The sequence below is a fragment of the Saccopteryx bilineata genome, chromosome 1 (genome assembly GCF_036850765.1).
Source record: "Saccopteryx bilineata isolate mSacBil1 chromosome 1, mSacBil1_pri_phased_curated, whole genome shotgun sequence".
Taxonomy (NCBI): Eukaryota; Metazoa; Chordata; class Mammalia; order Chiroptera; family Emballonuridae; genus Saccopteryx; species Saccopteryx bilineata.
The window spans coordinates 194,348,368-194,420,456 of record NC_089490.1 but is presented as its reverse complement, the minus strand read 5'-3'; positions in this window follow the sequence as shown (position 1 = coordinate 194,420,456).

Here is a 72,089-nt window from a genome sequence, read left to right as displayed (position 1 = left end):
AAAGCAGGTGGGAAGTTTATGTTCCTTTATGGCACCATTCACCAGGGAGGATCACTCACCCCAGTGACAGATTGAGTACATTGAACTCGTTCCATTGGATGTGCTCTAGCATGGAAGAGGCCACGATCGGTCCTCTCTAATACAGACATCAATTCTGTTAAGCATTTCCATGTCCTGATGGCAGTGGTTGTGCCAATATTGCTAAACCAGCACTTAATGAATGCCTTGTTTGTTGTCATGATATTCTGTGCATGGTTCCAAACAAGGAACAGATGTCATAGCAAACAAAGAATATCTGTGTACTGATACTCATGGAATTCTATGTCCACACAACACATTTCAGAACTTAGTCATTTAAATCACACTTGGACTGAATTGGTATGAAAAAAGCTTCATAAAACTAAATGATACCATGCAAAGAGATGTAAATAAGTAAAAAAAAAATCTTAGCCCCTTTCTTACCTATAAATATATAAACGTTTATTGATATTTCCACCAATTCAGTTGAATCTGTGCTTATGTAAATAAATTTGAATGTTGGGAAGTTAAGCAAACCTGAAGATTTTCAGAAAGTTCAGAAAGAATCAGACTTGCTTTATTTACTTACTTACTTACTTGTTATTTTTGCAAAAGTACCCAAAAGTTGTAATGAGTTTATTGACATTTTATCTCAAATTTTCATATTACTCAGGAACATCTTTTAGGCTTATTATTTGTTTGAGTTAATTTTGGGTGTACTTATTTCATGTCTAATTAATTCCACAAGAAAATTAGAACATGCCAGCAATGCTGATTACAGGACAAACCTCTGGATAACAGAATGGCCAACTCTATAATCTTTTATTCTCATAATTACAACACTGATATTTATTTTAGAGCAAAATGCAGTTTGCTGTGTATATTAACTATTTTTTATCTCTGAATAGCTTTTTAGGAAATTTCAAAAGTGAGGATAGGAAAATATATGCCCTTCATTAAATTATTTAAAAGACTTTTATAATATGATACATTGAGCCAGAATATTTGCCTTTCATTAGGTATATAAATTAATACAAATTATTGAGCTCAAATTGATTACTTGACTTTTGTTTCCTAGTTACCATTTTTATCAAATATAGTCCATTTATTCTTTTTGTGGACTACTTTAGTGAGTGTTTTTAAGAGTTATAACAATCTTGGCCACAATAACCACAGGCAGCAATAAAAATGCTTTAAAAACTATATAGCTGGTCATCAGTTGTATATTTGAGGCGAAATATAGACAGGAAACTCACTGTCCTCTTCTCTTTGCAATATAGTAAGGAACTTGCTTTTAAAGACACTTAAAAGTGTATTTTCACATTATATTCCTCTAATTTTGTTTACCTTTTTTTTTACAATTGTGCTGATATATTCATAACTTTTTCCTCTAAGCAAAGTTCATGCTTTATTAAGGTTGCTTACTTCCATCCCCCCTGGCCATATTTGTCCCTACAAATAAGTAGCTTTGATCTTTGTTTGTTATCAAATTTTGACAGGTGACTTTGTTTGAGAATGCACATTATTCTATAACTTCTTTTGAAAACTGACTTTGTTCCTTATGCTTGCTAATCAGCATAACCATAGATTTGACATCCTCAGGCATTATAGTTATCTCCAAAAAGATACCAATTTCAAAACAAAAATAAAAAAGGCTGGCAAAAAGAGAGCAGAAGCATTCTACATTTACAATTCTCTTCTTGAGCAAGATAGCTGTAAACCTTGTCAATTATACTACTTTTCTTTTTCTTCTTTTCTTTTTCCCAGGTTATGATTATTAAGGATATGAAAACACTCCAAATTTACTTTGTCAGCTAATTGCTGCAGAGCCTTTTGCGTGGTGTTTCTTTTGCTTTTTTTCTCTAGTTTTCTTAGTCAGCAAGTAGTGTTATTATTGTTCCATTCCTACTCTCCATCCTTAATCGATTTAATGCCCTTCTTGTGGCATGGTCTACTCTACAGCTAATGGAAGCATCACCTCCCGAGCTCCATATGCTGTTTTTTCCCTTCACATCTATATAAACCCTTTTTTGTACCACAACATTTGCAGTTCTTTGAAGTCTTCTTATTTTGTGGCTCACTAACTCCTGTCAAGGAGCTGCCATGTTGGGATTTAGGGAGAGTTTCTGAGTGCAATTGGGAACTTTCTTTGAGGATAAACTTTTTTTTTTTTGTATTTTTCTGAAGTTGGAAACTGGGGACGCAGTCAGACTCCGCATGTGCCCGACCGGGATCCACCCGCCATGCCCACCAGGGGGGCGATAATCTGCCCATCTGGGGTGCAGCTCTGTTGCTCTGTTGCAACCAGAGCCATTCTAGTGCCTGAGGCAGAGGCCATAGAGCCATCCACAGCGCCTGGGCCAACTTTGCTCCAATGGAGCCTTGGCTGCGGGAGGGGAAGAAAGAGACAGAGAGAAAGGAGAGGGGGAGGGGTGGAGAAGCAGATGGGCGCCTCAGCCTGGAATTGAACCTGGAACTCCTGCACGCCAGGCCAATGCTCTACCCCTGAGCCAGCCGGCCAGGGCTGAGGATGAACTTTTATACTTTCTTTTAGATGTGTACTAATTGACAATCTAGAGACCACAGAAAAAGGATGTTGGTGTCTAAGTTAAGGATCTGCTAATTCCACTGAAACTGTTTTCATTTACCTAACACATGTTAGAAATTTGGGTATTATCTTGCTGAAGAAAAATTATACTTTAAATTTAGCAATGCCGGTATCCAAAAGATAAGATCATTAAGAACATGAAAAAGAAAAACATATGCTTTATTTGGATATGTAATCTCTTTTAGGAATAACACTTTCCATTCAAATAGTAACATGTAATTTCAGTGAAATACTATAGCTTTCTGCCCTCTGTATGATACTGATGTGACAAACTGATAGAGACCATAAAATTCATATACATATAATTTTTTTCAGTATATTTATGACATAAAATATATAAATGTACATTAATATTTTTATAAATTTAATTGAAACTTGTGCTTATGTAGAAAAATTTGAATGTTGGAAAATAACTAAACATGAAGATAATATTTTAAAGTTGTTATTTTGTGTGTATAATTACAATAATAAATTACAACCTCTTCCTCAAATGTCTCTTATATATGTAGACATAGATATCCTTCTTGTATATCCAACAAAGCATGCATTTCGTTCTTCACTTGTTTCCTAAAAACTTGCCAATCATTGTGTGTTTTGGTGGATCACTTCTTTAGTTTCTCATATGGTCCAAGTTCTGTGTCCTTTCATCACACTTAGAAATGTCCATTTTAATATATTCATTCTGAGAATATGGTATAATCTATTAATGTCAGATCCCTACTGAAATCTCCCTGGTTTGATCTTAAATATGACTTGTACATTCCTATCTCTCAGTCTATTGTATGAAATGAGAGATAATTTTATAAATTTATATCTTAGAACTGTAATGGCGAACCTATGACAACGTGTCAGCACTGACACAAGTAGCTATTTTCGATGACACGTGGCCACATACCAAGAAGGACATTTCATCTTTGATTCCTGCACAGCCAGGTGCAGTAGCCAAGGATAAAACATTAGCTGTAGTGTAGACACTCTGTGCTGGAGATCTGTAGGCCAAAACAACAGAACTCCGGCACAGAGTGTCTAGTTCTGGGACTTCCGGTTAGGCTGTTAGGGGATCTTTGACCTCACTTCTGGCTAGTGGAACAGGGAGCAGTGGAATGCCATGGGAGACGCATCTCTGGGGGCCCTGTGATTGCCATTACCAGCAACCACATAACCACAGCAACCATCATTCAATCTATTCTTCTGGGGTGTCGTGGATTTCTAATTGACCATCATTACTGAGATAAGTAGGGAGAGGCTGGGAGGGGTGAGGGCCTGTGCTATGGGTGCTGTTTCTTGCCATTAGAAATAGTGGCAGCCATCTTAATTTACATAAGATGCAACTTGCAGAATTTCAGGACAGCATCTGGGCTCAAGTGTTTGTCGACTTGAGGTCAAAGCTTGAGAATCTGGGAAGGTGCTGCTTGGAGAATCAAGAGGAATGCCACTACGAACAGGGAATTTGGAGTGTATGGAAACCATTACCAGACACTTTTAGCACCCTGAAAAACAAAGCAATAGCTTTACTCACAATTTTTCCCTCTATGTACTTTTGTGAGACCTTATTCTCAGCATTAAATAATATCAACAACAACAAAAAAACAGATAGACAGATGAAGTTAATAGTGCTTACTTAGGTTTGAAGGGTACAAAATACCAATCTTCAATTGAAGACTTAGCCAATGAAATTCAGCAACAAAAGAAGTCACTAATAGGCAGGTTAGTTAAAGAATTTCCCCTCCCCCTCATTTATTTTAGTTCACGGCACCCCACACAAGTTAAATAATATCAAGACCAACAAAAGAAACTGACTGACAGATGAACAAAAAAGTCACTAAGCAGGTAAGTTAAATAATTCATTTTTGGTTTATTAAATACAGTTATATATTACAATTATACATTTTTGTTATTTAAACTATAAATATCGTGAAATTATGGGGTTTTTTCTTGAAGTGACACACCACCCGAGTTATTTTGGTTTTTTGGCAAATTTTGACACACCAAGCTCAAAAGATTGCCCATCACTGTCTTAGAACCTTGTACTCAGCCATATCTTCTTTCAAGTATTCTTTTTTCTAGAGTTTCCCTCTCCAATGCCCTCTGTCCTCTTAATGTCACTGTGTTTTTACCAATGAGTACCAAACACAAGACCTCTCCCTTTAACAATTTTATTTTCATATGTACTTGGTGACTCTCAAGCAACCTTGTAATCCAGGCTATCTTGTCTAGATACATGCTCAAATAAGTATCACCTGACCTAGACTTTAACACCCAGGAAATTCTAATTCTTAACTGTCTGCATATCTAATAACAAAGACAGTTTTATTACATCCTAGATTAATTTTCTGTAATAAACTGGAAGAAATTTGACCTTTATAGTCATTGCTAATCAAGCACAAAAATGTATATAGTTCCTTGTGCAAATTGTAGTTATGTTGACATTAATTCTAATATTGCTTAATACCCCGTCTCCCTCTCCCTCTCTCTGCTTCTCAAGATTTAAATTTGTTTTGATTTCCAAATATTGAAACTCTCTATTCTCTTGTTAAGAAAGGAAATGTCTATTAAATCAAATCACTTCCATATTATCAAAGTTAAATAAATACATAATAAGGCTAAGTATAGGTGTGGCACATAAGTATTATGGCTTTAAATGTATTTAAATATAAACTGACACATCTTAAAAATGTTATTACAACTTGTTGTTATACACCTTTATGATTAGGTGAAATAATTTGGTTTCTTTATTATAACTATTGGTGTCTAAAATATCTTTTTACTTTTCAAATTTATTAGAATTAAAAAGACTTTTATGTGTATGTTTATTTTGACTTAATTTGAAAGTAAACATACTGTATTTCTCATATACTGAGAGACTACAAATAATTATATCTTGGCTTTATTAACATTTAAATTTAATGTTCATTTACCAAACCTTACTAACCTGAAAGTAAAATAAGTCTGAATGGTTCCACTTTTTCAGGTAGAAATGTAACTTCTTACAAGTTGCAATAACATATGGTTATGATAGTGAGAATATCTTGAAAGGTCGAACAGCACTAAAATAACATATACATCTGAAGTTTTCTACAAAATCACATGAGATGGGGTTCAAACTTCATTTTATTAACTAAAATGGTATACGCTGAGTAGGTAACTAAGGCATGTCCAAGTTTAAAGGATGTACATTTTTTCTTAGTCACTACTCATTTAGCAATAAATTCTATCATTTTAGTTTCTATATATTTCAATTTGTATTAAGATTGTTCAGATCAAGCTCTGTTCTAAGGAGATACATTTTTGTGAACCCAGCCAGAAGACAGACAAATGGCATTATTTTACTGCTTACCTATCCTTTAAGATATATGAAAGTTCTATAGTATGCTAAATTTATGACAAAGTAAGCTTTATTATACAGATTTAAAATAAATCATAATCAATCAAAATTTTGTAGGACTTACGCATCTACTGTTACACTCATGTCGCACATTTTTGTTTAATTTTCTATTTTGTTTTGTAAACTGTAAAACTTTAATATTTATCTTTTATAACTCATTTAATTTAATATAATCCATTTATATTTTATAGATAAAAGTAAGCTGTGACTATCTGTTGGATGATTATCCAAACCACAGAAACTACTTCATAGATGGAAGTTCAGTTTTACAATTGTTTTAAAATTTATATTTTATGACTTAATAATAATTACCACAAAATTAATAAAAAAGGATTGAATACCTATTTCCATTTCTTCCAAACTCATTATGTTGCTTGTTAAACATATTTGTTTCTAATAGCTTATACATTTTAAATAGCCTCTAACAAAAAAATAATAATAATTATATATCAAAATTTGAACAGGAAAAATAATTCAGCAGAAGTTCAATGAAATATCATATACCTAAGTTTATATGTTTTATTCCTCATAGACCTTCAAATGTTTAAAAAGATACTGTAAATGCCTCCTCTTTGATACTCCATAGTATTTCTTATTTTTTTCTCTCTAATCATCCATGAAGTAGACAGAAATGCAAGTTGCAAGTCACAGCTTTCATAAGGTGCCCCACGCTGACGAAGCTCAATGAGACAGTCACCCCTCCCTTGCATTCCCACCTCTTCCTCTCTTCCATCTTGTTCTCCTATTCGCCTTCTCTTTCCTCTTTCTCCTCTTCTCCCTCCTCCTCTTTTTTCTTGAGATCGGAATCCTGTTCTACTGTCTCTCTTGGAATTAGTAGCTGCAGAAGTTCCTATATAGTGACTTTCTAAACACCAACAACATTTAGAAATATTGAGAATTCTAAAAGCTTACCACAAAATGCAGTTGTATCATTTACTGGGAACAGAAAATTAATTTTTTTTTAATCTCACAAGTGGTCAACATGACAGCATATTTTCTCTAGGAAATATATGTCTTTTCTTTCCAGATATACTCCAGAAATAACTTTTATCAGCTTCCATAGTGCACCTGAGATGTTTCCAAATTTAGTACAGTTTTCAATGTGTTTGGTAGAAAATACACTAACTAATTTTGAGAGAAAATAATCCTGACTTAAATTTTATTGAGAAATATTAATTGAAAAGATACTACCTACAACATAACTGTTATAGTTAAAATATGTAATTTTACAGAGAACCCAGAAATAAACCCACAGCTCTATGGACAACTGATATTTGACAAAGGAGGTAAGGAAATACAATGGAGTAAAGACAGCCTCTTTAACAAGTGGTGTTGGAAAAATTGGACAGCTACCTGCAAAAAAATGAAACTAGATCACCAGCTTACACCACTCACAAAAATAAACTCAAAAATGGATAAAAGACTTAAATGTAGGCCATGAAACCATAAGCATCTTAGAAGAAAACATAGGAAGTAAGCTCTCCGACACCTCTTGGAGCAATATATTTGCTGATTTATCTCCATGGGGAAGTGAAATAAAAGACAGTATAAACAAATGGGACTATATCAAACTAAAAAGCTTTTGCACAGCTAAAGACAATAAGAACAGAATAAAAAGACAAACTACACAATGGGAGAACATATTTGACAATACGTCTGATAAGGGGTTAATAACCAAAATTTATAAAGAACTCGTAAAACTCAACACCAGGAAGACAAACAATCCAATCCAAAAATGGGAAAAAGAAATGAATAGACACTTCTCCAAAGAGGACATACAGATGGCCAATAGGCATATGAAAAAATGCTCAACATCACTAATCATTAGAGAAATGCAAATTAAAAACACAATGAGATATCATTTCACACCAGCCAGAATGCCGCTCATCAACAAAACGACACAGAATAAGTGCTGGCGAGGATGTGGAGAAAAGGGAACCCTCCTGCACTGCTGGTGGGAATGCAGACTGGTGCAGCCACTATGGAAAACAGTATGGAGATTCCTCAAAAAACTGAAAATCAAACTGCCTTTTGACCCAGTTATCCCACTTTTAGGAATATACCCCAAGGACACCATAGAACGGCTCCAAAAGGAGAAATGCACCCCCATGTTTGTGGCAGCATTGTTCACAATAGCGAAGATCTGGAAACAGCCCAAGTGTCCGTCAGAGGACGAGTGGATTAAAAAGCTTTGGTACATATATACTATGGAATACTACTCAGCCGTAGGAAATGATGACATCGGATCATTTACAATAACATGAATGGACCTTGATAACATTATATGGAGTGAAATAAGTAAATCAGAAAAAACTAAGAACTATATGAATCCATACATAGAAGGGACATAAAAATGAGACTCAGAGATATGAACAAGAATGTGATGGCATTGGGGGTGGGGGAGGGGGGATGGGGCGAGGAAGGAGAGGGGGGGGAGAGGAGAGGCACAAAGAAAACCAGATAGAAGGTGACAGAAGACAATTTGACTCTGGGTGGGGGGTATACAGCACAATCAAAGGTCAAAATAATCTGGAGATGTTTTCTCTCAACATATGTACCCTGATTTATCAATGTCACTGTATTAAATTTAATAATAAAAAATGTAATTTTAAGGCTTTTGATCTTTGATACTTTATAGTATTTCAACAAAATTGAGCTTAAAAGCAATCATTATTTGCAAAATGTGTGAGTTAAGCTGAGTATTTGAAACTGAATATTACTCTCTTCTCTCTCACCATGTTGCTCAACTTTAATTTTTTTCTCAAAATGTCACTACAATTCTTTTCTTCTCAGTATTGTTTAATGCATCCTTCCCATATATCAGATTTATAAATATAACTAGGTAAGAAGAGATGAGAAAAAAAATTTAATTATTTCAAAAGAAATAAAATAATATTCTGTGTTTTTTAAATTAAACACGTACACACAATGTACATTTGTCTGCTTGTCTCTCTATGTATATATCTGTTTACCTACCTATTCATGTATCTATCTCCAAATCTTTCTGTAAAATTTAGTCTTTAGAATATGTAATGTAGAAATCTTCTGTACTTGTATTCACTTATAGAAACGGTATTTTTGTATTCAGTGGCAATTTAACGCTGCTTTATATTTCATCATGCCAACGTTGAAATCCAATTTTTAGATATGTTTAAACACTCAAACAGTGTGTAGAAGACAACAGTCATGATGCAGGATGTATGTTTGTAAAATAAGCTCAATTTGGAAAGTTGAGTGTGTGGTCCCCGAGCAGTGTAACATAATGCGCCAGGCAGAGAAATTGATTTGAAAGTAAAAATAAAATTGTTAGAAATTTGCTTGAATATTTGGCACCCACTTGTGTCCTGGTGGGCTCCACATGGAGCCCGTATTGTTTTTCTCTAAGCCATCGTGGAGCTGACAGGGCCGTAGGTTGCAAGTCACAGCTTGCATATTGTGCTTTAGGATGACAGAGCTTAATGAAAACAATTATTTCAAAACCCATATCTCACCCATTATTAAATTCATGAAGAGTTTTAATTTCCTGTGCAATTACACAGTGAAATGTCATACTCTGGATGAAAAAAAGATTAATTGCTTTTGATAAAATAGTATGTGTTTTAGTTTGACTTTTTGGACATTCATTTAATGTAGTGATATCATTTCAATCTAGTGTGCTTCATATCACACAGAACTATTGTAATTTTGCAGAGAAAATATTGTTTAATTATTTTCTTTTCACATAAAAGAGTAAGAATGAAATATTAATCCTTCTTGGCTCAAAAGCATCACAAGCCACACTTTAGTTTTGAATTACATTGGAGCCTCTTAGGAATGAGCAATAGCAGAAGATGAGTAATGCATTTTGCAAGAGATTCATAAGATTACCTCAAGTAACATTTATATGTCATGTGCAGACACAAATTACAATTTCTATCATTTGTCTTTGTTTTCTACTTACCAATGATTATTAAGTATTCCATAACAGTGACCGGTCACTTTCTCTCTGTCACAAATATGACACCAATATATTCTCCCATAAAGGATAAACTAATGGCCAATGAATCTTCAGGGAAATAAACTGTCCAAATACTGTGAGCTGTGCTCTGCATAGTGACAGACCAGGAAGCCCCATGAAAATGAAAATAGCATTTGAGAAATTGTGGAGCAGAGGGCAGCCATGACATTTTGACCTGTTGCATTTAGCCCACTAAATGCTTGGCTGTGATAGAATTTAATTATTCTCGTGTTTCTGAAAATAGCTGAAATTGGCCTTCGATAGGAAATTAATATTTTAACAATTTCACCTCTCTACTAAAGAAAGATAAATTTACATTGAGTAGTATTCGGATTTCAAGTGCTTATTATAACCAATGATGTAAAAGAGCAAATAATAAAAATAGGAAATAATATATAGTGTGAACATCTGAATAATTAGAATACAAGGGGATCTCACACTCTATTTGCAGCAGTTTACTGTGATTGGCAGTCTGGTCTTGGCAAATGTGTTGGAGGTCAGGAAGGACTTTGATTGACACATGCACTTTGGAAAGCCAACACGGCACCTCATCTATCAAAAACTAATACGGGAAATTGTAAGCCTTAAAATCAGTCCATATATTTTTTCTGAGAATTACACATCAACTAGAGTCATTTTATATCCAACCTTTTCTTTCCTTTTGCTGATTTGTGTAAAAAAAAGAAAGCTGGAAAAAGATAAACAGTAGAAGATTGCCTTTTCAGACGTGACAAGAAAGTGTATTTTAGGAAAAGCATATTGAGTACCTGAAATAAAATTTCCATGTTCACTTATAATTTTGAAATACCTATGTAAGTAAAATGTGAAAAGAAAATTGACTTTGCGTGTATCAGTCATTATTTGTCAGTAATGAAGTACTGGTTATCTCTCCATTGCTGTAATTTAAGGGAATGTCAATAAACTGCTGTCTGTAAAATGTGAATTAGAAAATTAAACAGTTATTCAGTTTGATATTTATGCAAATATAATGCTTTAATTCATAGTGTAAATAGGAAATAATGTTAAGCCTATAAATTTCAACTCTTACATTCAAATCTCCATATGATATGTAGATTCCTGAAACAGATAGTATGCATATTTTAACTGATAGGTTGAAGTTTGGATATCTGGCCTCATTGTGATACAAAAATTGAAGATTTTCCTGTGAAATTATGCATGAAGTTTTCAGGATAACATTTGAGCTCTGAGTACAAAGAATTAAATATAAATATTTTAGTTTCTTGTGCATCTTCAAGATATTCATGCAACATACACATGGTTATGATTATTTGTTTTTATTTTAAAATTTTTCATAAATCAATAGTTTCTTAATTTTAAGAATAAATAGATTAAAAAAGAATGTCTGGATGAATAAAATAAATATATGAAGGCCTGTAACACAAGTGTCATTTAATTTTATATTTTATGACAAACATTTGTCTAGACTCATAGTAGATCTCTCTATAAGTACTGATGAATTAAGGAATAAAAGCACAGAGATTATAGCTGACAATATTTAAATAAAACAATGCAAGTCATTTTTTGTTTAATTTAAAGATAGTATGCACAAATGTGATTTTTTTCTACAATTCATTATTCTTAAAGCTCTATCATTGAGTCAGTCTGACCTCTTAAAGGTTAAACTTTCTTACTATCATATCATTAAAATTGCTTTTTTTTTCCAATGCCAAAGATAACCTCCATCTTAGCAAATCCAGTTTTTCATTCTCTTCCCTTAACATAATATGATACATGTATCAGTTTGATGGTCAGCATTCATGTCTTTTCTGTGGGTAATCCAAGGATTTAAATATCATTGTTATACGGATGACTCCAGATTTTTTATCACAGCCTTGTCATTTCTTCCGAGCTCCTACCTGTGCCTCTGACTGCCTACTTAGCAACCTTAGTTGTCTATCTAAAATACCTTAAAGTCAACATTAAAGATACAAGACTCAACCACAGCTGTACCAGACTTTCTCCAACCCCAATATCCCCTATTTCAGTTAATCCCACATTCACAATTGCTCATACAAAATGTATTGGCAACATAAGATTTCTCTGACACAGTATATGCAACTTATCAACAACTTTGTCAAAGTATATACCAAATATGAGCCCACCCCACCAGTTTCAACATTATGACATTAAATACTGAAAGTAGCCAACAAAGTTCATTATCTTTATATAATTTCTACCATTTCACCTTTAATTTCAATTTCAATTTGCTCATTTTCTGAGTCCCAAAATAGAAAAAGGATCCCATTTAACAAGTTGCTTAACAAGTTGCCCTGCCAAACACAGATTGACAGGCTCTGAGTGAAGGGTTGGGTGATAATCCTTGCACTGTGATTTTACCTTGATTTAGTCAACCCTAGTTTAGGGATTTCCATTTACAATACTTTCAATGCTTCATAATATTTATGTAACTCATTATTCTTTCAGGTACAGATGTCCTAAACTCATGAATAACTAATTTTAGCCAAAAAAAAAAAAAGTTAATTGCATTTGTTTTCTTAATAGTCCATCATGAAATTGCATGGGCGCTGCTATTTCCACTCTTTCTGGAAATGCTCTCATTCATTCTCCATCTCATAACTTCCATTGGCTTAGCACCTGTTGGCCAAGATGATGTATTATTCTATGCTAGTGGTCCCCAACCTTTTTTGGGCCACGGACAGGTTTAATGTCAGAAAATATTTTCACGGACTGGCCTTTACGGTGGAATGGATAAATGTATCATGTGACCGAGACAAACATCAAGAGCTCAGTGGTAGAGTGTCGGCCTGGTGTGCAGGAGTCCCGGGTTCGATTCCCGGCAAGGGCACACAGGAGAAACATCCATCTGTTTCTCATTCCTCTCTGTCTCTCTCTTCCCCTCCCGCAGCCAAGGCTCCATTGGAGCAAAGTTGGCCCAGGTGCTGAGGATGGCTCCATGGCCTCTGCCTCAGGTGCTAGAATGGCTCTGGTTGCAACAGAGCAATGCCCCAGATGGGCAGAGCATCACCCTCTGGTGGGCATGCCAGGTGGATCCCGGTCGGGTGCATGCGGGAGTCTGAATACCTCCCTGTTTCCAACTTCAGCAAAATACAATAAATAAATAAATAAATAAATAAATAAATAAATAAATAAATAAAAAGAATGAGTCTTAGATGGATGTAACAGAGGCAATCTGGTCATTTTTTAAAAATAAAACATCGTTCAGACTTAAATATAAATAAAATGAAAATAATGTAAGTTATTTAATCTTTCTCTGTGGACCAGTACCAAATGACCCATGGACTGGTACCAGTCTGCGTCCTGGGGGTTGGGGACTGCTGTTCTGTGCCAGGAATTCTTAGGCAGAGCATATTAAGGGGCTGTTGACCCTGAGGATTAAGCAGAGATCAGAAAGATAAATGTTTATATCCAGAAGGAGTTCAAATTCTAGGGTGTTAAAATAAACAATAATAAATGAATGTGTTGATAATGTAATATTTCAACTAGTGATAAATTCTATGGGGGGAAAATTATCTGTAGATCAGAGAATATTCTTAGGGAGTGTCAGGAGTAACTAATTTTATAAAAAAACCTAAATCCAGTGAGGGAAGACAAACAACACTGAAAAAATGGATAATATATATACTGTTTTAGTTGATTACAAGTTCTATAAAAACAAAGACTTAGGCCTTGGGTGATAGCTCAGTGGATAGAGCATTGGCCTGGCATATGGACATCCCAGGTTCTATTCTCAGTCAGGACACACAGGAGAAGTGCCCATCTGCTTCTCCATCTCCCCCTCTTACTTCTCTCTCACTTTTTCTCCCTCTCTTTTCCTAACCTCCTGCAGCCATGGCTCAATTGGAGCTAGTTGCCCTCCCCAAAACTGAGGATAGCTACATCGCCCCCTCTTCAGGCACAAAAAAATGGCTCCGATTGCAATGAAGCAAGGGCCCCAGATGGACAGAGCATCACCCCCTAGTGGGCTTGCTGGGTGGATCCCGGTCAGTGCACATGTTGGAGTCTGTCTCTGCCTCCTTATCCACTCACTAAATAAATAAAAATAAAAAGAAAGGGAATTAGTCTGAATAATTGGCATGATTCTTAACCTGTAATAACTGTTTCAACTTGATAAAAAATAAGAAAAAGCATACACTGAATCACAAATTCATTCTAGTCCAGTATTCTCATTAGACAGCTGTGAAAATAAGGTTGTATTTGTACATAAATGTTTGACTATTAAGAGGAATTATACGTATATATGATTACATTTATAAGTAGTAAAAGAATATTTAAATTTGGAGTATAAATTTTAGTAGTTGCCTTTCAATAATAACATATAATGTTTTTATTTTATGAGTAACCAAGATGAACTGAAATGCAATATACTAGTCTGCAACCTTTGCTTTGAGAATAAGGGAGAAATGTATAGTTTATGCAAATATTATATAAGATTACTTTTTAACTTAGTGTGGCATTATAGGACATAAAACAAACACAGTGGTTGCTAGACTATAGGTCTGTAAAATTAGTTTGGGGCTTGTAAATTTTCAAAGTATGTACAGAGAATCAAAACAGTTGTGCTCAACTCTTAAATAGATAAACTATCTGGAAATCAGTGCTTGACTTTGTAAAATGGAAATAATCTTTTCCAATTTCTTAGAGAAGCTCTAAGTAAGATTTACTTAGAATATTTTAAATACATTTAGTAAAGTTAAAAGGAGTAACAAAACCTTAGTTTTAATACAGTATTACCAGGAAACATAACAATACAGAAATCTGAACATCTTTAAATTGATAAACTACACCTCACTTTTTTCCCTGAATTTCCTATTCAAGTCATCATATTGTAACTCCACAAAGTAATAATACATAACCTTCTTCAGATTTTAAAACATAAATGTAGCCTTTGCCTGTCATGATTTTTTCTAAGTGAATAGATGTCCTGATGACAGATATTGCTATAACAACAGGATGAATTACAAAACTTTGATGCGTTTCATGCATTTGTTGATAACTGATGATCTCAACTGGCTCTTGGTCCACTCCCTGCAATGAAATGATGTACAATGTTTTGCAGAATGAGCAACCACATAAAGGTGCTACAGAATATCACAGCAGCATTTGCTATTATGAATCAGAGAGCAGAGCTAAAAGCTTCAGTAGCAAGCTTACTAGAAGCCAGTATTTTGTATTTAGCAATGATAGATGATAATAAAAGAAAAGAAGTAAAAATTGTGTTTTAGGTCATTACTGGTTGTTACTCAAAGACTCTCAGTCAGTGGTATGAGTGGGGGTGTGGGTCCTGGAGTTCTGGGTTCCTTTGTTGTACCAGGCAAGTGAATTATTTTAAAATCTGAATAGTTAAAGCTCTACTAAGTGGACAGAGGTGCCTAAAAAAGGAAGAAACTATTTTTTTAAGATTTTATTTATTCATTATAGAGAGGAGAGAGGAGAGAGAGAGAGAGAGAGAGAGAGAGAGAGAGAGAGAGAAGGGGGGAGGAGCAGGAAGCATCAACTCCCATATGTGCCTTGACCAGGCAAGCCCAGGGTTTTGAACCGGCAACCTCAGCGTCTCCAGGTTGACGCTTTATCCACTGCGCCACCACAGGTCAGGCAGGAAGAAACTATTTTTTAAGATAATGCAGTAGTGATCATGTATAAATTATAACCAAAAATGAAAACTTTACTCTTTTAAATATTTTCTATGAAATATATCTAGACCAGCTAAAGCACTTTATTATATATAATAAAAAGTGATTGAACACTATAAAATAAACCTCATAGAATGAATTATTTCAAAATGTAATTTAGTAACACCATTTAGATATATTTAATCTAATGTTTAACAATGATACACATTTGCCACTGCAATGTCTAGCTAATCATTTTTTAAGATTGTCAAGATGACAGTTATGAAGATTGTTTTTTATCCTTGAAGGGAAATTATTCCTCTTCTAGGCAGGGTCAGTTATTTTTCAGCTTGCATTTATGGTAGATTTATTCACTAGGTACAAACAATGAATCCTTATTTTCCTGAATTTGACCAGTGATTCTTTTTTTTCACTTCCTTTAAATCAGAAATGTATATACTGTGTAATCAAGCTGTAGCATTCAGTAATTTCTAAACACATTTAGTAACTAGACACAGACAAAGTGTGCGTGTGTTTGTTAGTCTCTAATGAAAAGAAGTCTGAATTTAGTGACTTCCAGAAAAAGATATGATTCCTAGGAAGGTTGTATTTAAGAGAAGTTATATGAGGATAATAGAAGGTGAAGGGATTAAGCGTATATATCCTGTGTGTATAAATATATATAATATATATAAAAATAATATATAATATTTTATAAAATTGTAAAACCCAAATCTCTTCTTCAGTGTTTCTTATGAGAATATTATATTTATAAATATTTATTATATTTATAAATATATATAAGTATAATATAATATGAATATTTATAAATATAAATATAATATATACAAATAATATTAAAAATAATGTATAATACATATTATATTATAATAAATATGTATAATAAATAAATAATATTAATAAATAATATTTATAAATATTATAATTATATTTATAAATATTATAATTATATTTATAAATATATTATATTATTTATAAATATTATAAACAATGTATATATTATAAATAATATATAAATATATAAATAAATATATATATAAATAATATATTGACACATCAGTGTGTTGATAGCCAGAGGAAAGGAGGGTGGGAAGTAGGTGGAGGTGGGCTAACGTGGAGAAATGTGGATGCAGAGACTGCTTTGTGTGACGTACACGATGCAGTGTTTAGATGATATTATACTGAGTTGCACACATAAACCTGTACCCTAATATATCCAATGAAAAAAGTAAAGAAAGAAAATATATATTTGTAATGAATGGAATGAAACAATAGTTGCGCCACTGCGTGCTAGAAATCAGTGTGATGTGTTTTACTTTTAGATGCTCCCATGATTTCACCTTGCAAAGAGCTGAGCCATGTCCCCAAATGATGGCACTTGAAAAATCCAAGCAGAATCAGCAGGATGGCTCAAAATTTTCCTTCTTCACCAGCTAACATGAGATGCAAAGGTTTCTTACTCTATATTCAAAATATTCTCCTACTCTTTCTTTTCTGGGAGGTTCCCTGTACCCTCATAAAAGGAGTATCTATAGGGTGTCCCCCATCTGTGATAATTCCCTGTGCCAAGAGGGTATTGGCAATATATAGGGGTGGACAAAAGTATAATAGTAATACCAATAATATATAAGTACAATAACTAATTAATAAATAGCACAAGCATAAACCTGTGTTTCATGGACTCACAACTGTAAACCTACTTTTGCCTACCCTGTATTTAACTCTGCAAGCTGGCCCATGGGGAGAGGCGCCTGTAGAGTTCTCATTATGAGAGTCCCCATGTAGTGCTCCAGCAGGAGTCACCCAGGGCGGAACCAGTGCTCCAGCAGGAGTCACCCAGGGCAGAACCGGGTGCCATGGACAGGAGGAGTAAAGGACTATGGTTATTTCCCTACGCCAAATTGTAAAACCCACATCTCTTCTTCTGTGTTTCTTATGAGAATATCTCACTCATTATTTTAGTATCATATCAAATATTTCCCCCTTGGAAGATGCTCAGGTAACTGATGTGGAAAGACTTGAAGTTAGGAAATTTAGAGGCTTACAAGGAATATTAAATAGATTAACTCCTGTTTATGGATATTAACTAATATTCAAATTCAAATTTATTTTGCAAATGGATGTACTTATAATTAGTGTTTGTCATTTTGAAAATGTCTTTTCAGGCTTCCTTCTTTCCTGTGGGCTCTTCCTACCTTAACTTCCTCCTGTGAAGCCCTCCCTTGCTGGGTTCAGCAGGTAAAGGGTTATGAGGACGCCAGACAAAAAGGAAGAAATTGAAAGCTTTCAAACCTCAGTATTTCTTAGCTCCACGTGTAGAGTCTTCCAATTGGCAGGTTAGTGCTTTCAACAGGTTATCACTTATTCTCTGTGCACAAACCCTGTTGGATTTTTAAAATTGAAAATTATAGTTTCATATTTTGCTTCTGCCCACTTTCCATTTATAATTATACATTCCCCCCTTAATGGTTGCTTTCCAATTACAGTAGTCACAGAGATAATTCATAATAAAAATTATTTCTTCAAGAAATACATTCTTTTTTTATTTTTTGAAATATGTGGCCTTTTTTTTGTTGTTGTTAATCTTAGGTTTTTCACACTTTTAAAGATACCATATGAGAACCAGGGGCCTAGTCTGCTAACCAGTTAACAGAGAGCTCAGGCGTAGTTTTTGCAACATGGCTAGTAATTTAGAGATCAGTGTGTAGACCCAGCTGTAACTCTTAGCCGCATTCCCCCACCAGCCTGTAGCTTTATAAAAGATAGGAAAACCATGGTCTGGATTCCTTCAATCTTGCAGAATCCACACTTTGCCGGCATTTTGAATATATGCTATTTTCAAAGACATGTCTGTTATGACAAATGGACTCATAACAGTGATACCTACCTAAGTTGCTATTATTCACACTTGTCGGAGACTAAAAGCCATATTGTAATTTAGAAGCCCATAAAGCACTACATTTCACTCTCTGAGAAAGTTCTATTTCTATTCCCTCATGATTATTGTTTCTCTAAAAGTGCCATTTATTTTGTTACAAAATTTACAGAAAACTTTAAGTGCTATAAATCAAGATAAGCTCTCCATATGTGATGTGTACCGGAGAGGGAAGACTACATTAAAGATGAGTTAGGAGCTGAGATGTTTGCCCCTCTGGTCTTGAATATTATTTTAATTCAAACTACTCTAAAATTGTAAGGATAGAGTCAGGAGAGGCGAGCTAATGCATGTCTGATTTTGTCTATAAACCTCTCTAATTCAATGGAAAGTAATCTCAGAATCAATTTTAGTGACAGAGGTAATAAAAAGAGTTTGAAGGCCTGACCAGGCAGTGGTGCAGTGCATAGAGCATCATCCTGGGACACTGAAGACTCAGGTTTGAAAACCTAAGGTCACCGGCTTGAGCGCAATCTGATCTGCCTTGAGTGCTGGGTCACTGGCTTGCGCATATGGTCATAGATATGACCCCATGATCGCTGGCTTGAGCCCAAAGGTCATTGGCTTGAGTCCAACATCGCTGGCTTGAGCAAGGGGTCACTGGATTAGCTGGAGCCACCTGGTCAGGTCAGATATAAGAAAGCAATCAATGAACAACTAAGGTGCTTCAATGAAGAATTGATGCGTCTCATCTCTCTTCTTTTCTGTCTGTCCCTCTTTCTCTCTCTGTTAAAAAGAAAAGAAATTACAAAAGAAAAGAGTTTGAAGGCATTCACAATGTGATAGGTAGGGAGAGGGCAAATATAATGTAGTTTAAGAAACCAAAAAAGCAAATCTGAAAGTCTTAATCAAGTCTCTATGTCCTGTCAGCATCCTCTTCTCTCTTAAAGGTGGGAAAGGGGACATTGGTCTCTGAGGAGATACTGTCTTTATAGTTTGTCTCCAGTAGCCAATCTGATGAAACTGATTTGTGTTTGGCAAATAGCAAAGTTAAGTTAATTCTGTAATACAGCATTCAGGCCAAATGGCATGTCTGATTTTTTTTTATTAGAAACCAATGTAATATATTAAGAATCTCTTATATAATTAAATATATGTTCCCAAGGAGACTATCAGATCACTTTAATTTTTAAAACCACTACAACCTGGGTCTTTTTTCTTATTACAAGGAACTGTTGTAAAACAAGAATGAAACTACATGCTTCAGAAACTTGGAATTAACAAGGAGTGCTAAAATTCAACCTTGTATTAGTCATTATAATTTTTTGACACTGTCTTAATGTGTGAAGGAAGAATTGAACTCTAGAGCTAGAAAGGGCATCGTTAAAAGACAAGATTGCCTCTCTGTGTGACAGATATTAATATTAGATCATTTGCTTGGCTAGAAGTAGAGCTTATGAGGTATATGCAGACCACACAAATTTGGTTGAGATTGAAATTCTTTCTTGTTATATTTCTCTCTCCTTCCTCTATACTTTACTGATGAGTTAGAAGAAATATGACTCAGTATTAATTGGTTTTCCTGCTATATTCCATCCACATTTGTTACAGAGAAAGGTATTCCATTGAAATGCTTGATTTAAATAAGCACATTCTGCCTTATCCTGGAGGGTTTGAAGACAACATATCTTATTTTATGTTTTCAGAAAATCCAAGTTGCATAGAATTTGAGAATTTCCCTTATTTGCAATCTCTCCTTCTACAAATAGTATATACACTAGTCAGACATAACTCAAAGCATTTATTTTTTCTTCAGGAAAAAGAAGGTAGTTTCTGACCTTATGCATTATTTTTACCATTAAAACATAAATTTAATTAAATCAGGAATTGAAATGAGGTACGTCAGAAAAATAAACATATTTTCTTTTCCAATTATAGTTTATAAAAATAAAAGAAAGAAGAAAATAAGAAAGGAGTGAGGGGAGGGTAGTGATTTTAGGCATACATTTATTTGTTAGTTTGCCACAGTCCCTGCTATATAGACAGAGGAAGACTATAGTTCAGAGCAATGAAGCTGGGGACCAAACTGAGGTTTGAAACCTCGCTCTACTACTTATTAGATATGTGACCTGGTACAAGTTACCCTTTTTAAGCTTCAGTTTCCTTTTTTGTTTGATAGAAAAAAAATAATAGTTCTCTATCCTGGAGGTATTTTGAAATGAGCTAATATATCTATATCACACAGTACTACATTACTTTTTAAATATAAGTATCTTCTCTCTGTTGTGCCACATAAAAGTTGATTCATGCTTCCTGTAACTTTTTTTTGTATTTTTTTTCTTTTTTAGTTAGTGCGGAGTTAAAATGGTATTGACCATGATCCCCAATAAAGGCACCTTCTTGGTACCGCTAGCACCAGTGGGGAGGTATATCAAAGGTGGGTCTCTTGCCATTTCTGTGTATCTTTCCAGCAGAAGTAGCAAATGCCTTTATTTTTGTCTGTCTTGTAAGGATATTTGTATAGTGGGTAGCCCCTTGGAGTCAGGAAGAAAAGGACAGGCATACTTCCTTCTCATTGTTAAAGATTTGGGTTCCTAAGTTTAGGGTCCCTCTTTTTTAATGTAATGCAACACCGTGTGTTAATGGCATCCTGCTGGTCCATCCATATTGACTTTATAGAACTTATACAAATAGGCAGATGTTCATGGTACTTGTGCCTAGATTAATGAAGTCCTTTATCACTGACCCAGGAATCTGCTTCCTCTCTTTGTGAAAGTGTGGCAGCTGACTTAATGCAAGTATCAGGCACTACACAGAAACCATAAGACAATAATGAGAATTGATGGTCTTCTTTATTTTGCATAAGCAATTGAATAAAACATTGAATATAAATATAAATGGACTCTAAAAAGGTATTAGAGTTGGGATAAAGACATTTGATTATCAAATATCTGCTCGCAAACAATGGGCAAGTCCAATCTGTTGGCTCAATTGTGGTCCCCAGTGCTGTTTCCCAAATGGGGGCTGCCGCTCATATGAGTGTCATGGTGGCTGTTGTGCATAACTCAGATGAGCTGTGGCCCACAGGTGGTGTGCACAGTTCTTACTTGTCCAAACATATTGATACCATCAGGCTTTGGACTGGGTCGGGTCTGTGGCTATCTAAACCCCAGCCGGCAGTTCTGGAAGAAACACCCTTCTCAATCCAGTGTGATGCGTTGACATGTTCATTTTCTCTGTGTCTGTGATTTCTTCTTCTTTTTTTTATTTTCTTTGTATTTTTCTGAAGTTGGAAACGGGGGAGGCAGTCAGACAGACTCTCGCATGCGCCCGACCTGGATCTACCCGGCACGCCCACCAGGGGGCGATGCTCTGCCCATCTGGGGCGTCGCTCTGTTGCAACCAGAGCCATTCTAGTGCCTGAGGCAGAGGCCACAGAGCCATCCCCAGCGCCCGGGCCATCTTTGCTCCAATGAAGCCTTGGCTGCAGGAGGGGAAGAAAGAGACAGAGAGGAAGAAGAGGGGGAAGGGTGGAGAAGCAGATGAGTGCTTCTCCTGTGTGCCCTGGCTGGGGATCAAACCCTGGACTCCCGCACGCCAGGCCAACGCTCTACCACTGAGCCAACCGGACAGGGCCTGTGTCTGTGATTTCTTTGAAGAAGATTGAGAAGCACAATCCTGTCACAAAATAAAGAATAAAAAAATAAACCTAACAAATCATAAAAATTTAGGCTAATATTAATTCTAATGTTATTTAATTAAAAGTGAAATATCAAATTACTTAATATTTTAAATTCCAAATTATGAAATATGACATAATGAAAATTTCTTTAAAAAATCATTTAATTGATTGGATTATAGATGCCCTCTTTCTCTAGATTTGCAACCATTTAAATATTAGGTCTTTACAATCTGCAGGTATTCTACAGTATTACTTAGGTAGCTTAATACTTATTTTATTTCTTTTATAAATATATGTCATACCACCATATTATTTAATATGTAAGAGATAAGAGACTCTCTTATTAAAACATAGAATATGGATTATTTTCAGTTTCTTTAGACAACAATTTCCAAAAAATAAGAGAAGAATAACTTCTTTCATCTTCCTAATGCATCCTCTTCTCAGTATATATAATAGTCTTTGCTTCATTTTTACTGCATTTCACTCTATGTTGGGCACTATGAAGTGTACTTTAAATACATTTCGTTAAATTATTGTTAACCTTATAATTTAAACATTGTTCTCACCCTCTATTATGAGACTTAAAGAAATGAAATACTGCATTTGAGTCATAAAGCCTGGAGTTGGGAGTCAATAGGATGTGTTTGAAGCAGGGTAGAGATTTAAAACCAAGTCTCTCTAATGTCCAGTCTAGAAGCAACGGCTTATGAGAGGCACTGACCTCAGTTATCTAAGCAGAACAGAAAAATATAAAATAATATGCAAATATTTTATTTCATCTGTATACTCTGTTAAAAAACACAGATATGCTACTGAGTTCTCTTCACTCCTGATCAAGTGTTTACTGTCAAACAGAACGGCAGACCTAAACCAGGAGGTTCTAAGGAGATGTCGTTCTTAAAGTCTATGTGACCCTCACCTTGAAACATTAAGCACTCAGATGTTTAAGTGATTTAAACATTTATTTGTCATAGAGTCAGTGCTCAATACTTAGTTGTTGAATACATTTCTGAATGGTCTATAATTTAAGCTTTTGTTCTATCAGCTGGTTTCTTACAACTAATTGACTGTATTTTACATAGTGGAAAGAGGGTTTGAAATTTTCTATAAAAAGAGAAAACTTTACAATTACTCATGTGTGGAGGAAGTTATTTTGATGCCAGTTACTAATGGTTAGCCATCAAGGAAATTCACAGACACTAACATTGCAGAAGGATATATAACAGGCTGCTGGAGATGGGGTGGGTCACTAAGTATTCTGCTAACTGTCCCTCATGTGTATGTGTTGGGTGACTCACTTAGGCTCTTGCAATTCCAAACTTTCACCTTTGAAATGGTGATTATAATAACACCTGACTCACATGTTGTCCAGATTATGAGGTAAGGCATTTAAAGCAGTGTCTGACACCCAAATTTGCATATAATAAATTTAACAATTATTCTCATTCTTATTCTTGAGTATTTATAAAAAACTCTGTGAACAGAGTATTATTATCTTCAGTTTTCAAGGAAAAAAAAATAGGCTTAAAAAGTGTAAGTGATTTGCCCAAGGTTGAACAGCTGGGACCTGGTGAAGCTGGATTCCGAGCCAGGTCCCACAGAGTCTGCACATGTAATCCTCCCAAAGCTTGCTTCTTGGGATGTCAGGCTGCCATGCTTTCCAACACTGTGTTTCCTGGTATTTAAATCACCCAAACTTATTTGCCACGAACTTTAATGTACTTTCAGTACATTGTTTATTTTATTATATTAGCAATACCTATTATATTTGTTTTAATATTTTCCTTTGGTATTTTTTGATCATGTAAGAAGCAATTAATGAGAAGGTGTCATTTTTCTTTATATTTATACTGCTAGAGTATGATCATTTTATCTTTTCTTATCAACTATGAAAAGTATCTAATTATATATTAATTTAAAATCCCATGGAATATACTCCAATGGTTAGGACAAACCACAGTTCCCTAGTGTAAATCTGCTCAAATCAGATTTTGCCACCGGAAATTATGACTAATCAGTAATGATTTCCTTTAAAGTCAGTTGTAATGGCTATTTGTTTAGGTTCTGGATTAAAAACTGTGATAAGAATGGATTGCACATTATCTAACTGATAAATTCAGATACAGAAATGCTGATACTATCCAACCTTTAAAGCCTTATTTAAAACGAATACCTTAAAACATACTGTGATATACGCCCACGGGCTCATTGTTTAAGTATATAGTCTATCCTTTCCTTTCTCGAAACACATGTGCTTGCTGTTCTTTCTAATTGTGAGCCAATACCCTACTGAAGCCCCAAGTCAAATGGCACATGCTGTGTATACAAAGGTGGCTTTCTTATATCACAGACAATTGGAAAAAAAAAAAACAGAAGCAAAACAAAAACATTGTACATGAGGGACTATTGTTTTGCTATTATAATTACAATTATGTTTTAAATTCAATACTGTCAGTACTGTGTAACTTGTATAAATAACATGAATAAGTTTATAAAACATCCATCCACCAATGAGCCCAATAACTGAGTTTTCCCTTCAAATTGCTATATACATTTATATATTTATATATAGAAGTGTTTTGTAGATATTTGAAAATTAAAAATAATTCCAAATTAAATGTGATTTTATTTTGTAATACCTTGGAGAATTTTAGTGCCTCTAGCTATTTTTTGTGTTAGCTATAGAGTTTACTAGGCTCTGGAACCAAGGGACTGATTACTTGTGGGTAAGTTTTTCATTTGTGCTTGTCTAAATGGAAAATTGTTTGCCAGATTTACTTACCTACTCTACTAATGATTTTCTGCTTCGGTTATATTAAATCAGTTTTGAATTCTTGAATATATTGGAAGGCAGAGAAAGGCAAACCAACCAAGTTTACTCAAACCCATATCATAAATAAATGTTTCATTTTGTTAATTTAATAAAGAGCTGTCAGTACTTAGTAGGCTATATGATATCTCATAGATGCTTTATAAATCACTATGGAAAACTGTTCATTGTTCTAAATATAAACAACAGTAATTCTGTTATATTTTTCAGGACTTTATTCTTGTCAAAATGCTTAATACATTTTGACTGGTATTTGTCTTCAACACTACTTCTAAAGATAATCACCACAATATATCTGTTATTTGTGCTTAGTGTACGTCCAGGCACTAAGCTAAGCACCTTATAATATTGTCTCATTAAATTAAATCCTTACATTATCTACTCTGATAATCCTGATTCAAAATATGAAGGAACCAAGACAAATGGAGATTAAATAACTTTTCCAAAGTTAAAATAATGACTGAATGTGATGCTGGCATTACAATCCAATCACCAGTCCCCCACCAACATAATCAGTACTGGTAATGAATCACAGTCTTATTAGTCAGGCTACACTATCTCTATTTGATAAAGCAAATAGGAGTTTGGTTAAGTGATTTTTTCACTGAATTATTGAGAGATGGTTAAGACATAAAGAGCATTGAGTAACTTTTGCTCCTTGCAAGCCATGTAACTTTTGGTAATTCATGAAAATTTGGAATTCTCAGGTTTCAATTGACTCCTCAGTAAAATGCAATTATTATTATCTCACAAAGTTGTGAGAATTTAACTGTAAAGAGCTGTTTATTTTAACAACTAAAGAAAATATTAAGGTGTTTTTATATTTCAATGGATAACATTTTCCTTAAATATTTTATCATTTATTTCTTCAATTTTATCTTAATTACCTTTAGTTCATCAGGCATACAATTATGTAGCAAAGTCCACTGACTCCTACAAAATGGCTAAAATTTATGATCACCAGCTTCTTACGGTTCTTAAACATTGCCTGACAACCTAAGTTACTCACTCCAACTCACTGCCTTAATTTTCAAGACCTTTCAAAAGCCCCTTTTCTTCTGAAATGTTACACCCATTTTCTTCTTTTTCATGCATATTTGATGATTTTGCCTCCTTCTTTGGAGAGAAACTTGAAGCCATCAAATGAAAATGTCTTTGGGGATTAAAGATAGGATCTTACCTATATCTCCATCCATTTTCACTCCCTTCCTTTCTGATAAACCAGAGAAGATCTGCCTCCTCTTTCTTAAATCCAAATTACCCAAAACTTACCACAGTTTTTAAAATGTTGAAAAGTTGACACCTCTCTCTCTCAGGCCTTCAACCTCTCGACTGGTTTATTTGTGTTGACTTTGAAACACTGTGGCTGATGATTATGCTAGGGGCCTCCGAGTGATCTACACTGCTCACAAAAATTAGGGGATCAGGGAACGTGCAGATACTCCAGTACTTTCAGCTTTTTGTATAATGCATTTTGACCAATGAAATAAAAGTTGGTTTTGCATCTCATTTGCATAATCGAATAACTTTCTTTGATTTGTCGTTTGCTTTTCTGATGTTCTATTTAATAAAAAAATTAAATGCTTTCTTTTTTCATCACTTTTTATTCATTTTGAAATATCTCCTAATTTTTTTGAGCCGTATATATGTCTCTGTAGTGCCATTTCCTTATGTAGCCCTCTCTGTCATTACCTTTGGGGTTGGTCATATGATTCTTTTTGGTCTATGGTACATTAGCAAGCATAAGACAAGCAGAGACTTGATAAACACTTTCACATAAAGACTAATTATTATTATTATTTTTTGAAAACTCCCACTTTTAACACAGCTACCAAACTGCAAAAAAGCAAAAGTTGCCTATATACAATGGAATATTACTCAGCCATAAGAAAAGATAAAATACTACCATTTGCAAAATATAGATGGATCTTGAGACTCTCATGCTAAGCAAAATAAGTCAGACAGAAAGGGACAAGAACAATTATGGACTTGAGTCTTAAAGAGGATTTTCTTAATTTGAGTCCAAAAGCAAAAGAAGTAAAGGCAAAATAAATGAATGGAGCCATGGCAAACTAAAATTCTTCTGCACGGTAAAACAAAACTGCCAACAAAACAAAATGGCAACCAACCAAATGAAAGAGTATATTGCCAAACATCTCCTCTGATAAGGGGTTAATATCCAAAATATATAAAAAAACTCAAACAACTCAACACCAAGCAAACAAATGATCTAATTTAAAAATGGGTGAGGATCTATTCCTATTTTAAATTATCTATTAAGTTGGAATGCTTTATTTGCCTTTGTGTTTCCTAATTTCTTCTCTTATTTCTCTGGCTAGTTTAGGAGTGTCTTTTAAAATTTACCCTCCCTTATTCTAAAATTACATGTTCAAGAGTTCTCAAGAATCCATCCTGGGTTCTTCCAGCTTTGCCTTTCTGTCTCACTATTTCAGGGTCAACATCGTTGCCTTATGATTAGTTTACTACCTATACTAAAATGGCTTATGATTGTTTTCCAGTGTTTCCTATTTAAATGAAAATAATCACTATTCAGAAAATTATGCACACTGAAATTCAATCTTCACATCTATCTAAACTCTTATATTAAATAAGTGCAATTTTTCTTTTGATTTTAATCCACTTTATCCATAGCCTCAACCCAAACTGTTACATATATAATTACAGTGTGTCCGTAAAGTCATGGTGCACTTTTGACCGGTCACAGGAAAGCAACAAAAGACGATAGAAATATGGAATCTGCACCAAATAAAAGGAAAACTCTCCCAGTTTCATACCTATTCAGTGCAGTTCGATGTGGGCTCACACACAGATTTTTTAGGGCTCCTTAGGTAGCTATCCCGGATAGCCTCTACAGACTCGTCACTGACTAATGGCCTACCAGAACGGGGTTTCTCCACCAAACTGCCGGTTTCCTTCAACTGCTTATCCCACCGAGTAATGTTATTCCTATGTTGTGACGCTTCGTTACAAACGCGCCGATATTCACGTGGCACTTTGGCCACAGAACACACTGAACTTTCCTCTGTCCACATCTCGACTGGCATGGCCCTGGGGTGCTCTGCTGTATACACGGTGTTACGTCATCATCTGCGCACGCGCACATGCTGCCACATCATCCTACAGAAACTGGAAGGGTTTTCCTTTTATTTGGTGCAGATTTCACATTCCTATAGTCTTTTGTTTCTTTTCTGTGACTGGTCAAAAGTGCACCATTACTTTACGAACACACTGTAATTTTGAAGAATGTTTGGTATCTTGTTGATCATTTAATGTGGCAGTTTTGCTTGATCCATAATATTAAGTTTGGGTATTTAAATTTTAAAAATCATAAAAAAGAAGAAATACATGATGAAGTATATGGTTCTATATGGGGTAAAATGACCACTCATGAAGATAAAAACAGGGACCTATTCTTAATAAATTTCAACACTTAAGAAATACAGTGTAGTCAGTATTTTAGCATGTCGAGTGATAAATTACCTATTTTGAGTCTTGCACTCTGAGAAGTTAAATTTCTATCATTCTTTAAATTTTTTTCTCCATGGCCATCATATGATAAAGTTGCTAATAATAAAATTGAGGCCTACTCTTCTGAAGTGGTTGGAGCAATTATCTCAAATGTGAGAATTCATAAAAAGGAAGAAATGTTTCTTGTATTTTTATATGACCTGCATTGTTAACAACCCATGTGCATACAAAGTAAAAAAACAGGCTTCCCAAATAATTGATATTTGCTTAGAACCTCAATATGAGTTTATATAATCACCATCCCTATTCCTTTCCTTGTCTGACTTTTCTTACAATGGTGTGTGTATCTATCTTTGGAATAATTTTTAAAGTACCTGATCATAAAGCAATTCATTGTTGACACTTATTTGCTTTTCTATTTTTGCAAGTAGTCAGAAATACCAATTGCAAAATATGATTTTCAAATTGCCTTTTCTTAAGGTTGGCAACCATGTGAATTCTCATTAATTTTGTTTGTAATATTTATGACAATGTGTACATGAAAATAATCTTTTTGTTAATGTCATGTATATAGTGAGGCCCACAAGGAAACCTGGTCCTTTGGATATAAATATAGCCAAGTAAACTTTTTTTAAAAGTACATTGATTCTATGGTACGGCTATAGAACTCTAAATTATACAAAAACTGATGCACTATTCTTGACATACTCATCAGACCATGGTTAATATATAATATATTTCACTTTTTATCGTGTGAGAAAAGATGGGATTCTAGTTGATCCCCAATTCCTGTTTCGTATGGTAGTTGCAAAACAAAAGTAAAGATAGAAAGAATCAGAGTTCTTATTAATATGTGCTTTTAAGATAAACTATGCCCATTACTGTAGAAATAAAAAATAAAAGTTAACTGCTAAGAGAAAAATGTTATCTTTTCCATTAATAAATCATCAACAAGGAATAAATTCTCTAAATTTTACAGAGAAAGACTTCTACAATTGTTTCAGGATTCTATCAGACTGGAGATGATGAAGTATTTATTTAGCAAGCCTCTAGAGAAGGCAATCATCTGTTTGTTATTCAAGAGAAAGATGAACACCTGACTGGATATTCTCTTTTTTTGTGTGATTTTTTTATAGTCCCTGACAGCAAGTTTTAAAAATTCTTGAAAAGCATACCATCTCTACCCATCTACTGGTTGCTATTAAATGTAGATTTTATAAGATTTCAACTCTTTTGAATTGTTCTCAAAAGAAATATCCTGATTCATAGTATTAGTGCGTGTATACAAGTACACTGTTATAAAAATAGGTATGTGATATTTTTCTATTAAACAGATTTGTTAACACCTGTTACAAAATGTCACTATAATACATTTTTGGTTGAATTAACTAAATAAAAAAGATGTAGCAAAAACTCCCAATGGTAGGTGAAGTTTCTAAAAATTAGAGAAGCTCAACATATATGGTAAAGGTGATAGATGCAAAGTTATATCCATCACCACATACACATACTCACAGTTATTGAAATTTTGAGTCTCATTGAAGAGGCTAGCAATATGTTTATCAGGAATTTTAACAGGTTAGAATTCTATTATTGAATTCACCAATAGTGTAAATGTTTTCAGGTTCAGAAATCTGATAAGTCAGCCCACAAATGTTGGATCTTTCTTTTTAGAATAGAGACACATTATTTATGCTCATGGATATATATCTTAAAAATGACAAGTTATTACTTTTTATTGTATACTATAATGCTAAAGAAATTCAAAGATAAATTATCTGGAAACTTCTCTATAGGTAAATTATGAGAGGATATCAAATTAGAATAGTAAGTTTATTAACATGAACTTGGGACATGGGAGTTTTATCTTTGTGATAAACCTTACTCTGGGCTGAAATCCGAGTCAATTTTTGAGACGATTTGGATTGCTTTTAACCTGATATAATCTGATTATTAATTTTCAAAAAACCAGAGTCAGTCTAAATTCATGATGAAGAGAGAGACATTCATGAAATCCTAACACTCCTGCCTCTTTATTTTCTACCCCGACATATAATGGCAGATATTATATTTTATAGCATATAATTAAATACACAGTGGTTTTTAAATCTAAATATGCATTTTCCAGAAAATGTTTTCATAGATCTCCAATTTGTCTAATTACTAAAATGTACCAATCAACACTTTTTGACTTAACTTCAAATTCAATCTACATATTCATATACCAGCTTCATTCTTTTTTGTTATAAAAGACATAGATATACACATACAATAAGGTCATCAGTCTTTCTAATGTTATGGAAGCATTCATTTCCTTGAATAAGCCAAACTGGGTATTTTGTACAATTGAACATTGCAAGTAATTAAATACAGGTTGATTGACAAATACAGAATCACAGATGAAAGTGAAAGTGAGAAGTAATATAATCAGAAATTGCCTATAATTAAATGTAGATTTCCTCCCATTCAAAAATCAACACTATAAACAACTTTTATATAATATCCTTATGTGAGCTAATTTTTATTAAAGTTGTCATTGTGTAATGTAATCATTACAACCTCTGTAGGATAAGTTTTACTTTTGAAATTAACTTATTTTTGAGATTATGCATATGAACAATATATTTTTTATCTATTATTTTTAATTGAATTCATTGGGGTGACAATGGTTAACACAATTTACAGGTTTCAGATGCCCAGTTCTAGAACACATCTCTGTACACCGTGCTGTGTGTTCACCCCCACCAAGCCAGCTCTCCAGCCCTCATCATTTACTCCCTGTATCTCCTTCTCCACCTCTCCCAACCCCAAAGTTTTATATTCTTCTCAACTTTTCAAAGGTAGAAAACGATTGACTTGATCTCTATTCAATATTATAGCAGAGGAAACTAGAGGAAATTTCCAAAAGACCAAAAACTCTTAGTTAACTATAAATAAGTGAGAACATATTCAACAGATTGCAGAATCACTCTATCAGTTTCCTCTCTTTATACAATGCATTTTCTCTCTCTCTCTCTCTCTCTCTCTCTCTCTCTCTCTCACACACACACACACACACACACATACACACACACATACACACACACACAAACTACTACTATACTATTACCGCCATCCAAACATAAATACATGTGGTTAAATTCTGTTTCTCTCTGCTTCCTAGAACTTTTACTTATTAATCATCAACCCTAACCACTGCCCTTATAAACAGCTAGAAGAGGCATATTCTATTTGAGTATTATAGGCAACATACTGGTGCTCCTAACAGAAAGCCACAGAACACATGACACATAACTTAATGACTCACTGTATAGTCATCCACGCACTACACAGCAAACAGAGTATTTGTGTGCTTATGTATTAATGAATAGTGACTTAGCAGAAGGTAAACCTGAAGACAAGCTGAATTATCTATGCGGTGTTTCCCTTGGTTTTCTCTTGCCAACATGATAAAGGGATATAAAACTGCTATATTTAGAAGGTAGGATAAATTCTAAGCTCTTTCATCATTAACACAGTAAAATGGGTGTCCTGCTGTAAAAATACATCTTAAAATGTATTACATTTGCCATAAACTTTCTGCACAGTAGAACATTGCACAAAGTACTGAAATTCTTATTCTAAAAATCAGTTCTTAGATATATCCTGAAGATCTTATAGAAATACTCTGCTGTAATATTTCTAACTCATTCTCCTCTCAGACCACTGATGCATTTCTAGAGTAAATGGATTTCCTTACAATTTCAGAGGGTTAATTCTTGGTGCATTGTCATATCTAAAGAAGAAAGGAAAGTTTCAATACATCAAAGCACTTACTTCACTGTTCAGTTTTTCAGTTATTATAATGCCCTAAGAATTCACACAGGAGTTTTGGCAGTGGTGGTGGCATTAAACCGGATTTTAAGTGCCTGCATACGATGCAACAACATCATTACCTTGAATTAAAGTGCAAGAAGAATGCTCTACTGGGAGCATTACAGTGTCCTACACGAAGAAAATAATTCACGAGCCCTCGTCATAAAATTAGCTTTATTTCTACATTCTAGAATAAATGATAGAACATTCTAAAGAATATGTCCTAAATCAGTAGCAAGCAACTCCTCCTAAATCTCAATAACTGTCTAGGGTAATCTTTGACAGCTGGGTGCTATTAGGATTTGTTCTAATGGTGACGATGTGGAATACGCTAACACAGGGTTTATTGCCACTTACCCAGCAAGGACATGAAATGAGGTGACATGGTAATGAGTTGATACAAATGACTTCTGTAACTTTCACACTACCAAGCTGAGGCAGGCAATCAGAGGGAAACTACTGTCTGCCTTTCGTGATGGTTTTAATGTGTTCCATTTGATTTAATACTGCTGGTAGGCAAAATGCGAAAGGAAAGTAGGTCACTGCCTCTTTGCTTCGCTCAGATAACAGGGCAGTATTTACCTGGTTTATATAGACTGTTATATTTACTTTTGCTGATGACAAAGAGATATATTGTGAGCTAGGACTTACACTATTCATTGTAAATACAATGATCACGTACTGCTAAGAGTAATTAGTGAGGGATAAAAGAATCCCATTTAGAAGTAATACAGATTTATTAATATAAAATTGAATCTATGTACTTCCATAGTTATAGAGAATAAAGGGCTTTCTTAAAGATAATCAATATTTCAACTTAAGAATTCCTTGTTAGGAGGCTGACATAGTTTGTAAACATTTGTAACTCTCAGCTTTTTTATAAGTGTACCATTATTGCAAGTAAACTTCTAAATCAGAAAAGTTGGTGTGTTTGAACACAGCATTTGCTAACATTTTAACTACATAAAATGAAATGATATTTTTCGGATAATCTTTCTGTTTTTCTTATTGTGCTTTCAATAAAAATGTATCTTACAATAATTAAACTGGCCAGTATGTAAAGGCTGAATTCGTTAGTCAAATATGTCACATTTGTTGGTCTAATTCTCTCTCTGCTTGCAGAGCTTTCATTGACTTTTATTGTAAATGTCATATTATATTAAAATAATTTAAAAATTAAAAATCATTATATTGGTTTAGATGTTTCTTTTATTCTTTATTATATTAATGGGGTTACATTAGTTAATAAAAGTATATAGGTTTGAAGTGTACAAATATATGATGCATCCTCTGTCTATTGTATTACGTGTTCTATATGGGCAAATAATGCATTATAAAAAGGGAACACAAACATTTTGCAGTGATGTCATATGTGTGTTTGTTTTTCCAGTATCATAGCAACTTGAAAATTTTAGAAAACTAGCTAAAATGGTAAGTTCCATAATATTGGTCATTTTCAATGCATACAATCTTAATTAATAGAACATGTGTCAGGTAAATGATTTGTTTAACTTCTTCTCCTCCTTCCTAGACGGCAGAGACAGGTCTGTGTGAGATTAATTAGGTAGATGCTGACTGCTCCGTGCTCATTAGTGGAGGGAAAACCGGCCCGTGCCATATGCTTAGACTTTACAGGGGTGCTGCCAGCCGGTCTCCGAGTCTGTGCCCTCCGCGAGAGGCAGCGAGTCAGAGCGCACAGCCCAGGCGGGACAAATTGGGGGCAGAACTGCTGCTGTTGCCCGGCAACCTCCCCTACCCATTGCTCTCCTGCAGAGAAATTATCTTTTCTTTAAAAAGAGCTTTAGCTATTTACCCTCCATTGGCAGCTTCTCAGTCAGGGACAGCTGGGCTTTATGCATTCATCGTAATGAGAAAGACTTTTGTTTGATATAATGGCCTGGCAGGAGGCTGCAGGGATGGGATGGAGCTGGGGGACTTCAATCCCCTTCACTTTTGTGAGAAGGACAATTGGAGCACCTTTTATACGATGGGGGAAAAAAAAGGTAATTTTCAATATGGTAAAATTTAGGAAGAGAATTTATTTCCAGTGCAACAATAATCTACAGAACATCTATGTGAAAATCAATATGTAAAAGACTGAAGAGAATAGAATGAGTGAACAGTAAATTCTGAAGTCAAACTTCGTAAATTAAAACAAGACGCTCTTTTTTTTTTTTTAAGATTCTTAAGAGTTTCAGACTAACCTCATTTTTAGAAGGAGTTTAAGCACTCTATGAAATTTGTTGGAGATATTTTTTTTTTGTCCCCAGTTTAGGGGTAGGGTAGAGAGGATTTGATTTCGAAAGGCTGTGAGGTGTCCTGTATCTTCCCTTTGGGAGAGGTGGGGCGACAACCTGCAGAGAAGAGTTGTAGGAAGTGCCAGCTGCCACCTGTAGTGACAGCGAAGTTGACTGAGTTGCTCAGAACGCAGCATTTCAAAAATAAAACGATAAAAAAAGAAAGAAAAGAGTCTTATAGATGGTAGAGAAACAAAATTAGGAGAATAAAAAAGGAAAAAAGTGAAAGTGCATCAAATGTAACAAAATTAATTTTATTTTCCAAACATTACTTCTATTGTGTGTATGTGGGGGTTGTCATAGTTACACTATTGTAACTATTTTGTGTGTGTGTCTGTGTGTGTGTGTTATGGTCAAAGTTTGAAAATCTTCATTTCAGAGTAATAGAAATTGGAGTATCTATAACAAGTAGCATGTTTGACCAGGTACAGAAGATCTGTGTGTGGGTGTTATTGATGCCACGCAGGAAGGGAAAACAAACCCTGGTTTAAATCTGTGCCCCATGCTGAAGGTCACACGCATTCTGAACAGCCAGGCTTGACCTGAGATCCAGCTGTTGTGTGGGCTCCGTGTGCAGATCACTCATTTGACCAGGGATAATTATTTCCCTGGGCAATACAATGGGAACTAGCTGGGATGAAATATACTTTTCTTCTTTCCTCAATATGACATATATTTATGAAACACTACTCCAGGCTCGGCATTAAAGATTTAGAAAGTAAGAGTGAATAGGGTATATCAGTCATTTCTGTAGCTTAAGAATGTACAATATGTAGGGAAAATATTTATTGAACACAAATTTTAGCTACACAAGCAAATATAAATTAATTAATAAATATAGAAATTATAATGCAATATGTTAAATAAATATAGTATGTTTAAAAACTAGCAGGAGAACTAAATCAGAGAAGCAGTATAAAGTATCACTTGAAACAAATATGATAAAATTATTAGAATTTGAAAGATAAAATTGACCCTGGCTGGTTGGCTCAGCGGGAGAGCGTTGGCTCGGCATGTGGAATTCCTGGGTTTGATTCCTGGTCAAGGCACACAGGAAAAGGGACCATCTGCTTTTCCATCCCACCCTTTCCCTCTTTCTCTCTCTCTCTTTCTGGCTTTTCCTCCCACAGCTATGGTTTGAATGGTTTGAACAAGTTGGCCCTGGGTGCTGAAGAGGGCTCCATGGCCTCACCTTAGGTGCTAAAATAGCTCAGTTGCCAAGCAACGGAGCAGTTGCCCCAGGTGGATAGAGCATCACTAGGGAGGGGGCTTGCTGTGTGGATCCTGGTTGGGTCGCATACAGGAGTCTGTTGCTCTAACTAGATGATGCTCTAACCAACTGAGCTATTCAGCCAGGGCAAACATATCTTTTTTTTTAAATTTTGTGCATAAATACACTTGCAATTAATTATGTGCATTTAGATATTAATAACATATTTCCATTATCTTCAAAAATATGTGTGTCCAAGGAGCATTTCAAATCCATTAAATGCTCAATAAGTCTACCTTTGCAAGCCTTCATTGTCTATAATGAAACAGTAGATGCAGACTAAATTTGACTGTGTACCAAACTAGCAGATATAGCATTTCAAAGTCTATGAAACAATTTAATAATCAATACATGTACTGAATTTCTGAAATGTACAGTTGTAATTTAATTTTATTCATAGCTGTCAAGTACCAAACGCCATAAATAAAATAATAAATTCAAAAGATTATTAAAAATTAGACCTTAAATAGAGTACCAGGCAGATGTCTGCAAGATTAATAACAAGTTATTAAATTTCTGTAGAACAGTACAATACAGAGACAATGGTTCTAGATATAACAGTATTTTGAATATTTTGAACTTATGAATCATTTGGGTGGGTATTATGAAGTAACTGAGTTTATAATCTTTTATCTAGTGCTTCTGATTTCTTCTCTTTATTGTTCAGTATTTGAATTTTTTTATCTCCCTTTTTCTACTGTACACTGCTCTCTCCTTTCCTTCTTCTCTTGATCCTTACGATGAATGAATTCACTATTTTTCCCCATGTTAAAATCCAGTTTAAACAATTTTATATACTGTAAATATACTCATTTTAGGCTATCTATAACGTGTTATGTTTTAACTCCCCCCAGTTTCTAACTTCTTCTATATAGAGGTAGAGCATCTTTCCCTGTCCTGTCCATTGTGCAGAAAGCAACCCTGCTGTGAAGAAACCACACCCACATTGAATTAGCATCCCTGCTTCTGAGTAAAATCAGTGTCTCAGGTACCAAGACCATTCAAGCCACTTCTGTAGGACATGCTTTCATTCTTGCCTGAAATCATGTATTTTGTTGATCAATAATATGGCTTTCTCTCATTCCTATGGACAACAAAACTTCTATAACAATATTTACATTAATTAACAGATCAGAAGACTGAAGGTATGGCAGCAGATTCTAAAAATATCCTGCATATTCCTGAAAAGTAGCCTAAGTTTTGGGAGATAGTGTCACAACACAAGACTTCTTAATTTACAAGATTTAAGTGCAAGGTCTTGAACTTTCTGTAAGTCCTGTCACATTTTTTAAAGAAGGGACCCGGAAGATAAGATATAGTTAAAGGTGAATATTTGCATGCCACCGGGGTCACAAATAAATGTTTTATTTCTTTGGGAATCCCGACTTTCAATGCTATACATAATTAATTACAAGCACTTGATGATAGTTGTTGGAGGCCATCATGGAAACAGGGTTTTAACATTCCTCTTGCTAGAATTGTGCAGAGGACTTAAAAATAGAAAAAGTACTCAACGTAGGTTATATACTAAACAATAAACTGAAGAATGGTAAGAAAAGAAAGATTTTGTTTCTTCTTGGTGTAACAGGTAACCAGAAAACACTTCCTAAAGAGTATTTTTCTTTTTTTTTATACTTGTGGCTTCATATGTGTAAAATTTTTCATACATTGTTTGTCTTGATTTTTCATTATTTTTTTTTTTTGCCCCTTTCTTTTTGAATAACCATTCCTACACCCATAGGTCTTCTGCCTCCTTCCAGTGGTTGGCTGCTGAAATCTTCTCTTGGGCTACATAGTCACTTCATTGCTACTGTGTTACCCAAACTCTGTCCTATCTCCAGAAGTTAATTGAATATATTAAAATATTCATGGCCAAAAAGAATATAAGAGAAAATATGTTTTTTTGTGTGTTTGTTTGCTCTTTACAACTCAAAAGTGCTATTTAGATGCTAATTGCTTTATGGAGTCATTTTTTTTTTTCCAAATTAGAGAAAGGAGGAATAGGAATTTGTAATTTTAGGCTGGTTGTGAAGGGCTCAACATTGAGTTAGGGACTAGGTAAAACAAAATAATACAGTTATAACTGTGATATTCTACTAATATCACCATATGTATATGATCCAACTTTTGCATCATATCATTTTATTCCAACTGTTTTTTGGTATAAGCTCCTTTCCATCAGAACCCTAGTTGCAGAATAATATGGTAGTGAATTTTAAGGAAGGGAGCTATTAAACTATCTATAATACATACATTTTTATCTTTCTGAGAAAATTTAAAGTTAATCATGATCTCTTTCCTCCCCTTAATTAAGGCAGTTAAGCTAAAAATATAGTTTACCTCTGAACATCTTTAATTCTAACATGTATAATACAGTTGTCTGGAATTTTATTCTGAGTCTCATAAGTAAATATGATGGTATAGTCAATAGCTACTGATTAATAAAGTAATCATTTTCTCACAATTGCTTCCTGCTTCAGGATCCTCTCTGAGCTCACTTCCATTCTAAATTACATATAATTTTCTTTAAGTCATGATCTAAAGGTAGTAAACTCATATAGATTATAGCATATAAAACAGCTTTATTTTATAATCACTTTTCAATGATAATTAAACTAGCATGCCTGTGTAGCATGGGGCATATTTCTTCTAATATTAATCCTATTATTCCACTCATTTCCACATCTATAATTGCTAATAAGAATTCTATTATTGCACTTAGTTTTGAAGAATCCACTTTTCATTCCTGTTATTAAAATTATTTGTCTTTAATTTTTTTACATGTATGACTAATATGTGATAAGCAGATATTTACTTAGGTTAGATCATGAGTTATAGAATGTTGGACTTGATGAGTAATAATACTGACAAAATTGACTCCTGAAATGTTATTAGTTAAATTATGAGTAAGTTTGATTACCATATTTTTTGCTCCATAAGATGCAGTTTTTTCCCAAAAAAAGTGGTGGGGAAAATGCCCAAGATTCTTATGGAGTGAAAAATATGGTATTTTATTAAATATTTTAACACACCATTTGGTTCAGAATATTTTTTTCTTATTTTCCTCCTTAAAACCCTAGGTGTGTCTTATGATCAGGTGCATCTTATGGAGCGAAAAACAGAATTTCTTTAACATTATATCTTTTTCTTTGCAATTAATTGACTTGGAAAAGGTAGTACCTAAATATTCTTTGTAGTTTTGAGGTTAAGGCAAAATAAAAATATATATACTATATTCTTTATATTCTAAACCCTTGTACTGTACTTAAATCTTATCTGTCACTTGTGTGACCCTACTCAATTTTCTAAGCTTAAATCCCTACATCTACAAAATTGGATAATACTATTCCATATCTCACTCAATATTTGGGATTCTTCATTTTCAGATTTTATTTTACATAAACAGTCACATCATCTGCAAACAATTACACTCAGATTTTATTCTAGTATTAATATGACTAATATTTTTTATTAATTGCTGTAATGGTTCATCCAACCACTACAAGCTTGTTCTCTTTTCCTGTCTTCAGAATCCATTTTCCACTTTAGCTCTCATCTGCATGACAGCTCCCATCTCCTCCACCTACTGCTCTCTCTCTCCGGGAGCATCACAGCGCTACATGGACATGTCTCCATTGCAATTCTTCCATTGGTACAGTCTATTTATTTCCACAAAGTCCAGAGTGTTAATTTTTTGTCATTTGCTTTTCAAATTTATGTAATAAATAATAATACTTATTGTAATATTTTCTATCACATAGTTTTGTATAATTTTACAATATGTCAGTTTTTTTAAGCCTTTGAAAGGTTTCCCATTACATTTAGAATATGTTCACAGTTATGTATTAATTTGGATATAGACCATCCACTAAGATAGTCGACAAATCCCTGTATTATCTGGCCATATCCCTTTTCCACCCACTCTTGTTCTTCCTCTGCTCCGGCCACACTGTTATTCTTCTTTATTCTTATATATTCTCTGTTCCTTTTATGTGTAATTTTTTCCCATATATTAAAGTGACTTGCTTGTCTCTTCTGAAATGTCACAGACTTAGAGACATTCCTTTCAATACCTAATCTAAAACAACATCATCCTGTTAATCTTTCACTACTCACCTTTATTATTATTTTTTTTCTTGCAACACTTATTGCTCCTGGACATTTACCTTCCTGTCTCTACCTTAGATATAACTTCAGTGAGGGCAGGGATTTTTGTGTTCATTGATGTACACTCTGCAGTACTGAATACTGTGCCCAGCATCCGGTAGGTATGCAATAATTATGTGTCAAATCAGTAAACAAATGCATTAATGAATTGGTGAAAACTTTCTGAACAATACTGAATAATACTAGCAATAGCTTGTGTTCGAAGTATGCATTGCTGCCTAGCCAAAACCTAGGGGCTCAAAGCAACATCACAAATGTAGGCTATGAGGAGGACCGAGCAGGGTCATTGCTGCTTCACCTGGCTGAGACAGCCTGAAGCCTAGAGGCTGGAACAATCCGAAAGCTCACTCTCACATCTCTGGTGGTTGAAGCTGTCAGGTTAAACATCAGCGGGGACTAGGGGCAGAACACATACCTGTTTCCAGTCCATGTGACTGCTTGGCTTCCATACAAAGTGATAGCTGGGTTCCAAGTAAAATCCTCACAATAGAGAGAAGAGAGACAGGCAAAGTGTACTGCTTTTTATCATGTTGTCTCAAAAGTCAAGCAATGTCACTTCTGCCCCATTCTGTTCATCAAAATCTATCACTGAAGCTGGCCCATATTCAAGGGGAGAGATACTAGACTCTAGTTTTTAATGGAAGTAGTGTCAAATAATTTGCTGACATATTTTAAAACTATTATAGAGTGCATTGTTATTTTTGTCCCCATTTTAATGGAATTGCCTCTAGGGTTGTCCTATTATATATATATTTCCTGCTTAACAATAGCAAAGAGAATATTGAAAGCCCCGTTTATTGCAAATAAATTAATGAATAAGACTTATTTTGATATCTCATCAAAAAATTATATCTAAACAGCTATCAATGCATATTAAATTAGTTAAAAATCTAGCAACATATTTTAAATATTTTAAACTACAGTGACACTAGCAATTTATTCAGTGAAATGTGGTAAGTGTAATGTGTCCTTACTGGTTCATTAAATGTATGTGTTCTCCTCTTACCCACATTGGCTTCTCTTCATCTGCCATTTTTATTGTCAGCTTGACAGCATCTGTAAATTTATTGAAAATTATCAGGACTGGGAGTGTTTTCAGTGTGATGGCAAAATTCATACCTGAATATAATTATCAGGCTATTAATTGGGCTTCTTTACCAAAAGCCAAACTTTCTTTCAGCAAAGTAAATATAAATAAATTTAAAGTTATTGGTATTTTAGGAATAAGAAAAGACCAAGATTTTCTACTTCTATCACTCATTATTGGGTTATTTACTTAACATATTTAGATAAAATATTAATTTTTATGCAAAATTTCCATCTGAAATCACCTGCTGTCTTTTTAACTTAGCTCTACAATGCTAACCGATTGAGTTTGTTACACAGAGAGTGCTACCCTATGTGATTACATATAGTTTGTAAATGGAAAGAAAGCTTGAAAATGTTACTTCTTTTTAGGACAAGCAGATTCATTAAATAAAATATGATTAGGTTCAAAAATATTTTTCCTAGTAACAAAAGGAAAAAATTACTTTTTTTCCATTAAAAATTACTTTTTAACAATGAAAAATGTAATTAGAAAATTAAACCTAATGAATAATTAAACAAATCACTATGAACAATCTTAACACAACTCTGAGACTAACATTATTTCAAACAATGTAAAATGGCAATGTGACTGTTTTAATAGTTTTAAATATATTTATGTTTTATAATATATATAACACATGTCAAAAAATACTGCAGTGGCTTTTCATAATACTTCCTTATGTTACAGATAAGAAAAGGGAAATTTAGAATATTGACAGATTTGATTCTCACAGGAGATTGAAGATCACATACATATCTTTCTTTTGGGTAGTTAGGAGTAAACTTCCATTTACTCCAAATCATAAAAGACAGATTTTTATGATTAAATTTTTAACAGATAGAAGATGTGTACAGCTTCAAAAAGCCAATGTGATTTTAGCTCCAAATTCTTTTTCTTCTTTAAATGTTAAAGGTATTTGCACATCCTTAGACCTGTTTGTCTACTTAGCCAAGTTAAATTAAAATGCAAGATGATAATCTATTGTTAGATTATTTTTTCCAATATTGACAATCAGTTTCCTTTCACAATGAACTTTTCTCTGCATGAGCTACTTCAAATCTTTTTATCTTCTACCCATAGGATTGAACATGATTATGAAAGATAAACCTTAGTAATAAAAGATGAAAAGAGGTTATGACATTCTTATTAAACAGAAAAGGCAACTTCTTTTGATTCTAATCTTATAGTTACCAGCATTATTAGAATGTTATTAGAAGTACAGGAAATAGGCATCTTTATTCATAAGTCTTACTCATAAATTATAGTTTGTGAAGAGCAGAACTTTTATAAACCTAACATATTATTACTTTCCTTGTTCTTTTAATATGCATAATGTAAATTCTATTTTTCTATAGAATAAATGTTAACTATATGAATAATTGTGTAGAAATAAACTAAATATTATTGAAAATCAATAATATCTTCAGAGAATAAAGTAATGAAGAAAGATTAACATCACTTGAGCTGTGTATTCTAGACAATACACTTTTTCTATCTTTCCTGAGAAGACAAAGAAGAAGTCAAGATACTTCTTTCTAGTTAGCAGAATCCAGACTAGCTGGTTAAAGTGGAAAGGGATTTATGAAGTGGTTGAGATAGCTCACCCATCACTGGGACAGCAGAAGAGACTCAAGGCTTAGCCTCCTGGATTAGAGAAATGGGTCACCATAAGAGTCCATATCAGGAACCTCCAAACTCAGGAAATTAATAATGCAGGAAACTACAGAATGAAACTCATTCTGTGACAAACTTGAAACTACCAAATCAAAAATCTTTTGTAAAATTAAGAAGTCATCACTATACTCACAATCTAGAACCATGTGTTTTGATTATATTAATAAATATAATCCATTATATTACTAAATATAGTCCATTATGAGTGAAGCTAATTACAGGAACCCAAATCACATCTAGCCACAAGGTAATTTAGCAAATGTAAGTATAATCCATACTCCATATGTTTAAGGGTCATCGGAGTGGGTATTGACAAATTGTCCACTGTATCCACTAAGGCCCCATCCTCTCTTTTGTTACTTAGCACCAATATCCTGTTTCAATATTTATGGCAGAGAAAAAAATTATCTCAGAGCCTAGAACACCATTTAATTTTTTATAGCTCTCTTCTATAGTAAATTTCTATGTACGTGTAGTCAACTATTGATTAGGGCTGCAGTCATCTGAATACTCAACTGGGCTGACTATCCAGGGTGGTCCACTTGCATGGCAGACATTTGGGGTCTCTCTTATAGACTAAACCCATAAAATGGCCTGTCTGTATGGCCTGGGCTTCCTCAGAGTGTAGCAGTTCATGATTCAAAGCACAAGTGTTCTGGAGTACAAGGAAGATGCTCCAAACTTTTTATGTTAGAGTCTCAGAAATCACATATTATCACTATGACCTATTCTATTAGTCTCAATAGTCTATGCATATACACATCTATATCACATTACATATATACACATGTTAAATACAGTATATACTTCATATATGAGAATAGAAAAATACAGATATCGTTATTCCTTTAAGGATTCTCAAGACTTGTTTGGTATTTATAATATTCATTTTCCACAGCCTCCTCCAAGTTCATTTTACTTTTCCTGAGCACCTCTCCTTGTCAATGTTCTTTATAAAGTGGAAGGGCCATTGCTAAAACTTTCATTCTTGGTAGTTTGGGTCTCTTGGTTGTCATGCCAGTTTGAATATTTCTTGCCTACCATGCACTTGACAGAACCAAGATGTACTCAACATGATCCACTGATTTTGAGAAAGACTAGCCCATCTCCCAACTTTGATTCAACAAATTAAATGTTGATTTAAAGGGTCAAGCACCAAAGCGACATAATAATGCTATCTTTTTGGTTATTGTTTGGTGGCACGAGGTTCTCAGATTTGCCTTGTGGAAGTTTTAGTTTTTGCAGAATCATGAGTCTTGGGTGTGAAATTATGAAAGTATAATACAAAAGTCAAAGAAATAGTTAACTTTTCTATTTCAGTACTTATATAATAAGATTTAAATTTTACATAATTATATATATATCATTATATAATTATCAAAATTATACATTCTTGTGAAGAGCCACTATTAATTATATCCAGAACACATAGACTCTGCCCATAGAGAATAATGCCTATAGATATAAAACCCCAGAAGTACCAGGGTCTTTTTCATTCTATTTGAGACTAGTTGGCAGTTCAGTTGATGGTCTCCCATTCTCTCAGAGTAGATGCTTCTAGCATACCCTGTGTAAGCCAGTTGCCTTATTTATTTTGTGTAAAATGAATTCCTTGATAAGAATAAATGTTGTGTTGGAAAACATGATGGTAAATACAATATTTTAGAATATCAACTTAAGGTGGTTACCAGAGGGAAGGGAATGGGGTATTAAAAGGCAAAGGGGATAAAAAAAATATGATAATGAACAAAGATTTGAGTTTAGGTGGTTTGAACACAATGCAGTGAATAGATCGCGTATCATAGAAATGTACACCTGAAACCTATATAAACTTATTAACCAATGTCACCACAATAAAATTAATTTTTTAAAAAAGGTGTGTTATAACAGATTGGTGGACAGAAAATATAATTATTTCTAAAAAAAATGGTATTTATTAAGGTCAGGAAAAATTACTGAACTCTCCTTTGGAAAAAATACCTAATGAAATCATTCAGCTACTAGGCGATTTGCTGTCTCCCTCAAGATATAGCATCATGAAGATCAGGCACTTAGCTTTACAAATATTATTCATGCTTTATTGGGGGGAAGACCATGCTATTGAGTCCCTGCATAATGTCTATCCCTGACACAATGGCCACATTTTTTGAACCCATTGAGCAACGCTGGAACATGGGAAGAAGCTGATTGACAGCTTTATGGCAGGACCACCTTGTTTCTCTAATTATTGATAACCTCTTCTAGAACATATAAAAGTCAGCCATAAATATTCTCACTTTCTAGGTCCATCCAGTGAGGTCTATCCACATTTCTCCTTCGCAAACTGCCTTGTCATTAATTCTCCTTTTCTGCTTTTTTCCAAGCTCCTCATCATTTGAACCAAAAAAAAAAAAAAAAATTAAATACTGCCCATGAATCACCATATAGTTTTACTTCTAGTAATCTCTGATTCCAGGCCACACAGAGAACAATATAAAAGCCTTGAAATGTTGCTTCCAGCTAAGAGCTGCTTCCTGCTCTCTCACCTGCTCTCCTGTACAACCATGACCTTCTACTTCCAGTACAAAATTGTTCTCCTCAGTTAACTGCCACAGGGAGAGCCTAAAAAGACCATAAATGTGGGTTCAGAGAGAGGTGGTAGGAGTGAGGACATGGGGAATTTAAACCTGCTCAAGCTGAGTCTTGGATATATAACATCCAAATCAAAGAAAGTTCTTCTGGGCCTGACTGTTCTCATGGATCAAATGACACCATGTTTACAATAGGAAATCAGGACTGACAGTCACTTGTTCCATCCTCAGGTGTGCAACATCTACCATTGCACAATAATGTGCTAAGAATTATATTTTTGTCACTTCTAAGCCTAGATTTGCTCCAGAATCGGAGTAGCCTCTGCTCAGCCTTCCCTATTGAGTTCCTGCCTAGCATCATGAATCATTCTGATCAGGCAGACATTTGAAGTACCAGTGTGTTCAAGGGCAGGTCTTGCTTTTAGTCTAACTCAAAACTGGAAGTCTGATGGGCCACTGAGTGTGTTAGAGCAATATAATTAAATATACTATTGATTTCCTCCAGAATCCAAAGAGGCTCACCAACCGTTATCCCTCTTTTTCAATGGTAGAGAAAGTAAATTGAGCAATTTGTTCTGTCCCTTGGATGAGCATGTCTAGATGTATAGATGCCAGGAACTATCAGATGCCTGTACTGTCGCAGGATTTCATTCCCATATTCTGACATCCATCAGCTGCTACTTCCCGATCAATAGGCAGTATCAGCAGGTAAGGTCTGGTAAGACAATTAAAGTCTCTCCAGACTGAATTATGGCCAAGAAGCAGTGTTGCATAGCCTTGAACAGACTAGTGAAGATTTACTGTTTGACCTGTTGGTGGAAAGAATAATACTTCCCTGTTCTTCTGATTATTGGAATACAGAAAAAAATTACAACATTCAACAGATCAGCAACTGCCTAATAGGTATCTGTGGCAGTGTTAATTTTTTTGCAATAAAAAATATTTTTAAAATTAAAGAAATATAGTCAACATCTAATTAAGTTTAGAATAGTGCTTTATTATTTTCTAAGATTCATTTATCTTCTTCAGAGGTAAAAAATATAAAATAAATAGGGGTGTAACAGATGCCATTTCTACCCCCTCTTTGTTGTTTTTGATAATGAGCCCTCATTACTGCTTTTGATTTACTATTTTGATAGGGACATGAAGCTTTAAAAACTACCAATTAGCTTTCCAACCAACAGCCCTCACTACATAGGGAAGTACTTGTGGGAATTTTACAAGTGTCTGAGTGTTTATATTCTAACCACACACTCAGGAACTGGCAAAAATCACCAAGTGTGAGTTCATAAACAGAGTAAATTCCATTTGTTATCTGACCCCCATAAGCCCTCTCTCTGATCAATGAAGCACTATGGCATTCTAGATCCAAGAGAACAGAATTAGTTTAGAGCCAGGGTTGAATTATTCCAGATATATATATATATATCTATATATCTATCTATCTATCTATATATATCTATATATATCTATATCTATATATATATATATATATATATATATATATATATATATTTCCCCCCCCCAGTGTAAGTAATTCTAGTAAATCAAAATAGATCTCAGGGGAAGACTGGGAAGTAAATGTACTGTATATACTTAAAATGTCCTAGAAATATCTGTAAGTGAATTCTTCTCTGGGAAACAATTTTATCCGTGATCCAAAATGATGTTGCAACCAAGGTTAAGAAGGAGGTTGTTAGCCTTATTAATTTAAAAGGAAAAACCATGCATTACATTAGTAAAAGCATATTAAGCTTATACATATAAAGGCCAACACAATTAAGAAAAAGCTAAATGATCATCATCACTGTTTGGCTCTGCAGCAAGAATTTCTGTATCAAAAAGAGATAAAAAATAAAAAGGGCTGGTGGCTGTCTGTGCACACAATTAGATTAGATCAGTTGCTTTTCTACTTCTTGGGGAAAATAGTTTTGGCCCTGGCTGGTTGCTCAGTGGATAGAGCATCAGCTCAGTGTGCAGATATCCTGGGTTTGATCCCTGGTCAGAGCACACATGAGAAGCAACCGTCTGCTTCTCTTTCACTCCCTCTCCCCCTTCTCTCTCTCTTTCTCTGTCATAGCCAGTGGCTCAATTAGCCCAAGCATTGGCCTCAGGTGCTAAAAATAGCTCAGTTAATTCCAACATCAGCCCGAAACAGGGTTGCCAGTTAGATCCCAGTTGGATACATGTGGGAGTCCTGTCCTCCCACTTCAAAAAAAGAATAATAAAAAGAAAATAGTTTGGATATAACTTTGCTTCTTTCCTTAATGTTTAAATTTTCCATGTGAGCATTAAGATCTTAATTATCATGAAAATGAGAGACAGTTAGCTATTGAAAGACAAATGAAAATGTGACTGAAGAGGAAAACAAATCATCTGCGACCTATAAATTGAGCACACCTTTTGTGACAGCTATTGTGTTTACACTTAGAAATGCTGCATAAATCCTTTTTGTTTCATGGCAAGTTCTCTCTTACCTCCAGTTCACATTGTCCATTCCCTCCCCATAAGCAACACACATTTAGTCATTTAATTTTGCTTAGGTCTCTTTTACAATGCTTTGCATGTGAATTTCTGAAGTGTGAGGTGAGGAGCAGCTGCAAGATCTATCACTTCTCTGACCTCATTCCACCTCATTGTAGACGTTTTAGCCTATTATTAATCACTTTATTATTCTCGTATTTGAATTAGATTTTAGGTTAGGAAATCTATAAACTTTATTCTATCACAATAAAACATCTGATTGCACAGAGCTCTCCTCCAGCAACTCGTAAGCTAGGCTGATAGAACACAGATTAATTTATACCTCAATTTCACTGTGAGGATGATGTCTGCGTCCAGCTGCAGCAGCCAACAAATCTTAGAATGAACGCTTATCCCATTTTCTCTACTACATTTTATTGGATAGTAGAAAAAAAAATCTTTAAAGTAAAAAAAAATTTAAATTGGCTTTAAGCAATGTACCAGAGGACATACCCAGATGTTTAGGCTTGAAATAATTATATAGAATTCATTTTACTCTTTCCTTTTTATCTTTAAAAAAATTTTTGATATGTTATTTAATTCCTTTTATCTGAAATTAGCTTAGAAAAACATTGGAGGGTAGCTATATCTGCCAAAAAGTTATCATTAAAGTTATACCTGCTGTTTCTTTACATTCTTATGCTGTTTCTCTTTATAAATAATTTATATTTTGAAAAAAGAATCAGAAGAAAGAAACAGGCAGAGAATCAATGGTGCCAACAATCCCTTGAGAGTCTGACATTAGAACACAATTCATTTTGCATCTTATGATCACCTTGTCCATAAACACACATTCTCAGTGCTTCCTTATTCATTTTTTAAAGAAATCGAGACTTGGATTACTATTTTTTTTTTTTTTGGAGGAGAGAGCGAAAACATTTTTACTCTTGTCATCATTGGAAAAAAAATACAATACTCTATTACAGTTTTTATGCATATATATGAAGCTACCTTGATTTTTAAAATTTTGAATAATACATGTTAAATTCTATGAATGTAATCAGAAAACACTCATTTTCAAACAACAAGTGCTGTGGCAGGTGGGGAAACTGTAGTTTCTTTGTCTTACAAGAACCAGCATTCCTGATTTAGAGCAAGGCTAATGTATACAAAATAAGGAAGTAGGTAAGAAAAAGATTTTCTGTTAATTTTCAAAAAGTATTTTATAAAATTGCCTGACCTGTGGTGGCGCAGTGGATAAAGCGTCGACCTGGAAATGCTGAGGTCGCCGGTTTGAAACCCTGGACTTGCCTGGTCAAGGCACATATGGGAGTTGATGCTTCCAGCTCCTCCCCCCTTCTCTCTCTCTGTCTCTCCTCTCTAAAAAATGAATAAATAAAATAAATAAAAAATTTAAAAAAAAGCCTGACCTGTGGTGGCACAGTGGGATAAAGCGTCGACCTAGAAATGCTGAGGTCGCCGGTTCGAAACCCTGGACTTGCCTGGTCAAGGCACATATGGAGTTGATGCTTCCAGCTCCTCCCCCCTTCTCTCTCTCTGTCTCTCCTCTCTAAAAAATGAATAAATAAAATAAATAAAAAATTAAAAAAAAAGCCTGACCTGTGGTGGCGCAGTGGGATAAAGTGTCGACCTGGAAGTGCTGAGGTCGCCGGTTTGAAACCCTGGGCTTGCCTGGTCAAGGCACATATGGGAGTTTATGCTTCCAGCTCCTCCCCCCTTCTCTCTCTCTGTCTCTCCTCTCTCTCTCTCTCTCTCTCTCTCTCTCTCTCTCTCTCTCTCTCTCTACGTCTCTCCCTCTCCTCTCTAAAATGAATAAATAAAAATAATTTAAAAAAAAAATTAAAAAATGATGACACACCATGGAATAATGGGACTGAGCAAAACATATCAAACCTTTTCCATTCATCTAAGTCTCCTTGTCAGGATACAGTCAGGACAGGACATGGGTTGTTTAGATTTTCCCCATTTTATGGACATGTTTTCAAAAATCCACATACATGAGCAAATAGAATAGTAAAACATTAGTGTTCTCAGTATACAGAGAAACTCAAAAAAATGTAACTTTTCAAAGGCCATGAGACTGGGTAGTGATAGAAGCTTAATCCACTGTGAGAGCTTTATCGCTAAAGACTTGAAATCTGGAGAAAAATGACCTAGTTTGTATTCCAGATCTTCAACTGCAGTGGTGTGTAAGTTTGCTCAAGCTAAACTGCTGTGTGCCTCATTTTCTCATTGAAAATGAGTGGTGATGGACAAAGACTTGACTTGGAGGTCCGAACACACAATATGGTGTACAGAGATGTGCTGTAGAATTGACCACCTGAAATCTGCATAATTATGATAACCAGTGTCACACCAATTAGAATAAATTAAAAATTAATGAGCAAATCATCACATCTTCTTACCTATTAGGAACATTTAGATTTAATGAGTGTGAAGTATTTAGAACAGCACCAAACATAGATTAAATATATATATATATTATATTTTAGCTGTTCATTTACTATTATTGTAATCAATTATGTTTCAAGTGTATAATTCTATGATACATTATCTATATATTGCACTGTGTGATCACCATGCTAAGTCATATCTTCCTCCTCCATATATATGATATTTGACCCCTTTAACCTTTTACTACCCCCATCCCTCACCATCTGGTAACCACCATCCTGTTGTCTATATTTTTGAGTTTTTGTTTGTTTTTCTTGTTTATCATTTGTTGCTTTCAGTTTGATATCCCACATATGAGTGAAATCATATGGTTCTTGATTTTTTCTGACTTATTTTGCTTAGCATAATGTTCTTGAGATCCATCTACATAGTTGCAAATTGCAATATTTCATCTTTTATATGGCTGGGAAGTATTCTGTTGTATATATGTACATTTTCTTTATCCAATTACATGTGAAGGATGTTCAGTTTTTTTCATGTCTTGGCCACCATGAATAATGCTACAATAAAAATTTTCTACATAAAATAATGAAGATATACCGGACTTTCTTAGGCATTTATATGAACAGATTTCATTTATGATTCAGTCTTTGACACGGTCTCATTCCTCTCCATGTGTATTTTTTCCATTAGATTGCGAGCACAATCTTTATTCTCACATACTCTCTGGTAAGCAAAAGGAGAACCCACCATTATTTCAACATTGTAGTCCCAAAAGCAAACTAAGCCAATGGCAAAAGAGGCCAAGACCATTTTCTCCTGAAAAGAACAAATCAGATAATCTTTATCTAATTTAATGAAGTGGAATAAAAGTCATTAAATTCATATATTAGAAAATAAAGTTATTTTACAAATATGTATATATGTTAGCTATAATAATTTAGGTGATCTGAGGTTTTATTTCCTATAAACATATACCTAATTATTTAAATTTTATGATGCTGATATTTGTGAAAGTTGCACTATTCAAGGTAGAGTTATGTTTTAGATGTCTTCTTAAATTAGCTTTAAAACTTTATGATTTCTTTATATATATATTGGATATTAGCCCCTTTTGAACTATTGTTTGAAAGTATCATCTTTCATTTAGTTGGTTGCCTATTTGTTTTGTTGACAGTTTCTTTCTCTGTGTAGAAGCTTCTTAGTCTGATGTAGTCCCATTCATTGATTTTTGCCTTTACTTTCCTTGCCTTTGGCGTCAAATTAAAAAATTTTCTTTATGGACAAGGTCCATGAGTTTAGTACCTATGTTTTCTTCTATGTACTTTATTGTTTCATCTTATATTTAGGTCTTTGATCCATTTTGAATTAATTTTTGTGCAAGGAGATAAACTGTAGTCACTTTTCATTCTTTTTTTTTTTCTTTTTTTTTTCCAGAGACAGAGAGTGGGATAGATAGGGACAGACAGACAGGAACGGAGAGAGATGTGAAACATCAAAAATCAGTTTTTCATTGCGACACCTTAGTTGTTCATTGATTGCTTTCTCATATGTGCCTTGAACCTGAGGCTACAGCAGACCAAGTGACCCCTTGCTCAAGCCAGCGACCTTGAGTCCAAGCTGGGGAACCTTGCTCAAACCAGATGAGCCTGCACTCAAGCTGGCAACCTTGGGTTCTTGAACCTGGTTCCTCCACATCCCAGTCTGATGCTCTAACCACGGTGCAACTGGTGGTCCACTTGGCTGGTCAGGCAAGTTTCACTCTTTTGCATGTAGTTTTCTAATTACCCCAGCACCATTTATTGAAGAGGCTTTCTTTTCTGCATTGTGTATTTTTGGCTCCTTTATCAAAGATGATTTGACCATATATATGTGGTTTTATTACTGGGATATCTATTCTGTTTCATTGGTCTGTGTGTCTATTTTTCTGCCAGTACCATGCTATTTTGATTATCATGGCTCTGTAGTTTGAAGTCAGGTATTATAATACCTCCAGCTTCATTTTTCTTTCCTTAGGATTACTTTGGTTATTTGAGGTTTTTTTATGGTTCCATATAAACCTGATGATTTTTTGTTTCATTTCTTTAAAAAATGACATTGAAATTTTGATGGAAATTGCATTAAATTTGTAATTGCTTTATGTAATATGGCCATTTTAACTATATCTATTCTTCCTATCCACAAAGAAGGAATATTTTTCCATCTTATTGTGTCTTTTTCAATTCCTTTAATAATGCTTTGTAGCTTCCAGTATATAGGTCCTTTACATTCTGTGTTATGTTTAGTTCTAGAATTTTTTGTTGTTTTCCTGCTACTGTAAAAGGAATTATTTTTTTAATTCTTTTTCTGAGGTTTCATTGTTGGTATATAAGAAAATAATAGACTTCTGTATATTAATTTTGTATCCTGCAACCTTGCTATATTGGTTTATTGTTTCTAATAGCTTCTCTGTGGAGTCTTCTGTGTTTTCTATATACAGAATTATGTCATCTTCAAAAAGTGAAAAATTTTCTTCTTCTTTCCAAATATAAATGTCTTTTATTTCTTTCTTTTGACTGATTGCTCTGGCTAGAACTTCCAGCACTATGTTGAAGAGGAGTGGAGAGAGTGGGCAACCTTGTTTTGTTCCTGATTTTAGAGAAAAACTATTCAGTCTTTTACCATTTAGTATGATGTTAGCTAATGGTTTGTCATAAATGGCCTTTATTATGTTGAAGTATTTTCCTTCTATACCCATTTTGTTGAGTATATTAAGCATAAAATGATGTTGTATTTTATTGAAAGCCTTTTCTGCACCTATTGATAAGATCATATGGTTTTGGTCTTTGTTTTGTTGATCTGGTGAATTATGTTAACTGTTTTATGTATGTTGAACCATCTTTGTGTTTCTGAGATGAATCACACTTTATCATGATGAATTTTTTTTTCATGTTTTGTTGTATTCAATTTGCCAGTATTTTGTTTAAGATTTTTGCATCTGTATTCATTAGAGATATTTGTCTTTAGTTTTCTTTTTTTGTGTTGTCCTTACCAGGTTTGGTATGAGGGACATATTGGCCTCACAAAATGTGTTTGAAAGTATTGCTTCTTCTTCAATTTTTTGGAAGACTTTGAGAAGGAGAGGAACCAATTCTTATTTGAATGTTTGGTAGAATTCACTAGTATATCCATCTGGCCCCGGACTATTATTTTGGGGTTTGGGAGGAAGTTTTTGATAGTAGTTTCTATTTCATCCCTGCTTATCGGTCTATTTAGGCTTTCTTCTTTTTTGTAATTCAGTCTTGGAGGATTCTATTGTTCTAGGAGTTTATCCATTTCCTCTAGATTATTGAATTTGGTGGCATATAATTTTTCATAGTATTCTGTGATAATCCTTTGTATATCTATATCTGTGGTAATTTCTCCTCTTTCATTTTGGATATTGTTTATATGAGTCTTTTCTCTTTTTTCCTTAGTGATTCATGCTAGGGTTTTGTCAATTTTATTGATCTTTTCAAAGAACCAGCTCTTTGTTGAATTAATTTTTTCTATAGTTTTTCTGTTCTCTATTTTATTTATTTCTGCTCTGATTTTTATTATTTCCTTTCTTCTGCTAGTTTTGAGTTGCCTTTGTTCTTTTTCTAGTTCCTTAAGATGTGATGTTAAGTTGTTTACTTGGGCTCTCGTTTCTTCATATAAGCTTGTAATGATATGAACTTCCCTCTTATTACTGCTTTTTCTGCATCCTAGAGATTCTGATATGTCGTGTTGTCATTTTCATTTCTCTGTATATATCTTTTGATCTCTTCTTTTATTTCTTATTTGAGCCATTCATTTTTTAGAAATATGTTGTTTAATTTCCACATTTTTGTGAGTATGTTTATTGGATTGTTTACAAACAACCCAATAAAATATGGGAAGAGGACATGAACAAACACTTCTCCCAAGAAGAAATACAAATGGCCAACAGATATATGAAAAAATGCTCATCATCACTAGCAATTGAGAAATGCAAATCAAAAATACAATGAGTTACTTTCTCACACCTGCTAGATTAGCTATTATCAACAAGACAGTTAATAAGTTAAAAGGAACCCTCATTCATTGTTGGTGGGATCATAAATTAGTACAACCATTATGGAATAAAGTATGGTGGTTCCTCAAAAAGTTTAGAAGTGAACTACCATATGACCCAACAATCCCTTTACTGGGTATATACCCACAAAGTTTGCAAACATGGGTATGAAAAGATACATTTACCTCCATGTTCATTGCAGCATTGTTCACGGTGGCCAAGTCATGGAAACAGCCAAAATGCCCTTTAATAGAGGATTGGATAAAGAAGATGTGGTACATATATACAATGGATTACTACTCAGCCATAAGAAATGATGACATAGTATCATTTACAAAAACCTGAATGGACCTTGAAAATATTATACTGAGTGAAATAAGTAAATCAGAGAAAAGCAAAGAACTGTATGATTTCATACATAGGTGGGACACAAAATTGAGACTCATGGACATAGACAAAAGTTCAGTGGTTACCAGGGGGAAGGGATGGATGAAAAAAAAGGGGTTTGGGGAGGAGGTAAGGGGCTTAAAGAGAAACAAAATATAGGGTAACAGAAGATGATTTGACTTTGGGTGATGGGTATACAGCATAATCGACTGTTCAAATGATATAGAGATGTTTTCTCTATATCTATGTACTCTGGTTGACCAATATCACCCTGTTAAATTTAATTATCTTTTTTAAAAAAAAGAACAACTTTATGATAAGCCATTAAGGTAAATCCTAGAGAAAAGCAGCTGAATAAGATATAAACTATTTTTATCCTAAATTAGTATGTAGGGATCTTTAAAACAGTAGAGAAACAGCAATATTAAATTAACTTCCAAGAAATTAGACTAAATAACTCCTTTGGTCTTAGTCTAGTCTTATCACTCTTATATGAATTCAGCTTAAGTATTCTCAAGGTTAAATTATTAAAAGGAAAAGAGATTATTTTCCAGTGGATAAAAAAACAATAATTTAGCATCATTTGACACCAAGAAAACAAAACTGGACAAGGAGTATAGAAAAATTAAATTATTAAAAAGTCGAAAAAGTAAATTTCCCAATTTAATAATTTTTATCATTCTTTAGAGGAGAAAACAAATGACTTTTTAAGTAGGCAATAAAAATATATATGGCACGTTTTATATGATTGAGAACATAAAAATAAATTAAGATATATTTGTGAGGATACATACTATTTATTCTTTTTTAGAGTCTTAAGCACATGTAAGGAAACTAATTGGGATTTTTGGAAAGAGTGAAAATCTGGAGAAAAATGTATTTTGAAAAGCTGGAATTTATTCTATAATTATGTTAAAGTATATTCCAGTTGAATAGTAACTAAAATACATTATATGAACACCATTTCTGATACATTTAGATAAACATAAAAAGGTAAGAATTTTTAATGTTCTATTATGTAATCCTAACAGATTAATGAGTAAGTAATATTTTATTATATTTTAATTTTAAAAAAAGATAATCATAATTCAAGTTTTCAAAATAGCTAAGTAGTGGAATCTCAGCTTTCAATTTAACTGTTAAATTTGTTCTTCTTAAATTTATCATCAGAAAATACAAAGCAAGCATACTTACTGATAATATTTTGGAAGTAAAAATATGAGAATTTTTAATATGCATTTCTTTCATTGTATTTAAAAATAAGGAATAATGTTTTCAGAAATTGTAATGAGAAAACTAACATGAGGTATTTTAAAATGATGGTATAGCAAACTAATTTAAAAAGTCTAAAATGGTAAAATCAGTTTTAATGTTGACTCTAAAATAATGTATTATAATTTACTACATATAAAAATATAATATTTAAGAAAAATGGCAACTGGAGAAACCAAAATTGAAGAATTTTTTAGTATGTTTTAATTTAATGAAAATTAAACATTACAGGTTTAAATATAAAGCCATTATATTTCATTAATAGAGATTATACTTTTACAACAAAATTAGAATTTTAATAGGGGTTATACTTTTGTGACAGAATTAGTAATTAATTGTATTATTTTAATAGTTTGTGTTTTTATCTCCTAAATTTTCTCTATGATCATTGCATTTTTGTAATTTATTTTAAAATGAGTTCATTTTTTTTTATAAATCTTTATTAATTTTAATGGGGTGACATCAATAAATCAGGGTACATATGTTCAAAGAAAACATCTCCAGGTTATCTTGTCATTCAATTATGTTGCATATCCATCACCCAAAGTCAAATTGTCCTCTGTCACCTTCTATCTGGTTTTCTTTGTGCCCCTCCCCTCCCTCCTCTCCCTCCCTCTCCTCCCTTCCCCCACCCCATAACCACCACACTCTTGTCCATGTCTCCTAGTCTCATTTTTATGTCCCTCCTATGTATGGAATCATGCAGTTCTTAGTTTTTTCTGATTTACTTCTGTCACTCCGTATAATGTTATCAAGTTCCATCCATTTTGTTGTAAATAATCCAATGTCATCATTTCTTATGGCTGAGTTGTGTTCCATAGTATATATGTACCAAATCTTCTTTATCCAGTCATCTATTGAAGGGCTTTTTGGTTGTTTCCATGTCTTGGCCACTGTGAACAATGCTGCAATGAACATGGGGCTGCATGTGTCTTTACATACCAATGTTTTTGAATTTGGGGGGTATATATCCAGTAGATGGATTGCTGGGTCAAAAGGGGCCAACAAAACACAATGAAGAAAAGAAAGCCTCTTCAACAAATGGTGCTGGGAAAAGTGGAAAGCCACATGCAAAAGAATGAAACTCGACTACAGTTTGTCCCCTTGTACTAAAATTAATTCAAAATGGATCAAAGACATAAATATAAGACCTGAAACAATAAAGTACATAGAAGAAAACATAGGTACTAAACTCATGGACCTTGGTTTTAAAGAGCATTTTATGAATTTGACTCCAAAGGCAAGAGAAGTAAAGGCAAAGATAAATGAATGGGACCACATCAGACTAAGAAGTTTTTGCACAGAAAGAGAAAGTGATAATTAAAATGAGTTCTTGCCTGACCTGTGGTGGTGCAGTGGATAAAGCATCGACCTGGAAATGCTGAGGTCGCCGGTTCGAAACCCTGGGCTTGCCTGGTCAAGACACATATGGGAGTTGATGCTTCCAGCTCCTTCCCCCTTCTCTCTCTCTGTTTCTCTCTTTCTCCCTCTCTCTCCTCTCTAAAAATTAATAAATAAAATAAAAAAACATAACCCAATGATAATCCATTAAAAAAAAGAGTTCTTAATGTATTTGGATTATATTAAAATACTTGCGGCTTCTGGATCCCAGTCATACTTAAATGACACATCATGATCACAGAGTGACTTTGTGGCTACAACATGAGTTAAATACAATGAGATACATGGTATTAGTTAGGTGTGTTTGACAGTGATCTATAGACACATGAAAATTATAGAGTTTGGGTCAATCCAGACTGGATGAATAAAGTAGTAAAAAATGGCATGCCATGGTGTCCCAAACCACTGTGCCACTTCTCTCTGTTACACACATGCCTTTTTTCAATTCACATCTATGGCCTAATAAAAGATCTACTATAATCAACTGGAAGACTGACAAAAAAGTTGACCGTGAGTCACAAAAGGCTCAGCTCCTTACAGGGCTCAAGGGGAAATGGATTCTTACTGCATTACAGTTTCACTTAACGGAAGTCCTAAAGAACAGTCGTGAGAAACTCTCCCAGAGTCTGAGTTTTGAACAGTACTTTTGGTCATTTATGTTGTAAAGAATGGCCTGAGTTACAAGGATTCCTGGGCAGTGGCAAATAGCTTGAGTGGCAGGTCAGTCCCAAGAAGGAATAGGAATGGAGAAGCCAGGAGCAGGATATCTGGAGAGGTGACATGTGGATAGACTGATGGACATGTCCACAGGACGTGTGGATGTTTGTGTTGCCAGAGACTGTTCACTGCAAAGATGGCTCTCCATACCCAGGTTTACAGGAAGGCATTCCTTGTCTATGTCACCTCTGTCCCCCATCACCTCAGTGTACACACACGGGCTCCTGGATGGAAAACCCTTGGTGGTGGCAATAGTGAATGTGCATGTGCCCGAAACAAGGGCTCTCTTTCGCCAAAACCATCCTATCTAAATTCACTGCATATATACAACCTGCCAAGTGCAAAGACAGACACGGAGTCCTTAATATTGCACTATCCCTCACGGAGACACATTCAGTGAGCTGCAGGAAGGTGTGTTATATTAGAGTCCTTTTCCCTGTTGTGTAGAGACTTATTGTAATAATAATCGATACTTTTTACAGATATCAAATTATCTTTCTTGTCTGTGGTGTTTCTGACACATGGTGGCTCTGGAATGCTTGATCTAATCCCAAAATATCCCACATATTGTCTCCAGTCAAAAGGTGCATTTTAAATGGAACTGGTATAACAATACATACATAACAATGGAATCCAAGTTACTTACCATAGACCTTTTACAGCCCAAAATAACATGGTAGAATGGTCTGTTAAGCACTCATTAGATGCCAGCTTAGGGACAACATGCTCTGGGCAGGGTGCTGTTCCCTAGGGTAGAGTATATGCTTAAGCAGATGATGATGTGATCCTAAGGCTATTCTCCTCGAGAATTCTGACTTCAGTGCTTTCCAGCAGGACTTCTGCCAGTTTCTGCATCTTGTTTACTGAAGCTTTTCTCCAAAGCTACATGCAAGGCAGACCTGTAATGCCTTGGAATTAACTCTACAGATGTAGCCCTCAGTCATTGGCAAAAGGATTTGGTATATTAATATCTCAAGTGCTTGCCCTTTGTGTGACATACTTCCAAGTCTACTCCTGTTGGGATTAATTTTCAGCCCCCAAGCTCTCTCCACTCAGACAGGTGTCAATCTGTTCTCTGTATTTGTGAATCTGTCTCTGTGTTTCCTGTTAGTTCTTTAGATTGCACATATGAGTGAAAATCTATGGTGCTTGTTTTTCTCTGACTGGCTTACTTCACTTAGCAGAATGTTCCTCATGTCCATCAATGCTGTCACAAAGCCAAGACTTCCTTTTTATTTATGGCCAAGTATAACTAAACATGTAAAAATTAAATTAGACATTAAAAATTTTTAAATAATTTAAAAAGTGTTTCACTTTAAGTCACTAATAATTTTTTTTTAATTTATTTCAGAGACAGAGAAAGAGTCAGAGAGAGGGATATATAAGGACAGACAGGAACAGAAAGAGATGAGAAGCATCAATCATCAGTTTTTCATTGCAACACCTTAGTTGTTCATTGATTGCTTTTTCATATGTGCCTTGACCATGGGCCTTCAGCAGACTGAGTAACCTCTTGCTCGAGTCAGCGACCTTGAGTCCAAGCTAGTGAGCTTTTTGCTCACACCAGATGAACCCGCGCTCAAGCTGGCGACCTCGGGCTCTCAAACCTGGGTCCTTCTGCATCCCAGTCCGATACTCTATCCACTGCCCCACTGCCTGGTCAGGCAAGTCACTAATAATTTTTAATTTAAAAATTATATTATGTATATCAGTGACAAAAAGAGGAGACAAGTGAGTAATCATTGACATCTTAGGAAGTAAACAAAGTGTAAAAAAGAGGAACTGAAAGTAAACGTGATTTTGAGAAAAATGGATCTGTCTCAATAAATTTTTAATTACTTATGCGAATGTCATGAATATAAGCAGTCATTCTAAGCTTACTTAAAAGGAAATCCTTAAAGTGTATGCCATCTATATGTACACTTACATCTCTACCTATGTCTTTTATACCTTCAATTTCTTTTTTTTTTTTTTTTTTTTGTATTTTTCTGAAGCTGAAAACGGGGAGAGACAGTCAGACAGACTCCCGCATGCGCCCGACCGAGATCCACCCGGCACGCCCACCAGGGGCGATGCTCTGCCCACCAGGGGGTGATGCTCTGCCCCTCTGGGGCGTCGCTCTGCCATGGCCAGAGCCACTCTAGCACCTGGGGCAGAGGCCAAGGAGCCATCCCCAGCGCCCAGGCCATCTTTGCTCCAATGGAGCCTTGGCTGCGGGAGGGGAAGAGAGAGACAGAGAGGAAGGAGGGGGTGGGAGTGGAGAAGCAAATGGGCGCTTCTCCTATGTGCCCTGGCCGGGAATCGAACCCGGGTCCCCCGCATGCCAGGCCGACGCTCTACCGCTGAGCCAACCGGCCAGGGCTATACCTTCAGTTTCTTAATTCTATATAAAATAAATATATAACAAGTAAGGAACGTGATAAATGAAATATACACCCTACTATTTTCAGAATTTTATTCCTTTAGTAGAAGAATTATCAGTGAGTTAAAATTGATTCATTAATCTCTAAGTATTCTAGAACATGAATATGTCATATTTATAATTTAAATTTGTGCTACTGTAATATGGAATTATTAAAAGTTAGGCGACAATACCAGAGCCTGCATGCTACTGGTAAGGAATCTTAAACACATTATTTAAATTACAGGATTCAGATTCCTCATTTGCACAATAATAAAACTAATAGCTATGATAGAAGGTGATGGTGGTATGAACTTTCATGACATATCAATCACCTCACAGGATTTGTGGGGCATATAAGATGATCAGTATTTGACTTTACCTGTGCTACTTTACCAGCGACTGGTTTCTCAGGTGTCACCAAAACTGTAACTAGCAATCTCTTTATCAACCCATACAAATCAGTTTCAAAACGACTTCTTCACTCATCTTTACAAATACAATGTCCCTTCAGAAAATAGTACTGTTATTAAATTTTTCTTTTCATAAGTCATACATTATCAAAAAGAAACTCCTGTCAAAATGCACATTGCTTATTGGGGAGGGGGGATGCATTTGGCGTGACCCTAGAATCTACGTAAACACAAATAAATAAATAAATAAATAAATAAATAAATGCATATTGCTAATTGCTCATACCTTGCATTTTATTTCTCCAAGGTGTTCAAGTGTCTGGAATGCCAATTATGATATGAAGTCTGACTTTTAGCCGTGAATCGTTTTCAGTTTTAATTTTTAATGCTAACTACTACTTTATTTTTTTCTCCATCTTGGTGTGTTTGAAAACCTCTGCTAATCCCATAAGCACAAGGAAATAACACATACGTATAACAAAATATTTTACAGTATAGATACAAGTTCACAAGTCAGAAGGAAAAGAGCCAGGAACCAGAAAGGAAGGGTAAACTTAGATACAGAGTATTTAACAGTTATTAAATTCAAACAGTGCAGTCAGGTATTAGAATTTTTCCTAAGGATTGAGATTCTTACACCAATATCATGCTAGTGTGAAGGTGAAAATAAAATCTCTGCAAAAAGTCATGCGTTCCGGAGGGCCAAGGGACCTCCTTGGACCATGAATAGGACAGTGACTCAGAATAATTTGGAAAAACAGGAACGTGCTTTTCCACAACTGAGTGCTCCGAATTCACACCACCCAAATAGCATGGGAACCTGGAGCTGGAAAACTAACAAACATCGCAGATGTCCTTAGAACTCAAGTAAATGGGAAATTTCCCCACCGGGAAACTCCACATGCATGTACGAATAGGGCTCTCGCATATTAAAAAAAATCTTTCTGACTACAGCTTAATGTTTAAAACACGTGGAGAATGAAAATGATGTAAAGAGACACTAAAAACATGGATATATTGTAAATTTGAAAAATAAGTTTTAGAAAATTATATCTAAAAGAAAATTAACCAAAAGAACTGGTATAATAATACTTGTCAGACAAAATAAATCTTTAGGCAGAAAATACTATTAAGAATAAAGAAGGTTATTATTCAAATATAAAAGAAACATATCAAAGAAAATATAACTTTGAATCTTTATATTCTTAAAAATACAGTCTCAAAAATTTTTTAAATAGCCATTAACTGAACTATATAAAGCCAAACCCATAAGTTTGCAACCATGGTTCAACTTCTTAATAATGTTTTTGTGGAAACTGACAGATAAAGCATATATAATATTTAAGCTTTACAGTTAAGAAAATGGATATAATGTCAATTTATGAGTGTCAGAAATTTATGTAGCCATAAATGACAATTCATTTCAAGGCATATGATTAGAGTAACTCCTGAATATGTGTTAGCAAAAACACAATAAGTTGTTAGTGAAATCATTGTTTAAAATTACACAAAAGTACCCTTAAGTAAAAGAATGGAAAATAAATTATAGTGTATTGCTGTAATAGAAAGCATACAGAATTTAAAATAAATAAGTTAGTTTAACTTTAAAGTTATTATTTTTTTAAAATATGTCCCTCTTGCTACAATGTAGGAGAGGGCAAGGGGAGGAAATGGTGGTGGAAGGAGACTGGCTTGGGCGGGAACACAGAATATAGTGTACAGTTGATGTATTCGATTTAAAATTCTGATTCTTAACATAAAAATCTCAAAATCATAACCATAGTTAAAATATGCTTTTAAAACTACTCATCTAATTTAATTACACCTAAGTCATCAACAAGCCCAATTTATAAGAGATTGTTATTAATAACTATAAGCATACATCACACATTCATAAAAACACCAGTATGGTCAGAACTCATTAACATAAATATATTACTTATGAGGCAGGGGTAGAGAGGTGAATGGAATATAGTAGGACTTGACATATATAATAGTACTTTTTTAAAAAAAAAAAAACTTAAGTAAGGCTAATATAAACATTTGTTAAATCTAGATAGTGAGTGAGTGTTTCATTACTCTCCATACTTACCTCTAAGTTTAAAACATTTCAAACTTTTCAAAATAAAACCTTTCATGAAAATAAAACCTTTCATGAAACATGGAACTTCAGTGCACATTTGCAACATACCTTTTTCTGCTTGGCTGAATGTATCAACTCTATGTAGGTAGAGTAAGTGATTTTAATTATTCACTTACACATTGCTCTTTTGAGTCTATTCAATGAGCAGCTAGTCTGCTCCTGGCACTGTACTACGTTTATGGTTTATAGAGCAGTAACTAAAATATAGTGGGTCCCTTTCTTCACAAATCCCTCTAATAGAGAAAGCGGACAGGGAATTGGGAAAGCATAAGAAAGTGTGTGAGGCTGTTGTAAGGGACGTATCGTGTGCAACAAAGATTTGGGGCAGACAGAAGTGCCTCCTGGGGGAGGGGACTTCTAAGCTAGTACTCAAAGAATGTTAAAGTTTAGAAAGGAAATTGTGGAGAGTTGGATTGTTTGGTAAGAAACAAGAATAATTGTTCCAGCCCAGAAAAGATTCTCAGGCAAGTGAATCTAGCACCTCTGAGTTGCTGAATGTAATGTAACATGACTATCACGTACCTGAATTTGAACAAAACAATGAGTTCAGATTGGATCAGATAGATCAGCTGGTTTAGAGGTCTTGGAGGGTTTTACAAAGTGGTCAGAATCTACTGTGGAGCATCTAAAGGAAGAAGTTATATTATTGGATATTATTTTAATTAATATGTCAGACATAACTATTTGAAACAGATAGATTGACTGTTGTCCAGAAAATAGATGCTTAAGCATCAACTGAAACAGAAAAAGTCAGAAAAAATGAGCAAATAATTACTCCATGAACTTATTCGATAGACTGATAGGACTTGGTAGTTAAACAATGGTGTGGTTATGGAGAGTGAAGTATTAATGAGCCTATATTTATGAATAGGGAAAGTGGGTGGTTAGTGGTGTCCTAGATCAGGATAGGAAACAGTGCAAAGAAACAGAGTTTGTTGATGAAGAAATTGACATTCAGAAAGAACATTCTGAGTTTTAGTTGTATATGAATCAGTGGGGTGCAGCTATCTGGTAGGAAATCTTAAAGAGAAATCTATCACTGAGGAGAGAATGTGGGGCTGTTAGATGATCAGATATAGGAACCTTCACTTCACTAACGTCATTATGTGTGTGAATGGGGCCAGTTTGAAAGATTGTACAAGTTGGACATAATAAAGAACACTGAGTAACGTTGGTATTAAAGGAATTTTGGAAAAAACAGTTTTCTTTTTGCTTTTTTTTTGGAATTCTGGGTAAGGAAGCCAGATTGTGTTGGATTAATCTAAATAGAAGACACAGGAGATAAGAAGTTTGTGACAGTCTTAAGGAGATCATCAGGAGTGGGCATGGAAAAAAAATATTTAGCAAACTTGTATCTGTTTAAAGGCTGATGCAAAAATAATAAAATAAATAAAATAAAATAAAATAATAAACACTGCCAGACTTTTTTCTTCCAAGGGTCTCTGCAGGAACTGTGCCTTCTTCTACACAGAATGTTCTACCAGAAAGCCCTGTGGCAGGGACATTTCCCCACTGCAATCCTAGCAGAAATATGGCCTATTCAGAGTCTCTTCCTAAATCCAAACTTCATTATCTGTCCTTTCCCGCTGAAGTTCTGATCACATTCTCACATCTGATCATATCACCCTATTTCATTTTAATCAACTTAATTTTCCATTACCTATTATAACCTTGTTTTTTTATAAGAATTTTTATTTTCAAACTGTGATAAAATAAATTAATTGACTTTCAAATGCCATTTCAATTTTACTTTCCTAGAATAAATTTTAAAAATGTGTAATTAGATAATAAATATACATTGTTTTTGTTTGCTAATATTGTATTGATGAGTAAATTAATTTCATTCAGAAAGTTTCTAATTCTATTTATAAAATCTTTGTCAGGTTTTGATATCATGGTTAGTATGGTCTTTAAAAAAATTTGGAAAATACTGTTTCATTCTCTGGATTAGCTTGAGTAGGATTGGTGCTTTGATTCCATAAAGGTTTGCAAGCTATCGTTGGTGAAACCATACTGTGTTTCTTTTGTGGATCATGTATAAGTATGTACTGAATACCTTACTGAATTTCACTGACCAGTCTCTCTAGGTAAATGAACTAAACAAATATAGGAGTCCAGACCTTCCATTTATATGATCCATGTCACAGTGTGGAGATAACACCGAAAGTGTTACATTAAGCTAAGTACGAATATAATATAACAATCTCTACATTATTGTTGAGAATATAATTGATTAAAAAATCCGTACTGAAAACCTTCTTTATCTTTGACATGGAATTGATATCACTGATTTAGAGGGGCAGAAATTAATGGCCCATTTAATAGTTAAGACACTTCTTTAACATTGTGGTTTTTAGGACATCCAGAGTCAAAGGATAAAAAGAGCAGCAACAGCAAGAACGACACGAATAAAGCTAAATGCTCTCTTGTAAATTACGGCATAGTCTCCTAAGTCATTGGGAAATTAAGCAACGGTTTCTGAGAAATAAGGTCAGAATTTCAGAGACTAATATTACGTGAAGCTAATCTGGAAAAGTCTTGCATTTTAGAAATGTTTTATGAAGAAATGACAAACAACATGGCAAGATTTATCAGAACTGTTAACCCCCACCCCTTTCTGACTGGTGCAGGAACAAGTGATATTGCTAAAATAAAGCTGCAGTTTTATTTAGTAAACTGAATTCATTTATAAGGGACCCAGATGGTGTTTTTCTCTCATTTTCCCATTGAATAGTATGACTTTAAAAATGAAAAATAGTCTATGAAAAATGAAGTGTTGGCTAGGTGGAAAGTGTTGAAGAAATGAATTTGTTTTGGGAGATTTGGAAGGAATTGAACACTTCTCACATGGCCCAGGAAGAATGGATTTGGCAGGAGTTTGGTGATCTGATTAAAACCATTTTCAGATAAAATGTGGAGAGGAGAAAGTGTGAAATTAAATATGAAGGTATTCCATGGCTAAGAATTGGAAGAACCATATGCCATTTGCCCAATAAGTCAAAAATATTCAGAAAAGATCTTAAAGTACAGTGTGTCCGTAAAGTCATGGTGCACTTTTGACCGGTCACAGGAAAGCAACAAAAGACGATAGAAATGTGAAGTCTGCACCAAATAAAAGGAAAACTCTCCCAGTTTCATACCTATTCAATGCAGTTCGATGTGGGCTCATGCACAGATTTTTTATGGCTCCTTAGGTAGCTATCCCATATAGCCTCTACAGACTCATCACTGACTGATGGCCTACCAGAACGGGGTTTCCTTCAACTGCTTATCCCACCGAGCAATGTTATTCCTATATGGTGGTGCTTTGTTATAAATGCACCGATATTCACATTGCACGTTGGTCACGGATTTGAATTTAGCGAGCCACAGAACACACTGAACTTTCCTCTGTACCATCCACATCTCGACTGGCATGGCCGTGGGCTGCTCCACTGTATACACAGTGTTACATCACGTCATCATCTGCGCATGTGCACATGCTGCCACATCATCCTACAGAAACTGGGAGGGTTTTCCTTTTATTTGGTGCAGATTTCACATTTCTATTGTCTTTTGTTGCTTTCCTGTGACCAGTTAAAAGTGCACCATGACTTTATGGACACACTGTAGTATCCTATGATTTCATATGCTTGTAAACAATCACTAACAGTAAGAGTCCCAAATAATATATAAAGTTATCCTTTTTTTTAAAGTGAGAGGTAGAGAGGCATGGAGGCAGAGAGACAGACTCCTGTATGTGCCCCTATTGGGATCACCCTGCCAGCCCCCTACAGGGTGATGCTCTGCCCACCTGAAGTCATTGCTCAGCAACTGAGCTATTTCAGCACCTGAGGCAAGGCCATGGAGTCCTCCTCAGTGCTCATGGCCAACTTGCTCAAATCATTCAAACCATGGCTGCAGAAGCAGAAGAGAAAGAGAGAGAGAGAGAGAGAGAGAGAGAGAGAGGGAGATGGAGAAGCAGATGGTCACTTCTCCTGTGCTCCCTGACTGAGAATTGAACCTGGGACTTCCACACACCAGACCAATGCTTTACTGCTGAGCCAACTGGCCAGAGCTATATAAAATTTTCTTAATCAGTTGATACTGATTTAATTAAAATGTATACCAATGTTTTGCATACCAGTGATATACAGACATGAAGGGAGCAAAAACATTAACACATTAAGTAAATATATATGTTGAAATATACACATAGATTTTTAAAAGGTACCTATGTTGAAAAATGTTGCATTTTTAAATTAAAAAATTATAATGTTAATAGTTACTATTTATTAAATGTTATTAAAATATTTTACATCTTTATCTCAATATAATTTATTTATCTGTGCAGGTTTTCAAATTCTACTTCTGTTACTTAATTATTATATAAATATAAATATATTTCTTATCAGAGAAGGAGGGTTAAATGCAAATTTTAGCTCCAACATTATGGTTGGACCTTGAAAAATTCTTTAAACCTGGAAGACTTTGTATATTTTTTTTCTGTCAAATAGGATACATATTCTATTTCATGTTGTCATGACGATTAAACTGAAATAATTTATGTAACAAAGCACTTAGTATAGCTTCGGGATAAATCAAGTCTTCATTTTCTACAACTGCTCCAGCTTTGTTCTTTCCCTCAGATCAGGGCCATCTGGAAGTTTGTCAACAATTCTTGATGACATCTTCTTAGTCATCAAATATCTTTATCCATTCACTTATATGGATATTAAATAACTATAACTTTAAACTCTTATTTTGTATGGTGTCTGAGCATCCATGACTTTGAGATGTGTAGTAGCTGATAGCCTAGTTCACTGGGCATGGTTCTCCCTGACTTCCTCCAACTCCTAGGTTTGGTTATGTTTTAATTTGTTGGTTGGTTGGTTTTTAAACAGTCAAGCATATATTTAAACTTCTGACAATAGCATCAGCTGTGTTTGGAAAACCACTCATTTTCCCTCATGAAGTCCAAGTAGTTTGTCTGGGCCACAGCACAGAGGTAGATGTGAGCATCTTGTTCCGGCATGAAACATTGTGTTTTTCATCCTACAGTCTGCTTTGGGTGGTTCAGGAACATGCATGAGTCCCAAGTACATCTAACTGCGGAAAGTTAGAGGTAATTCAAGAATTGTCAGGACCTAAACAACCCTTTCTGTTTGAATAGGAGGTAATTTAAAATTGGATTTTCTCCTATCATTTTTTTTTTCACACCACTAGGAGCAAGCCAGATAAGCCTATATGAACATGAAGCCATGCAGAGAAGAGCTGATCTAAGAGATGTGTAGGCTGGACCAAGGTCCTTGGACTTTTCATTTATCTAAGCCTTTCTTTACACCTTTGGATTCCTTAGACACTGTCTCTCTTACTCATCCTCCTATATTTCTTTGTCTTCAGATATCCTCCAGATCCCTACACACACACACACACACACACACACACACACACACCTTTTAACGTTGTGCCTGTCTTTTTATTGGATAGTGTAGAATGATGTGCTAATTTTTCTTAAACCAACATAGGTTCCATTACTATCTAGAGGGTCAGGATAGCACAACATTCATCTCCTGCCCTTAGTTCTGCACTTTGCTGCTTGACACAAGGTACACATTCATTAGATTCTTTGGAATTTACTTCTATAAATCATGTATTCATTAGGAACCTATTTCTCAACTGTATACTTACATAGTAATAGAAATTCTTTTAATGTTGTGTGAATATATTTCACTATCTGACTTAATTTTACAAAGTTAGGAAAAAAGGAGGCATATATTTACTCTATTGTGATACAGTTTTTACCAAGAAACAGCTTGCATTTATTGAGTGTTTATTATATAACAGACCCTATGTTATATGTTTCCTATTAAGTTATTCAATCAAAGTTATTATAGATTATTAAGTACTTATTGGAGATAATGCACTGATTTTTGGAGAGGCAAATTAAGCGGAAATCACAGTCAATCAGAAGTATTGACAAACTACTGTTTTCTTTTCTTTTTTTTTTTTTTTTTTTGTATTTTTCTGAAGCTGGAAAAGGGGAGAGACAGTCAAACAGACTCCTGCATGCGCCCGACCGGGATCCACCCGGCACGCCCACCAGGGGCGACGCTCTGCCCACCAGGGGGCGATGCTCTGCCCCTCCGGGCGTCTCTCTGTTGCAACCAGAGCCACTCTAGCGCCTGGGGCAGAGGCCAAGGAGCCATCCACAGCGCCCGGGCCATCTTTGCTCCAATGGAGCCTTGGCTGCGGGAGGGGAAGAGAGAGACAGAGAGGAAGGAGGGGGAGGGGGCGGAGAAGCAAATGGTCGCTTCTCCTATGTGCCCTGGCCGGGAATCGAACCCGGCTCCCCCACACGCCAGGCCGACGCTCTACTGCTTAGCCAACCGGCCAGGGCCCTGTTTTATTTTCTTGAAGCTGATTTTCTGTTTGTGAATAGATTTAACATGCTTACCAAGTTTTAATTGAACTCAATCTCACTAGAACTTCCAGTCAACTGCACTGTATGTCAAATCAGCAATCACACATCTCTTGATGCCTAGAAGGCACATAAGCAAAGTAGTTCCCATTGAATTATTTTCTCACCAGAACTGTTTGAATCTTCTGTTCAGTTTTATTTCTGGCTAAAGAAACTAATTTAATTTTCCATGTGTCAGTTACTTCATCTGTTAAAATGGGGATCCCGCCACAATTTTCTTGCAGAATCAATTAAATTAGATTTCACATATGTAAACTCAGTAAAATTAGAGTCATTCAGTAGAGTTCTTTTTTTTCCTAAACACTGAAAGAAACAAAAATGAAATACATTTGGGAAAAACCGATGCATCCATCTTGAAAGCATAAGAAGTTTGTAGTGTTCAAACTAATAAATATCATCTCAAATTTTAGAGGTGTGCCTGCAATTAAAGGTAACACACACATTGCTTTCTCCTTTGATCAAGTGTTCTAAGAACAAGTGTTGTGAATGCCACCTTAATTATAAGGCTAGTAGTAGCCAAAATATTACAACAAATTTTAGCCAGGTTTCTCTCCTTTAGTTTTTCTTTCTTCACATACTTAGCTTGAGGAAAATAAACAAGTTTATTGGGAACATTAAAATAAAGAAAACTTACAGGTAATGGGGGTAGGGGTAGAATGAAAATAATATGTGAAAATGGAAAGAAATAGTCTACAGAAATGAAATACAAATTTGTATCATTTTGGAAATGAGTAGGTAGGATAATCTGGACAGGTGATAAGTAAAATGCATCAAATGTCTTGAAGAGAAGTTAAGATTGAGTTACTAGAGTCGAAGAGTCCTTTCACTGGATCAAGGACTCTCCTGGATAAAGCTCAAGGGCATTGATCATTCATTGCATTCAATTGCCCAGGACTTTTCCAGCTACTGGCACATAGCTGACCCTTCACTGCTTCACAGATGAAAGAGTGAGCTCAGGGGTTGCACACAAAGGCAACGACATTGAGGGAGAAAACAAATGGTTTTTCAATTAAAAGTTTCTTTAAATGACTTTATTAGCATAATCAAAGTTTTGTGCTGAATTAAGTTGGTGACTTGAGGGTTTTGCTCAAAATTGAGTCTTCCAGATGAAAGATTTGGCAACTGTTAAGATTCGCTATTGATGCTGAGTACAGATGAAAACAATAAAAGCAACCATAACTAAAAGTTATACTAAAAATCTAAACTCTTTATTCCACTTCCTCATTCTTATTTTTAGTACCCTGAAACCCCAAAGTCATGTTCTATATTATTTAAACTTATTGAAACTCACTCATTTATTCATGTATTTTTTATTTATTCAGGACTCTTTTCTTTTAATTTACTTGTTCAATTCTTGACTGTTATAAATACAAGCAGGCATTAAAGTATTTTCATTTGTAATTCAAGCACATAGTCTACTAATTAAATTTTAATTTCAAAGAAATTGAGCATTCATGTGAAGATAAAAAGAAATATGAATAAAATTGTATTGTTAACTGACTCATGAGCAAAGGGTCAGGTCCTACCAAATCATACTGTGTACAGTAAATTAATTCTCCATCAATAAATCTCAGATGGAAGGGTAATGATGAAGCATGTACATAAGTGCAGGGACTTCCAATAAAATATCCTGACCTGATAATGTTTAAAATCTTGCTGATCTCAACTGATTTATTCATGAGGTGACTGAGTCTCTTGTTTTTCCAATAGACTTATAATAGAAAAACTCTATTATTTGTCACATGTGGTAGAAGAAATACTTACTTTGTGTATTTGGTCATAGAGCTCATAGAGCAGGTATAGTAAATCTAAATGCATCAAAACCACTTAATGACATTCAACTACAGATCATTTTTAACTTAGGAGAGGGATTTTCTTGCTGTACCAATAGGACACCATAATAAATAGAAAGTAATAAATAACATTTTGATTTATAAAATGCAACAATAACAAAATATAAAATTTGGTAAACCTTATATAACTAAGAACTAAAACTTCATTTGAATTATAGACTTAAGCTTTTATTTATGTTAAATAAAGGCTGAATAAATGAAATCAATTATTCCAACTTTCATAAACTATAGAAAAAGTCAAGCAAACATTTCTTTCTTTATTTATTTTTATCATGTGAGAGGCGGGAGGCAGGGAGGCAGAGACAGACTCCCACATGTGCTCCCACCAGGATCCACCAGGTAAGTCCCATACAAGGTGATGCTCTGCCCATCTGGGGCCTCTGATCTGTTGCTTGACAACTGAACTATTGCAGCACCTGAGGTGAGCCCATGGAGCTATCCTCAGAACCTGAGGCCCAATAGCTTGAACCATTTAGGCCATGGATGTGGAAGGGGAGGAGAGAGAGATAGCAAGAAAGAGAGAGAAGAGGGAAAAGGAAGGGTAGAGATGCGGATGGTCATGTCTACTATGTGCCCTGATGGCGAATTGAACCCGGGACTTCCACACACTGGGCCAATGCTCTACAGAGGAGCCAATTGGGCAGGTCCAACTAATAGTTTTTCAATT